General features: G+C 47.1%; 1 protein-coding gene across 5 annotated transcripts; it reads right to left on the bottom strand.

Annotated features, from left to right (window-relative positions):
- Positions 1-18,107: 18,107 nt before the first annotated feature.
- LOC308591329 (mitochondrial peptide methionine sulfoxide reductase-like) lies at positions 18,108-68,192 on the bottom strand. Of its 5 annotated transcripts, XM_081202068.1 has the most exons (7): positions 68,035-68,147; positions 58,744-59,017; positions 44,833-44,901; positions 44,070-44,189; positions 36,874-36,978; positions 28,636-28,742; positions 18,108-18,879 (listed from the first exon to the last, which is right to left on the bottom strand). In XM_081202068.1, the coding sequence occupies exons 3-7, from the start codon at positions 44,873-44,875 to the stop codon at positions 18,721-18,723; spliced, it is 534 nt and encodes a 177-aa protein (XP_081058194.1). In that variant the 5' UTR covers positions 44,876-44,901; positions 58,744-59,017; positions 68,035-68,147; the 3' UTR covers positions 18,108-18,720. The 5 variants fall into 5 exon arrangements, with proteins under 5 accessions (XP_081058194.1, XP_081058192.1, XP_081058191.1 ...); XM_081202066.1 differs by lacking the exon at positions 58,744-59,017 and having other exon boundaries at positions 68,035-68,192; XM_081202065.1 differs by lacking the exons at positions 58,744-59,017; positions 68,035-68,147 and adding an exon at positions 58,420-58,569.
- Between the last annotated feature and the right edge of the window lie 3,560 nt (positions 68,193-71,752).

Genomic DNA, 71,752 nt, shown 5'->3' with positions numbered 1-71,752 from the left:
GGGGATTTGAATCCTGACCTCCCAGGTCCAACCCTCTAATTATTACACCATGCTAACTTTCATCTTAAGCGCAATGGGAATTCCCCTCTGTGGGAGGGCAGAGCTGGCTGGGCTGGATGACATGTCTTGCCCATCCTGAAACTGCAGTGGAGGAGGCTGCCTTGTCAACAATACTAAAGTAAGTTTAAAATGTCAAACCAGTTGACCTCTGAACCTAGAATGGGGGAGGGTGTCATCTCTTCCTTTGCCTCAGGCGGCAAAATGTATTGCACACTGCCCCAGAGAGGGAATTTTGGTTGTGAGACCATTATGTGGGAGGAAAGTTTCTTGGGTTTTTGGTTTTTTTTATGCAAACCTGAGGGATGGAGGAGAAAGTTTTGTTTACATTTTAATGAGAAAGTGCTTCATTCGCCCTTCTCAAATCAACTCACAAACTGAAACACAGCTATCCTAAGAAATCTGTACTTCTCAGAATTTTGTGGTGTAGCTCTCCAGCCAATGATGTAGTACAAATATTAGTATAGAATACTTGTGAAATTACATACAAAAAGGCATCTTCCTGGGGGAAATTGCTTGTAAAAATATGTATATAAAAATGTGAATAATTTGCCCTCAAATGCTAATGAATTTCCATGAGGACTTTTTTTTTAATGCATGCCATTTTTTCAGAAAAGTAAAGAACTGAATTTAAGATAGGAAAAATGAGAAATGTAGAGAATGAAAAACAGCAGTTTTATCCATCCTAATAATAGGTCTCCTCTGTCTCATATTTAGAGGTTGTTAAAAGATTCAGGGCAGATCCAACCCATATATTTATAGCACATCCATTGCACATTGAGATCACATGACTTCCTTCAAAGAATCATGGGAGGTGTAGTGCAGTGTTTGATTGGGTATATCAGGGTGACACAATCTTTCAGGTATCCTGGTCCCAAGCTGCATAGGGGTTTGGAAGGGCTGTAGCTCCGTGATAGAGAAGCTGGCATCTCCAGGTAGGGCTGGGAAATATGGCTGCTTGAAACCTTGGAGAGCTGCTGCCAGTCAGTGTAAATGGTAATGAGCTATATGGACCAATGGTCTGACTCAATACAAGGCAGCTTCCTATGTTTCCTAAAACCAGCACCTTGAACTTAACTTAGTGGCTAACAGGCAGCCAAAAGAGGGTGGGTATAATCTAACCTAGGGATGCGGGTGGCGCTGTGGGCTAAACCACAGAGCCTAAGGCTTGCTGATCAGAAGGTCGGCGGTTCAAATCCCCGCGACAGGGTGAGCTCCTGTTGCTCGGTCCCTGCTCCTGCCAACCTAGCAGTTCGAAAGCACAAAGTGCAAGTAGATAAATAGGTACTGCTCCGGCGGGAAGGTAAACGGCGTTTCCATGCACTGTTCTGGTTCGCCAGAAGCGGCTTAGTCATGCTGGCCACATGACCCGGAAGCTGTACGCCGGCTCCCTGGGCCAATAAAGTGAGATGAGTGCCGCAACTGCAGTCGGCCATGACTGGACCTAATGGTCAGGGGTCCCTTTACCTTTAATCTAACCTCTGCGTAACTTTTGCACCAGCAAATTCGGATGCATTCTCAATAAACGGGTTGCTTTGAGGAACCGGGATGCAAAAATAGGTGCACCGATTACTTGGAAAGCTCTGAAAGCAGAAACTGTTCCCCTGGAATGCAAGGCCACAGAGGCATAGTGGTGTTTCAGCAAAACAAGCCTCACTTGAACCCAGCCCAGAAGCACGATCCTCACTTTTAAGATGTGCAGCTGGGGACTTGTGCTTCAGACAGGACGTGAGTAGGTGGCAGAGACGACAACATACCTAGCCGCTCTCGGTGCCGGAGCTGGGTCGGCGGCTTGTTAACAGCGAGCAACAAAGCTTCTGGGGGAACGTGGGCGGAGAGGAGAGGAAGGGCGGCCCGGGTGTGGGTGTCGAGATCAGGGTGAGCTGCAGGCTGGTCCGGCACCAGGTGAACCGGGATGGGGTAACGTGGCTTGCAGCAGGAGTGGCAAACAGGACACCGCAGAGATCAGATTACTCACCTCCAGCTGCGAGGCACAGCACAGCAGCTAATAAAAGACCCGAAATGCTTCCTGTTGTTTCCTCATTAACACCCGCCCACCTGACCAAGCATGTCCCAGTTGCAGCAGGGAGGGCAAAAAGCACACAAGCCAATGATGATAAGACGACAAGAGACATGAGGCGGTGGGGGAAGGAAACAGCTTTGCTACCAGATGCTTCTCCTTCCCTCAACTCAGGTGGCCCAGGCAGGGCTCAAAGAACCCTGTGTGAACATTCGAAGAGCCTGGCTGTTGGGTCGCATCAATGACCCATCTATTCCTGCCTCCTCCTCTCATGGTGGCCAGCCAGATGCCCAGAGGAAGCCCACAGGCAGGGCTTGAGTGCGAGAGCAACTCTCCTCACTTGTGGCTCCCAGCAACTGGGTTTCCGAGGCCTGTGGCCTCCAACAGTGGTGGCAGAACATGGCCACTGTGACAGGCCTCTCCTGTCCTGTTGGAAGATTCAGGACAGATAAAATAAAGTCCCTCTCCACACAGAACAAAGTTAAACTATGGAACTGGCTCCCACAGGAGACAGGGAGACCCACCAACATGGATGGGTTCAAAGAGGTTCAGACAAATTCATGGAGGAGAAGGCGATCAATGGTTGCTAGCCATGTGGAAGTTCTGCTCTACTTCCATTGTCAGAGACATTATGCCTCTGAAAACCAGATGCTGGGATGTACAGCTGGGCAAAGTGGTCCTGTGCTCATAACTTGCCTGTGGGCTCCTTGTGATTCAGAAGGTCTATTCTTACATTCTTACATTTTTTTTTCTAAACTTGTGTGTGCCTGAGAAGGCCTGGCACTGTTACCTTTTGGGATGGCTCTCTTAGCTACTGTTTTTAGGCGGCTAATTGGAGGGCAGGATTTCAGCTAAAATGATTAGAGGAAGTCAAGAGCCTTGTGGATTTTATCACATGCTAGACATATGCCCACATTAAGGCTGGGGGAGAAATGTAATTCGGTTAGCATTTGAAGGTGAACTACCTTATCTCCGCTTTCTAAAGCAATATGTGAGCTGAAACACAGCCATCCTTCAAAATCTGCACCTCTCCAAATTTTGCAAGGGAGGTTCTTTGGTCAAGTAATATGTGTAAAAAATGTACGTGCTTCAGCAAAATGCACATAGAAGTGCATCTAGTATGAAAATAACATATGAAGCACATCATATTAGGTGAAACTGCTCTGCAAAAAAAATGTGTATAGTAGCCAAAATTCCATACAAAAATTTGTGCATTTTTGTATGTTACTTTCCCTAACGTGCATTTCTATGCACACCATAACTGTTTTTGCATTTATGTACCCATTCCTTGGCTGGAGAAATGTATCACAACATTTGGAGAAGTGTGACTTTTGATGAATGGCTGCATTTCAGTTCACATATTGTTCCAGAAAGTGCAGATTAAATAGGTTTGCCCTTAAGCGAGAACCAAATGGAATTTCACCCCCATTCCGTCTTCTGAGTAAACATGCGCAGGGTCGCATTCTCTGTGGGCTTGCAAAGAGCTCCGCTTTGACTCAGCATTTCAGCTCTTGCGAAGCTTATCTTTCCCCTCTTAAAATGCGGGTAAGTTGTTTTGCCCAGGAAATCCCAATCATGAAAAGCACGTGAGATGAAGTCGATCAGAAGAGAAGGAAACTATGCAAGAGCAGATTCAACAGCAAAACACGGGGAGGGAAATAGAAGGTGCTGGCTCTCCAGTGAGGTAAGAACACAAGAAGAGTCTGCTGAATCAGGCCGGTGGCCCATGTGGATCAGTATCCGGCCCTCACTGTGGCCAACCAGATGCCTGAGAGAAAGCCACAAGCTGGAGTCAAACACAACAGAACTCTCCCCTCCTGTGGATTCCAGTAACTGGTATTCAGAAGCATTTCTGCCTCCAACCATAGAGGCAGAGCATAACCATCATGGCTAGAAGCTATCAGTTGCCTTCCCCTCCACAAATTCATCTAATCCTCTTTTAAAGCCATCTAAATTGGTGGGCATCACTGCCTCCTGTGGGAGCGAGTTCCATAGTTTGACTTAAGGACTTGAGACTTCCCAATGTGGGAAGCCAGCCCTGCTGTGTTTTTAAGGCCCTTTTTAATATATAAAATTTTTTACCAACCACCAAAACACAAATAGTGAAACCCCCCAGGCAGCTGATATACACAGGGTATACAATATTCAATAATATAAAGGTAAAGGTAAAGGGACCCCTGACCATTAGGTCTAGTTGCAGACATTAGGGGTTGTGGCACTCATCTTGCTTTATTAGCCGAGGGAGCCGACATACAGCTTCTGAGTCATGTGGCTAGCATGACTAAGCCGCTTCTGGCGAACCAGAGCAGTGCACGGAAACACCATTTACATTCACGCCGAAGCGGTACCTCTTTATCTACTTGCACTTTGATGTCCTTTAGAACTGCTAGGTTGGCAGGAGCAGGGACCAAAGCAATGGGAGCTCACCCTGTCGCGGGGATTCAAACCACCGACCTTCTGATCGGCAAGCCCTAGGCTCTGTGGTTTAACCCACAGTGCCACCCACATCCCATTCAATAATATACATATTCAATAATATACATTTTCAATAATATTTGCTAATAACATATTCAAATCAACCATATGTACACTTCTATATAACTTAACACTCTTCCCTCCACAAGGTTTATTTAACTTTTAACATTTGAATTGCCCCAAATTATTCAAACCTACCAAAATAATTCAATATCTTCTCAAACCAATCCTCCTCTTTCTCAATGACCTTAAGCCCTTTCATTCTATGTATCTTCACAGTTAGGTATTCTAAAATTATAATATTATTCAGTTTATTTAAGGCCCTTTTTTAATTCTGCAAAGCAGGGCCCTCGACCTCTGCCCCCAGGCCTTGTTTTGATGGTACCACTGGACCAAGGAAGGACCTTAAGAGACAGCTGGAAGCAGGCATTTCCCTCCCTCCCTGCCTGACTCACACAGTTCCTGTGTGTCCTGAGCCACCCTCTTGCACCTGTTTCTAAAATAACTTCCCTCAGTGAATCACCTGCAGGTTCAAGGCAGGCAGATTGCTCACTCCACTGAACTTTGAAATAAAGGAGTTCACCAGAGATCTTATCAAACAGTGGCTGGAGCCCATGGCACTCTGGGAATGCGGACTGTGGATCTGGAGACTCCTGATGTGTTCTTCCACACACTGCAGCAGACGTAGGGATGATGATTCATCACAGCAAATGGTTCAACAGCATCAGCAGCCAAGAAGTATGTCCACTGACTTCTAAAACTGGCACTGAGTTGAAGTAACTTAGGGTCGCAACCAATGCTATTTTTACTCGGATAAAGTTGCTCACATTTGGAAAGAGGTAGACTCGTACTGTGGGAGCAGGGCCAGAGCGGGAGAATGCTAGAGTCCTGTCTGGTCAAGTTGCATGGGATCAATTCCAATCTGTTATCTCCGAGGATGTAGACAGGCTGCTTGGACACTGAGGTCCAGCTCCGAGGGCTTTCTGGTGGTCCCCTCACTGCGAGAAGTGGGGTTACAGGGAACCAGGCAGAGGGCCTTCTCGGTAGTGGCACCCACCCTGTGGAACACCCTCCCTTCAGATGTCAAGGCAATAAACAACTATTTTACTTTTAAAATACAACAGAAGGTGGCCCTGTTTAGGGAAGTTTTTGAAGTTTGATGTTTTATCGTGTTTTTAATATTCTGTTGGGAGCCACCCAGAGTGGCTGGGGAAACCCAGCCCGATGGGAAGGGTATAAATAATAAATTATAATTATTATTACTCAGAGGAGACCCATTGGAATTAATGGACATGACGAACTTAGGTCCGATAATTCAGTGGGTCTACTCACAAGGAGAACTTAGTTAGGTACAACCTCCTAGTTATTCACAAATATTCTCAGTAGCGAAAATAAATAAATCCTATTATTATTATTATTATTATTATTATTATTATTATTATTATTATTATTATTATCACTGGCTGTCCATACACTACCAGTCCAGGTTCAAGGGCCTTAACAAATTGGGTCCAGGATACTTCAAAGACCCACCAGTCACTTATATCCCTGCCCATTCATTGAGATCTTTGGGAGAGTCACTGTTACTGGTTACCCATGGCTCAGATGGATGGTTTATACTCTCCAGAAGCTGTGCGTTCAGTATGGTGGGGCCAATTTTATGGAACTCCTTTCCAGTCAAGGTCAGAAAGGGCCCCTCCCTGTTGAATCACTGGTACCTACTGAATACTTTTTTAAAATTCCAGCAGGCATCTTAACTGAATTCTGGTTTTTACAATTTTAAATTAATTTTGACTTTCATTATTTTGGTGTAACTTGCAGGGCTGGCCTTAGATGTATTACTATGAGAGGTTAAAAATAAAATGGCTCCTCCTCTGCTGTGCACTTAGGTTCACCCACTGTCATGAGCCTGTGGGTGCACCTCAAGGCAACATACAATTAAAAAGCAATAAACCTTCCAATGCACTGTAAATAGCAATCAAAAACGGAAACACAACATCGCTAACCACTTAATACAAACAATAACAACCCAGAGATACACAAACCATGTAATCACCACCGCCGCTAAAATTAATCAGCCAGACTAAGCAATACCAACAGCACTAACAAATGAAAGATTTAAAAATTATTCCAAAGGCTGAGAGGAAAGAAAGGTGGTTAAGTTGCCCTATCTGGGGGGGAAAACCATTAGCTTATTCATTCGCAGTGCCTTGCTCACCGTCACATAGGCAAATCAGATTGCTTATGGATAGTTGTCCTGTTCATTGTTGTGAGATCTCTGATTGGCTGGAATGGCCCCCTTTGCCTATACCGGTACAGCAGAGGCGGGGAAACATCTGTGACCCTTCAGGTGTTATGTTGAACTCCATCTCCCATCGGCCCCAGTCAGCATGGCCAATGGTCAGGGATGATGGGAGCTGGAGTCCAGCAACATTTCCACACCACTGCCATAAAGTGAACAAAGCAGCAACACAAAAACAAAAATAGAATTTGTAACATGCAGCTCTAATAGCTATTCAGCTGCTTCCCAGTTCAGAGCCAAAAGTCATTGTTTCAGGATAACCCTGATAGGCAAAGATTGTTGTTTAGTCATTTAGTCATGTCCAACTCTTCGTGACCCCATGGACCACAGCACGCCAGGCACTCCTGTCTTCCACTGCCTCCCGCAGTTTGGTCAAACTCATGTTAGTCGCTTTGAGAACACTGTCCAACGATCTCATCCTCTGTCGTCCCCTTCTCCTTATGCCCTCCATCTTTCCCAACAGCAGGGTCTTTTCCAGGGAGTCTTCTCTTCTCATGAGGTGGCCAAAGTATTGGAGCCTCAGCTTCAGGATCCGTCCTTCCAGTGAGCACTCAGGGCTGATTTCCTTAAGAATGGAAAGGTTTGATCTTCTTGCAGTCCATGAGTCTCCTCCAGCACCATAATTCAAAAGCATCAATTCTTCAGTGACCAGCCTTCTTTATGGTCCAGTTCTCACTTCCATACAGCTGCTTCCCAGTTCAGAGCCAAAAGTCATTGTTTCAGGGTAACCCAGGTAGGTAAAGATAATAGAAAGTTCATGCTAGGTCCCGACTTAAAATACAGGTGGGGACTCCATCTGGAATTGCCAGCAGCTGTCCAGAACTATTGCTTGGATTACTCAAGGGTTTCAAGTCGTAAACGCACTATGCCTTTGCAACACCTTATTTTATTCAAAGAATAATGGGCACTGTCTCGGTTAACAATTCACAGCAGAGATGGATTTAGGGGAACCTCGGGGGCACCGCTAGTATGATGCAGAATGGAAAGTGAGAGGTATGGGGGCGCTGGGTTTTGGTGTTGCGCAAGGAACAGCTGAAATTTGAGACCCCAAGGTCTGCCACTTGTTTAAGAGACACTTAAACAAGAGCCGTTGAATTGTAGAATTGGGAGGATCATGTAGTCCAACCCCTGCAATGCAGGAATATTCAGATGTACCAAATGGGAATCGAACCTGCAACCTTGGCATTATCATCACCACACTTTAACCAACCAAGCTATCCAGGCCATTAGGACAAATGGGGTGCTCCCCCACTAACCTCACTGTGCCCCGAAGGCCAACTTCCTCCTCCTCCTCCATCTCAGTGTTGCCCTTGTAGAACTCAGCAGGGAGGATGGGGACAAAACTAGGGTTTAGTTGGCTCTGGAGCTACCTACTGTTGGGCTCCGAGCCTTCTGCCTCTTGTGTCCCAATGGGCACCAGTCACAGATCAGGTGTTTGTGGTTTATGGCCCCAACCCGTTTCGTATCAGCCATTTCACTTTTGCATCAGGTCCCGCCTGAAAAACCCCTTTCCCCTTTGCATGGATTACTTCTTTCTCTTTCATTCTCAATCGCCAGATCGATGCTGACCAGGAGAGGCTGATTTGGTTATGCCTTTTTATTTTTATTTTGGTGCATGCAGCACGCTCTGATTAATGTCGCAGCTCCCCCTGCTGGCATCCTCATGGAACACAGCTACAAAGGCAGAAAAGAAAGAGGGCAGACCCAAAACTTTTGAAGGCAGAAACAGTATTGGAAGAAGAACAGGATATAACCAGCTCCCCTTTATACCACCATGAGCACATCGTCATGAATGCACAATAGAAACAAAGTCTGGGTTATCATTCTTGGCACTCTGGGCTCCTTTTCCAACAGAGAGGCAGGACAAAAATAAGCTTGCTAAATAAATACAGGGACATACACTGAAATACTGATGTGCCAGAGTGTTCTGTATTTCTCCTATTTGTTTAATTATTTTTAAAGGACAGCCTTCTAAGGCTGCTTTTCATTAAGGTAGGGGGGGAGTTAAACTGAATTCAGTGGGATGTGCAACACAACCCCTTGCAGGTTCCCCCAGGAGCAAGTCCCACTACTTTCAGTGGAGCATGGGTTAACTGCATATAAGAAGGCTGCCTTACTGAACTCAGTGGCAGATCAGTTCCATTTTGCATGCAGAAGGATTTAGGTTCAATCTCCAGTATCTCCAGGTACAGCTAGGAAAGACTCATGTCTGAAAACCAGTGTGGTGTAGTGGTTAAGAGCGGTAGACTTGTAATCTGGTGAACCGGGTTCGCGTCCCTGCTCCTCCACATGCAGCTGCTGGGTGACCTTGGGCTAGTCACACTTCTCTGAAGTCTCTCAGCCCCACTCAACTCACAGAGTGTTTGTTGTGGAGGAGGAAGGGAAAGGAGAATGTTAGCCGCTTTGAGACTCCTTCGGGTAGTGATAAAGCGAGATATCAAATCCAAATCCTTTTTTTTTTTTTTTTTATAAACTTTATTACAATCACATATACTTGCGCATACAAAGAAAAAGTTGTAACATAAAGACATACAATACACACAACACATTAAAAACACATACATCTAAAAATAGTAGGAAAAAAAAACATTACAAAGAAGAAAATTCCAATCATACCCTTACACACATTTGACTTCCCTTAACCTCAGCTTTGGATTAAACATTCTACATTAATCTTCTGCAGTTATTTTGTTTATCTTTACATGTCGTAGGAGTTAAACATCGTCTACTGTTAAGTTGTTAATTCTCAAGTTAGTCTCAAAGTAACTTATAAATTTCGACCAATCTTCTGTCTTTTTAATAGAGTTATCCCGCCTAATATATTGTGTAAGTCTCGCCAATTCCAGATATTGGTACACTTTGACCTGCCACTCTCTCATTGTTGGAGTTTCTGAGGATTTCCATTTCTTTGCTATTAAGATTCTCGCCGCGGTAGCAGCATACTGGAAGAAAGTCTGATCTTTCTTTTTTATTTCCTCCCCAATCATCCCTAGAAGGAAAGCTTCAGGTTTCTTGGGGAAATTATACTTCAAAATTTTCTTTAACTCCTCGTAAATTTGTCCCCAGAAACCCTTCACCTCCTCACAGGTCCACCAAATATGAAAGAAAGTCCCCACCTTATCTTTGCATCTCCAGCAAGTGTTATCTGCTGTTCTATACATTCTCCCTAATCTTACCGGGGTCAGATACCAGCGGTACATCATCTTGTACAGATTCTCACATAAATCAGCACATACGGTAAATCTCATACCTTTCTTCCATAATGTTTGCCATTTATCATAGCCTAACTCATATCCTAAATCTTTATTCCATTTGATCATTACCTCTTTAATCAACACTTCCTTATTTTCACTTTCCAGCAATTGCCTATACATTTTGGACAGTAATTTGCTATTACTCTCCATAATCTCCACTTGAAATCTAGATTTATTTTCTCCCATACCTATTCTCTTATGTTCCCTCCATATTGCACTAACTTGGTGTAGGTGAAACCAATCCTTAATTTTCTCTTTCAGTTCGTCCTGTGATCTTAATTTCCACCCTTCTTCTGATTTAATTAATAAATCCTCATACGTCCATCTTTTACCTATCATATTTAATTTCTTTATTTTGATGATATCCACAGGTGAAAGCCACCAGGGGGTATTTTGTTCAATCGCATTTTTCTTCCTATTCCAGACTTCCATGAGTGGTCCTCTAACTATATGGTTATGAAATCCTCTATGGACTTTATCTTTTCCCTGCCAGAGGTAGGCATGCCACCCAAATCTTAGATCGAACCCTTCCAGGTCTAATAGATCAACATCTTTCAGGGTGGCCCAGTCCTTTATCCAAAGTAGGCATGCGGCCTCATAGTAGAGCCTTAGGTTTGGTACACCAAAGCCCCCTCTTTCCCTGGAATCCATCAAGTATTTGAGTTTCACCCTAGGTTTCTTCTCTTGCCAAATATATTTGGTCAGGGTTCTTTGCCAATTTTTAAAGCAGGTGGTACCTTTTATAACTGGTAGGTTCTGAAACAGAAATAACAGTCTCGGGAGGATACACATCTTAATCGATTCCATCCTCCCAGTCCAAGATAAATTCAATCTACGCCAGGTATTCATATCTTTCTTAATTTCCTTCCACAATTTATCATAATTATCCTCTACCAAGTTAATATTCTTTGTGGACAACCAAATTCCCAAATATTTCACCTTATTCGCTACTTTAATATCCACCTGTTGTTCTAGCTGTAATCTTTCTTGTGCTGTCAGATTCTTTATTAATAATTTAGTTTTCCCCCTATTTAACTTGAATCCGGATAATTTACCGAACTCTTCCAAAAGTTCTATCGCTCTGCTGGTGGTTTCAAATGGGTTCTCAAAAAAGAAAACCAGATCATCTGCGTAGGCTTTTAATTTGTACTCTTTATCTCCAATTCTTACTCCCTTAATGTTTGGGGTCGCTCTTATTTTATTTGTTACTGTTTCTAACACCAAAATAAACAATAAAGGTGACAGAGGGCAGCCCTGCCTTGTGCCTTTCATAATCGGAAAGTATTTAGTCAAGTTATTATTAATGATCAACCTAGCCTGCTGCTCTGTATAAATCGCCCTAATGCCCTTCAAATAACGACCCCTTATGCCCACCTTATCAAGTTTTTGTAGCAGAAATTCCCAAGATACGCGGTCAAAAGCTTTTTCCGCATCAACAAAAATAAGGGCCGCTGGTACATCTGGTCTTGTCTCCAAATACTCCATGATGTCTAATACATGCCGGACGTTGTCTCTCAGTTGTCTACCCGGTAAAAATCCCACTTGGTCTCTATGTATATATTTATTTAATAATTTTTTGAATCTGCATGCCATGATGTCTGCAAAGATCTTATAATCACAGTTTAAAAGCGAAATTGGCCTATAGTTTTTTATATCTGTCTTTTCATTTTCAGTCTTGGGGATTAACGTAATATACGCCTCCTTCCAGGAGCTAGGTATCCTCCCTTCTTGAAGAGTATTATTTATTACCTCCGTTAAAGCCGGCGCTAACAAATCTACCAGTTTTTTATAGTATTTTGCAGGTAAACCGTCCGGACCAGGGGACTTCCCGTTCTTCATCTTATTAATAGCATCCCGGACCTCTTTTTCAGACACCACATTGTTTAATTGTGCACAGTCCTCTTCCGTAAAAAAGTTCCTTTCTTCTTGGTCTAGATAATTCTCTATTTCTACGCTGCTCTCTTCTCCTTTTTCATACAGCTTTTCAAAAAAGGTAACAAACCTATTTTCAATTTCCTCTGGGTCCTCTATCACCCTTTCATCTATAATAAGTTTATTGATCACATTTTGTTTCTTTCTTTTTCTGAGCTGCCATGCAAGTAACTTCCCCATTTTATTGGCCGACTCAAAATATTTCTGTCTCGTAAATTTAATTTTCTGTTCTACCTCTTGATTCAAAATAGCTGAGTATTGGGACTGCAGCACCCTCACCATTTGATTAGTCATTTCATCTGTCGGATCTAAAGCGAGTTTTCTTTCATGGTCCCTCAATTGGGCCAGAATGCCATCCTTCTTTTTCTCCCTTAATTTCTTTCTGTAGCTATTTTGCTGTATTAGAAAGCCCCTTAGGACAGCCTTACCGGCATCCCATACCAACTCTATTGGAGTATCTCTATTCAGGTTCATCTCCAAATATTCTCTCAGGGTTTTTTTTGCCATCTCCAGTACTTCCTCATTTTCAAATAAATATTCATTCATCCTCCACCTGAGCTGCCCTTTCAGTTCGTTTTTAATTTCCAAAATCAGAGGGCAGTGATCTGACAGGGTCCTAGGTAATATCTCACATCTCTTAACTCTCCATACCATAGCTCTAGTCACCCAAATCTGGTCAATCCTACCCCAGCTCTGATGGGGCTCTGAATAATAAGTGAACTGTTTAGTGGTGGGGTTTCGGTGTCTCCAAATGTCAACTAAGTCTAGGTTTCCCACTAACTCATTAAATGAGTTGGGGAGCTTCCCCCTATTTACGTTCCTCTGGTTCTCGCTTCTGTCTATACTCGGTGTTGGGACCCCATTCCAGTCTCCCAATAAGATTAACTTATAAGGTTCCAATTCCAGCAGCATGCTTTCTAGTTTTCCAAAGAACTCAGTTCTTTTTGTATTTGGTGCATATACCGACACTACATTGATTCTTTCCCCTCGAAAATTTAATTGAATACCTAATATTCTACCTTCCTCATCTTTACAGATTTGTCTTGGTTCCCACCTTTCTTTAGCGTAGATTACCACTCCTTTTTTTTTATTTATATCCGAATTTACAAATTCTACTCCCAGATTTTTATTCACCAAGATGTGTCTATGTCTCTTTGCGATATGGGTTTCTTGAAAACAGATGACATCGTATTTCTTATTTCTCAAAGCTTTCTGAATTTTATTCCTTTTAATTTTCTCATTCAACCCATTCACGTTCCATGATAAAAGTTTTAAAGTGTCCAGTGTTGTCTTAGTTCTACAACTACTTTACCTCAAATCAAAAACTCAAATTAAAAACCGACGCCTTTGTTTCCTAGGAGCCCCTCCTCTTCAACCGCCCCTTCTCCCACTGCGGCTTCTTCATCTTCTTCTCCTAAGTTTGACCCCCTCTCTCCTTGGTCTTTCACGCTCCCCTCCCTCTCTTCTTCCCTTTCTCGCCCATTCCCTTTCACCTCTTCATTACTTCGTACTCTATATTCTGTCCTTCCTAACTCTTTTTCATACCTTCTCAGGAACTTCTCTGTTTCTTGTATATCCGTTAATTTAAATTTCTTGTCTTTGTAGAAGAAAGTAATCCCCTCCGGGAACTCCCATCTAAATTGTATTCCGTTTCTCTTTAAAACAGCCACCACTTGTCTATAGCCCTCTCTTTTTCTTAATAATCTAATTGGAATCTCTTTGTAGATGATAATGGGCCTCCCTTCAATTCTAAGTTTGTTACGGTAGCTCGTCCTTAGAATTAAATTCCTCATTTCTAAGGAATTGAATATCACCAGGCAGTCTCCCAAGAATTTGTTGGTTTTTAAATGCTGTGGTCTCGAGATTCTAAATGCACTATCAATCGTTAAAGCTATCTCTACCTCTTCCAAACCCAGCCATTTAGAGAACTCTTTAATCATTTTCTTTCTAACATCCTCATTTCTTTCTTCAACCACACCTCTAAATTTTAAGTGGAGCTGCTTTTGTCGCATGTCGGCCATAGCAAGGTTGTCCCAAATCTTCTCCTGTGCTTTATTTAGTTCACCCAACTCCTCTCTCATCCTCCCTGTTTCCCTTTTCTGTTCCCTCAGTTCCTTCTGTAGCTTCTTATTGGACTCCTCAATCATCTTAGATTTAACTGACAGGTCTTGAATTTTGGATGAGAGCTCTCCTACTGCTTCCTCTATTTTTTTGTCAATCAGGTCTTGCATATCTCCTAGCTTATTTTCCATATATGTTTCGTTTTGTTTAAATTCCTCCTTTATTTTAATCCATAAGCTATCTAAGTCTTTAATCTCCTCCTGACGCGATGCCTTTCTTTCCCCTGGGGTCCCGCCCACTTTCTTTAAGTCCTTCCCCTCCTTCCCCATCATTACTTGTAGCACTCCTCCTTTCTTCACTGTTCTTCACTGTTTTCCCTATACTCCTATCCTTTCCTCTTTCCCCTCAAAGAACGCCCCCCGGGGATAACGTATAATATATCTGGTCTAACTATACCGTGTACCCCTACATATAAGCACATAAACACATAAACACATATAAACACGTATAAACCCCGGGTATAAGAGAAAAGAAGAAAACCGTAAGGAGGGGTATCAGTCCAAAGGTATCAATTAGTCCTTTCCAGGTCTTGACCTTCTCTTTTACTTCTCTCCGTCCTCTCCCAGGCCTTTACCAACCCTCACCTGCGTCACGCCCAACACCCAGTAGGAGGCTGGGGGGGAGGGAGAGGGTGGGGAATAGAGGGAGGGGTGGGGTGGCTCTTAAGCACGTAGTTGTCCCGCACCACTTCTTACTCAAAACATTCAAAGTTTAGTCCTGATTAGTTCTAGTTAGTTTACCTCCGGCGTTTCAGGAACTTCAAGCACTTTAAACTCAGACCCAGTCCTGAAAAGGGCTCTGTTCAGTTAGTTAAGCACAGTACCTTCCACCACCAAGAGCCAGCTTCTTACAATAACCTGCAGTAGCGCCCTGATCGGCTGTTGGCGTCGCTGCATGGGTTGTCTTTAATATATCTCGGGTCTTTAATATATCTCGGGTCGCCAATCTGATACCAGACCCTTGCCGCACCTCCCTTGTCGTGTTCTTGCCAACTTATCTTAATATATATCCACAGGGAAGTGAGTAGCGTTGAAAAAAGTCAGAAAGATTCTGCAACGTAACCAAAATAGGGCCTCTCCGGAGGGCTTAAAAGGCGTTAATCAATCTATGTCCCAGACTTGGCGTTATGCTTGTTTGTTAGAGTTCAATAGAGTTTAATAAAGTGAATAAAACAATCGTTTTGGTCCGTATTTATTATCAATTCGGGTCTAACTCACTCAGTCAGACTGTTTACTAACCTCCTCACTCCTGCGACTCTCTTTCTGCGCCATCTTGCCTCCGCTGCTGAGGAAAATCCCGAAAGGCAAACAAAAAGTAAAAAAGTACCTAGACGTCTCCTGGCTTCTCATCAGCTGCTCGCTTAATTAGTAAGCACTTTGGTCAGAGAAAAAAAACCTTTTCATATGCCAAAGACTCCGTTCTTATCTCCGAGGGGTTCCAGCGCTATCCGCAGTTGAAGCTCCGGGCGTTTCGCTGTGGAATCGGCACTTTCCAATTTGCGCCGGCGGTCGCCGTTTTTCCCCGCTCTCTCTGTCCTTCCCAGAGGAGATAGGGTGACCGCGTCCGCGCTGCAGGTTGCCTCTCCTCCAGGGGTTCCCCCCCTGAAGTTTCGGGGTACGCTACGCCCTTGCGTCTCCCCCACGTCTTCCACAGCGCCCAGAAAACCGCGAGCTAGCTTTCTGCGCTTCCTCACTGCTCGCGTCCGGAACCGGAAGTCTCATCAAATCCAAATCCAAACGCAGAGCCACTGCCAGCCAGCGCAGGCAGACCTGAGTTAGATAGGCCAATCATCTGATTCAGTTATAAGGCAGGATCCTGTGCACCTCAATTCTTTCTATGTTCTAAAATGGGTGTGGGTGCGTGCTTCCATGTAATCCAACCCTTTGCATGTAGGACACATGGGAATTAAATGTGGCTCCCATGTAAATTTATGTAGGGTTGCAGCCTTAGACATATCCCCTCCCCACCCCCCACAACACATGCTTTCCCCCACTAAATGCATTTATCACTGTATATGTTGACACATGGATTGCTTTACAGCTGCCTGGCTGGTGTTGGGTTTTTTTTTTAAAGCACCGCCAGTCACTGGAACAGTACAATTAGCATATGCAGATGAGCTACTGCTCCACTTCTCCCCTTCCCCCTCAATTCTTCTGGAAGCAGTAGCAACTTGAAAAAAGTGCCTGTGTTGCTAGCAGCATTACTCTATGGTGTTTTGGAGGGTGACGAAGTAGGGCTGTTTCCCCCGGTTGTGATCTACTTTGAATTCAGTGACTTGATGCCTACACTGGCACCAGTACCACCATGAACATCAGAGGGCAGACGACACTTCCATAAGATGGAGATACTATGAGTCCCATCCCCCAACACATACAAACAACCCTAATAGCTAACCTTTGAGAGAGACTCTTCTCTCAATCCCACTACACGCACTGAAGACATTTAAGCAGTTGATCTGTGATCTAGTGCCATTTCTTCAACCTTGGGTCCCTAGATGTGGGTGGACTACAACTCCCATCGCCATTAACCATTGGGCTGTGAAATGCAACTTGAAAACAGAGTGGCGTTATAAATGGTCCCGTGGCCAATCGGGGCAGGAGCAGAGAGCCCTGTGAGTGTGGCATAGCCTGCCACAGCCAATGGGTAGAGAGAATGGGAAGGAGAGACACAGGCCAGCTGTCTCTCGCTGCAGATTGGTGAAATGAGGAAGTAGCTGCGTAGCTGCGTTCAATAGCAGCTGGCCTGTTGTGTGCCCATAAGACACAGCGGAGGGAGAAAACAAGGCCTTGGCTTTAGTCACAGGTCACAGATGTGGAAAATCCTGAATAATACTTCATAGTTCCCGGCAGCCTCTCTAAGTCACGGTGACCTAAAGAGAACGCTACAAAGGAAAGCACAGGAGAGATAGTATTTGATGCAAAAACCATTGCCAAAACACTCCGGGCTTCACCACTGTAGCAATTAAAATGTGTTTGAAGCTCCTGGAACCTACATTTTTGGCCCATCATCCACATGCCAGCCTCCTTTTAAGAGTCCCCCTATCCCTGGGACAATCTGAAAAGGCTACCTCACTGCCATCAGTGAGCTGGACACACTGCAGTGGGGCTTTTTTTGTGGGTTGGCTTGTTAGAACTTTTTTTTGGGGGGGATCCCTTTCCGACTTCCACACGCCCTGCTTCCTCTATGGCTCTTGTCTGGCTTCCAGTAGTTCTCCCGACAACTTTTGGTACGAGTCAAGAATTTCTTTAAATGCAGCTGCACTGGAATTGTTTTTTTGCCAATTCCCTACAACCACCTACTTACAATGTAGGTTGTCTCGGTTGTCTCCAGAAGAGCTGCAGATGGCTCCTTACTGGTGAGGGCCAATGGGATTGTGAGCATTGTGCCATGGACATCCACCCTTTTCCTCTCTCTGCCCCTCTGGAGGGCTGCTCCTTAGCAGGCTGTTGGAGGAATCATGCACAATACACACACATCTATGTTGCAAGTCTGGGTGCAACTCAGCTTGCAGAAGAGAGGTTTTGCGTGGGTTAAAACAGACAATGTTATGGACTTCCAGATTCCCAAACAATCCCTGTACCATTAACCTCTTGAGCTGACCTCTCTCTCTTGCTCTCTTTGATGTTAGACTGATGTTCTCAGGTTGCATCCTGCTTACAACTTCCTCTTCCTTCTCCTACTTGAACCTCAAGATAAGTGGTCACCTTTAATTATCCTCTATGACAACAAAGAACCAGGTATAGCTGCCTCGTTCTTCTCTAGACTAGAACATTTTCTATCCAAGTTACAGATTTCCTACAACAAACAACTTCATTGCCTTCTTAGCTGCAAGCACCTCTGTGTGGGCAATGGCAACTGGTACAAAGTCTGCTCTCTAGCCCAATTTTCACTAGCCAAATGCTGCTGACTCTGCATACAGAAGGGTTTCAATAGGTAACTGGCCCAGTTGGTCCCAATAATGTATTTATTTTTTAAAAAACCACAAAAACCGCAAGCGTCCAGAAGTGATGGCAGTGCTAATGGAAGGGCATAGAGAACAACACACAGCCCCAATACAACCCAGCTAGCAGTGCCCCACTGTTGTGGATGGGAAACATCTGCAGAGAAAATTGAAGGCATTTGTGTGCGGACAACCAAGGTGCGACAACAGGTACATGGAAACGGCGGCCCACGCATGTGTTAATGCCTCAGTGTGAACACAGCCTCAGAGCAATGGCAGTCTCGTCTTTCTGCATTGGCCCTCTCTGAGACAGGACTGGACATCTGAAGAGGCCGCAACCAGGAAGAAGGCACCCCTTTCCTATGTGAGGCCTGTATAGGTGGGTAGCTGTATCTTATCCAAGGCACAGGACGGTCTCCTGGCAGGCTGGCTGTTGTCTGCCTCCTTCCCCAAATCTTGCAGCATCCCTCAAACACAAAGGAAGGAAAGGACAGCCCCAATTGCTAAATTACAGCTGAATTAAGGAGGATGCTAGGCTGCTTCGGTTTCCATGGCAACTGCTGAAGGGTTCCGATCACCATGGTTCCCAAGAACACTCCCCTCTGGAGGAGGCGGGCTCTCATTTGCCAATGGGGCAGGCAACCCCAGTGCCTTTCAGGCCGCAAAACCCCTCAGGGTTTTTGTGCAGGTATTGCTGGTGGTAATCTTCAGCGTAGTAGAACTTGCTGGCCTCCTGGATCTCGGTTGTTATCCGTCCCTGTTGCTTCTTAGACAGCTCCTGCCAAAGGATGACAGTAACAGAAGAGACATTCAGATAGTTAGCACTCCCAACAGGGTGGTTAGAGCATAATGCAAACCACGGATAGGTAACATGCGCCGTTCTAGATGTTGTCAAGACTACAGCTCCCATCATCCCTGACCAATGACTGTACTGGCTGAGGCTGATGGGATTTGGAGTTCAACCATTATCTGCAGGGCCATAGCTCACTATTGCCTAGTACACTGACTGACAGCAACCCTCTAGGATTTCAGATGGGAATCTTTCTCAGCTAGGCCTGGAGATGCCGGGATAGCTCAGTTGGTTAGAGCGTGGGGCTGAGGACAGTAAGGTTGCAGGTTCAATCCCTGTATGGGGCAGTTGCATATTCCTGCTTCGCAGAGGGTTGATCCTCATGGTCTCTTCCAACTCTATGAGTCTATGCCGGGTACTGGAACCTGAAACCTCTTGCTTTGCAAAGCATGTCTTCTACTAATGAGCTATGTTTGACCTTCCCCCACCTGCCTGCAAGATCTTTAGTTACAAGTCTACGCCACCACCGCCTTCATAGCATCCGTCAAATTTTGGAAGCTTGGTGCTGGAGATATAAAATATCGAGATGCTTATGCTAATTTCACCACACGTGAAAAGAACACAAGTTTATGGCCCACTTGACTGTGAAGGTGGCTGCACTTGGAATACTGTGCACAGTTCTAGCTGCCTCAGCTCAAAAAGGATACGGGACAGCTGGAAAAGAGACGAAAGAGCAGCCAAAATGGTCAAGGGGATGGGAGTGGCTTCCTTATGAAGAAAGGTTGCCACATTTAGGACTTTAGGGGAAAGGTGACATGACAGAAGGCTATAATATTTAGAACTTATGGGCACCAAATGAAGCAGAATGTTGGGTAGACCTAAGAAAATACTCCACACAGTGCGTAATTAAACTATCAAGCCTGTTCCTCCTGCAGGTAAAAGATAAAGGTAAAGGACCCCTGGAGTGCAGTCCAGTCAAAGGCAACTATGTGGTGCGGCGCTCATCTCGCTTTCAGACTAATGGAGCCAGCATCTGTTCACAGACAGCTTTCTGGGTCATGTGGTCAGCATGTTTAAACCATTTCTGGCACAACAAAACACCATGATGGAAACCAGAGCGCACGAAAATGCCGTTTACCATCCCGCTGCAGCAGTACCTATTTATCTACTTGCACTGGTGTCCTTTCGAACTGCTAGGTTGGCAGGAGCTGGGACAGCGCAACGGGAGCTCACCCCGTCGCAGGGATTTGAACCGCCAACCTTCCGATCGGCAAGCCCAAGAGGCTCAGTGGTTTAGACCACAGCGCCAGCTGCGTCCCTGATCCTCCTGCCGGAGGCAGTGATGGCCACCGACTTGGATGGCTTCATGAGGACTGAGCAAATTCATGGAGGATGAGACTGTCCAATGGCTACCAGCCACAATGGCTGTGTTCTGCCTCCATGGTTGGAGGCTATATGTTTCTGAACACCAGCTGCAGGAAACCATGGGAGGGGAGAGGGTTTTCTCTTGGTCCTGCTTTCAGGTCCTGCCCCCACAGGCACTTTGAGAAGAGGATGCTGCCCTGATCCAGCAGGCTCTGCTCAGTGTTGGCCTCTGGTCGCCCACTGGCATGTGGCCCTGGAAGGTTATCCAGAAAGGAATGACTCTGGAGAGGGTTTCCCACCCCTGCAGTAGATGGAGGGCGGACAAGATACAAGTTGTTCACAGAACACATTTTCAGTCAGTGAAACTCACCGCCACAAGGTTGGGGTTTGGTGAGAACAGAGGAAAGATGAGGATATCATGGCACATTTAATCAGCTGGGGTTTGTGCATAGAATCTTAAGTTAATATCATTTTTAATCTCAGTGGCTCCTGTGCATTTTGGGCTTGTGGATTTGTTACATGATTGATTCTCCTGCAATCTGCATTAATTGAGTTACTTCTCGGCCTGTCACTTATGTTTTCACGTTGCCTGGAAATGTTATGATCTAGTAATTATAAATTGCACGTTTTGATGAATTGCTTAATGGATTGGTATTGCCTAATATTTTTTTATGTCTGTCTCATCTTATTACAAATTTGTGTTTTAACTATCGAGGTCTTGTAGACTAACATTATTATTTTTGCATTGAATACAGTGGTACCTCGGGTTAAGAACTTAATTCGTTCCGGAGGTCCATTCTTAACCTGAAACTGTTCTTAACCTGAGGTACCACTTTAGCTAGTGGGGCCTCCCGCTGCTGCTGCGCCGCGGCCGTGCAATTTCTGTTCTCATCCTGAAGCAAAGTTCTTAACCCGAGCTATTATTTCTGGGTTAGTGGAGTCTGTAAATTGAAGTGTCTGTAACCCGAAGTACCACTGTATTCTTGTCAGTTTAATGCAAACCACCTTGAATGCATAGGGAAGGATGGACTTTGGCAAAGTGAGGTGATGATCAGTAACTCCAATCACTTTAGAACGGGGTGAGGAACCTGTGACCCTCCAGGTGTTGCCAGACAACAACATCCCACCATCCCAGTCAGGCTGAGGCTGATGGGAGCTGGACTCCATCAATATCTGTGGGGGTCACAGGTCGACCACTTTTCCTTTAGAAGGTGATTGGACAAATTCAGGGTGGATGGGTCCACTGACAGCCTGGAGAGCACCATCACTGTTCTGGTAGCCCTTGCAACCTAACTCACTCTTCAGTGCCAAATTTAGGGTGGTGCTCTGTGCCCTGCTTTCACCTGGGCAGAGCAATAGCTGAAGTTTCAGTCAGCCTTCAAACCCATGGCTGGCACTACCACTCTGCATCCTCGGGCAGCTTCTGATGCCCCAGCAGGGCCCACCAGCGCCAACGCCTGCTTTGAAATTGCTCCCTTCCCTCTCTGGATTTGGGGCTTACCGCAGCTGGCCGCCATTTTAAATTTCCCATAAATGCCATTGTGGATAATTAAAATGGCAGGCAGCTCGCAGCCACCGCCTGCCGCAAGACCACAGAACGGCAGTGGCGGCAAGCCGTTGCCTACCACTTCCATCTTGGGCCTCCCTGTCAAGCTTGGAGACACACAGTGGCACTGAAATTTCTAGGCGAATTCTCAAGCAAGGAGGTAGGAGGAGACAGACGCTGTCAAAACGAATTACTTCCGTCTGATGGGCTTAGGAGGGATTGGCCTGCTTCCTCCGGCATCTCCTCTACCCTTTCCCCTTTAGCGATAGAGGTAGCGAGCCTCTTAAGCCTTGGTGCCAACTACAGCTTCCCCCTCTCCTCCTAGTTGGCGGCCTTCACGTAGGGAGGTGATGGTAAGGAGGGAGAGGAGAAGCCAATGGATGTCTTCAGCAGTAGTGGGAGGGATCTGCATCACGAGAAACGTGGAGGGGGGGGAGAGGGCAGACGCAGCCCAGCTTCCCAGCCATCTCTTTAAATGCAATTAAGGATGCTGCCCACTTCAAAGGCTCTGCCAACTCCGGAGGGCTTCCAGCCAACAACACTGGGCTGCACATGTTTTGGGTGGGGTGGGGGGGGTGGGCGGGAGTGCGTAACAGCTGAGAGGGAGGCAGGCGAGGAGGGAGGCGCATGGCTCTCCAGGGCTCAGAACAATGAGGCTTATCGCAGGCAGAGTTAATTCACAGGCATCACGGATGGTGCGTGCAAGAGAGCCGATAAGACAACACAGTTAATTAACTGGAACCCAGCTGGGCCTGGTGCTGGCAGAGAAGCTGCAGCGGGAAAAGAGCAGCGGAAAGCAGGCTTGCAGAGACAGAGAGAATGTGCAGGGTGATGTGGGTGCTTGTGGATGTTACAGGGGTCATAGATCCTAAGGAATTTATTTTCTTCCTCCTCCCCCCAACTGCTCCCCTGTTCTCTCTATTAGCAGGATGGGCATGGGTGGAACTAATTGAAAAGCTCACCTCTTTGATCTCCAGCCCCCAGGAACTTTCCCTCATCCAGCACTGCTTTCTCTGTAGCGCTTTGGGAGGTACATCTGTTCCCATACAAGCACCACTAGGGCATAAACAAGTGATGGGGAACCTTTAACTATTAGGGGCCACATTTCAGGATGCTGATAGTGGGTGGAGATGAATAGAAGTGGATACATCCACTCTGCTTGCTTGCTGGCTCTCTGCCGCTACCTCTCCCTACCGCCTCTCTCTGTGTGTCACCCCCCTTTTCTCTTTCGCTCTGCCACCCACTTTCTCTGTGTGTCACTGACTCTCTCTCGCTGCCACCTTCTCTCTCCCCCCCCCATCCGCTTTCTCTCCCCCATGCCTGTTCTTCCTCCCCACCCCATGGGCTACCAGGGAAAGGACAAATTGCTCATCTCAAGCCTGAACTAGATGCTTGCAGAGGCATTTCCGCCCCCACCCCAATAACTCCACCCATGTTTGCCTTTTTCCTATTCCCCCCCCCCCGCAACCTTTCTTCCCTACCTCCAGACTCCTCCTCTGAAAAGCATTAGGCCAAGGGTCCCTACCCTTCTTATAAAGGGTCAGATTCAAAAGAAGAGCCCCCCACTGGACCACATCAAAGAGTTGGCTAGTCAGCATTCCATTCCCCACATTAGCCAATCAGATGCTTCAAGGATGCCCACCAGCAACTGGTATCCAATGGCATGAAAGCAGGGCCTGCATTTATGTATCACAATCAGTTTAGAAGCCTTGAAATCCACCAATCAAACAATCCATATTTTAGCCTACACAGAACACACCCTAAATTGGGGATGAGGGAGGGAGTGCATCACTATCGCTATCCTGGAACATCCCAGAGCAACTCTTTGAACCTATGCAAAGTTCCCATTCCCACCTAAGTGCTCCTGGTGGCAGCTAAAAATGTTGCTGGTCTGCCCATCAACCACCTATCTCTTACCAGCCACCAGCAAAGATTGCTGAAGAGAGGCCCTTTATAGCATGGGTAGGCAAACTAAGGCCTGGAGGCCGGATCTGGCCCAATAGCCGCCTAAATCCAGCCCGCAGACCATCTGGGAATCATCATGTTTTTACATGAGTAGAATGTGTGCTTTTATTTAAAATGCATCTCTGAGTTATTTGTGGGGCATAGGAATTCATTCATTCCCCCCCCTTCAAAATATAGTCCGCCCCCCCTACAAGGTCTGAGGGACAGTGGACTGACCCCCTGCTGAAAAAGTTTGCTGACCCCTGCTTTATAGGGAGTAAAGGAGCAGCATATAAATGACTGCCATAAGCCCTTGTACAATTAAGCACTCTCAACAGCATAATGCACCACTGGTTCAGACACCAAAACAACCATGTGGCTGTGGGGGCGCATAGATGCGTGGGGGGGGGGTGTATGAACACGTGTATCTTGCATCTTTACCCCTAAGCCAAACAAGATTGGCTGGTGGAAGCAAGAGGTTTCCCAAGACCAGGGAGAAGAGTCAGTGGAAGAAGATTGGAGGAAATTTAAAGATTATTTACAGAAATATTGCAAAATTAAGGAATGTTAGAATGATGTTAGATTGAAGTTAAGTGGTTTCTAGCTGTAATGGTTTAAAAGAATATGGAAAAATTGGATTTTTAATAGGTAAACATTTAATGTTATAATATATTAAGATTAAAGATCAGGATAATAAGGAGGGAAAGGAATTGCTGAACTAATAAATTGAACTGGAATACAAAAAAGGGAAGTATGAGGAGGTCCGGGAAACAAGTAAATGAAAGATAAGTGATGTAAAGATGGAATTATTTTTAACTGTTTTTTATTTCCTATTTTTTCTTTTTTCTTTTTCATTATGTAATACTGTGAAAACTTTAATAAATATTTATATAAAAAAAATGGAAGCAAGAGGTTTCCGTGCCCCCTTTATGCCCAACCACTTAAAGGTTCGAGATCCGTGTCTTTTTCCATCTGTGATCACCCAAGCAGCTGCCAATGGGAAGCACAGATCCTGCCTCCATGCTGCTGCCTCTGTCATCAGCATCAGTTACCTGCTTTGGTCATCTTTTGAAGACACACCTCCTGCTCCAACCTCCAAAAGCATTTTCTCTGAAAGCTGGAAAGCTTTATTGCTTTTCTGTACTTTTTCTTTTACTACTATTCCTAGTGGCTTGTAACAATGCTTTTATTGTAAATTTTGGAAAGATATGTGCGTATGTGTGTTTTAATTCGTAGTACACACTTTACAATTTTATTTTATTTTACTGGTATATTAAGCAGCATAAAGATGGTCTTAAGTAAGCAATTGAGAGCAGGGTTGGGAAGGCGCCCCCGTAGGAAAAGGCAATGCTATTGAGACAGGATCCCAGGTGGCTCTGGACAGCAAGGAGGCTCCCTGCCCTTGGAGCTATTAATAAATGCTAAGATGTGTCTTCTGCCACATGCAGGCCTCAGATGAGCAAAGCTCTAGGGGCCCCTCCAGGGAGCAGGGAGCAAAGTGCCTAGTATTTAGGCTCCGCAGAGAACAGAATATATAAATAACAGATTGTTCCTAGAGGCAGCATGCTGTCCCACTACCCTCTGGGACGGGGGCTATTGAATATTTTCTCCCCGGTGGGGTATATCTTAGCATGACTAATGGGCCGTTGGAAGCAAACCTGCCAGCAGTGCAGAGCTGAGCGACATGTCATATTTGGGATCACCAAGACGGAGACAGTTTCTGGTCTCAAAGTTATGCCGCCGAGTAGCCAGAGACACATACAAACAAACACACACGTGAAAAAAGAAGATATTCTGGGTGCATGGAAGAGTAACCAACCTATTATAGCTAGGGTTAACTCGATGCAGCCCATTGGCACTTAGGACACAGCTGTCAACATTTTCCTTTTTTTAAGGGAAATTCCCTTATTCCAAATAGGATTCCTCGCAAGAAAAGGGAAAAGTTGACAGCTATCACTTAGGAGCATAGGCTCGCGAGGATTTCAGGCGAGGGTCTCTCCCTTCTACCGGGGGATCAAAGATGCATCGTATTAGGGAAAACCTGTTTGAAAAGATGCACGTTTGGCAAAACCACACACAAAAATGTGAATATTTAGGACAGGGGTCAGCAAACTTTTCCAGCAGGGGGCCGGTCCACTGTCACTCAGACTTTGTGGGGGGCTGGACTAAACTTGGGGGGGTGAACAAATTCCTGTGCCCCACAAATAACCCAGAGATGCATTTTAAATAAAAGCACACATTCTACTCATGTAAAAATACACTGATTCCCGGATCATCTGCGAGCCAGACTTAGAAGGTGATTGGGCCGGATCTGGCCCCGGGCCTTAGTTTGCCTACCCAAGAGGACATTAAACTGAAATTTGCAAGCTGATGTGGAAATGTGGAGAACAGACCTTAAGATTGAAAATATTAAGAAACTGAAATTGACCGATTTGTCCATCCATGGTCAGAAGCATCTCACTGTGGCTCCACCTAGGAAGACGGAAGCTTCCCAAAGTCATCCATGTTGCCCTTGATCTCACCTCTTCCCAACAGCCCTCAAATGTGGAGCTTCTTTCCTCACCAGAGGCTGCTGTTCAACCAGCTCTGCCTACAGCAACCCCCTCACCAACACCCTGCGCCCCATCTATCTTCGCAAACTCCCCCCCCTCCAGTTCAGGCACAGGCCGACGTCTGCCCAGCACGTGCCGATTCCAAGCAGGGTTGCCCTTAATTGCCTCTGCAATGGCGGCCGGGGGGGGGGGGGGCAAACGGCTTACAGCAATGAATCACACTGAAAGGGGTGGTGGGTGGAGAGGCTACACCTGCCTGTGCCGCTGACCTTTGCACCCTAGCTGCCAATTGCCGCGGTGGCAAGTTGCCAAGGAAACCAACATATTCTCTCTCCCCGCCCCCGGCGCAACCCCTCTTTTCCAGCCCATAGTACACATATGGCCTTGGAGGAGCAATTATCTGCATGCACTCCCGCCTGCCTTTGTTGTGGGCATGGCTCAGAGGGCAAGTCCTATTCACCAGAGGGCAAAGAAACAAGGCATGTTTGTGTCCCCCCCCCAAAAAAAGCCCCATTGGTATCTCAGGTCCTATGAAAATGTCAGCAACGAAACAGCGGGCAAATATCTCCCCTGGGACCCTTTTATTTACGGGATTTTATAAACCGCCTTTCAACACCAGTTTCCCAAACAGGTGGCAACATCAACCTACATAAGGAGGATTAAAATATTAAGCAACAAGCGAACAAGCCATGGGGGGGGGGGCAGATCCCAGCACCAGGATCCTGCTAACAGGAGCTTTGCTCCCCGCCCCTCAAAGGCACAGCAAAACAGAAACCTCTTCCCCCTGCCTCCTGAAAAGACAACAGATGGACTCTCACAAGCTTCTAAAGCAGGGTTTCCCAAACTTGGGTTTCCAGCTGTCTTTGGACTACAACTCCCATCATCCCTTGCCAGCAGGATCAGTGGTCAGGGATGATGAGAATTGTCCAAGTGGTCCAGGACCCCTGCAGAGAAGATGTTGCTTCTTACAGCAGCCAGTCTAGCTTCTGCACCCGATGGTTCTCTCAGCAAGGCTTTATTTGCTGATCTTAAGTCTCCTGGCAGTTTGGATAGGAAGTGTGTTTTCCCAGGATAGTCAGGACACAAACAGTTCAAGGCAGCCTTTTTGAACTCCAGGTCCCAGCAGCCCCAGCCAGCATAACCAGGGCCAATTGGGGTGTGGGTCAGCGCATTTGGCTCAGGGCCTCAAAGCTCAAAGGAAGCCAGTGAATGCTTGCATTGGCAGTTCAGTGTGGGGCAATGGCAGTCCTTTGAGGAAGATATTATAATAATAAATTATTAATATTTAGACCCCGTCCATCTGCCACAGAGGCAGCATTGTTGATGTGTATCAGGAAGTGGCCAAAGACGGAGAACTTTTCACAGTGATGAATGTTTTGAAGGCTCCACTAACTTCCCTTCCCACACACTTTTAAGACTGTTATGTACTGAGTTGAATAGGATTCAAAATGCAGCAGTCTGGTTGGTCCTAGAACAATAGGATTCAGAATGCAAAAGTCTGATTGTTCCAAGAACAATAGGATCCAGAATGCAGCAGTCTGATTGGTCCACAGGAGCCACCCAATCCAGCTCTAGGTGTAAGTGAATCCGAAACCTGATTGGCCTACAGGAGAATCCCGGAATTAGCCAATCACGTGGGGCCCATTATGTAAATAATATATATAAAGCAGTCATTCTAGGGGAACTTCCATTCCTCCTCACCACTATGAGCTGAATAAAGAGCATGAAATCCACTCTCGACTCCGAGTATATTTCAAAGACCATCTTCACAATTATAATTGCAAGCAAGCAAGATGGGTGTTGAAACCAAGATCTTACTTTGCACTTGAATGGGTTTCTGCACTGGCGTATACAAAGTCCTTGATCATAAAAGAGATACATTCTCAGGGTTTGCTTCATGGCTGCAGAATAGCTGCTGAGCTCTTTATTTTAGGGTTATGGGGCACAACCGCTGTTAAGCAGGTTTCTTCATTAACACCAGACTCAAGGAGTAACAGCACAGTGGGACAATAGCAGGACACGTTTTGCATACCGCAAGTCCTGGGTGCAGTCCCAGGAATCTCTAGCTGAAAGATGTCAGATAGCTGGGCTGCAAAAGAACCAAACCCAGGAGTAGCCCCTCCAGATGTAGCTGGACTACAGCTTCCATGATCCCTGACCAGTGGCCATGCTGCCTGAGGTTGATGGGAGCTGCAGATGATCACCACATGGGCTACCCAGGTCCTAGGCTCAGACCTTAGGGTGCTAACACGGGGGCGAAACAGACTGATCACATAAGGCAACTTAAGGTGTCCTTACCCTCCAACCTTACCATCCAAATGCCCCTATCTCCCATACCTGCTCATACATCTCCTTTGATCTCAGGGCAGATTCCAGCTGCTCAGCTCCAATGGGATAGATGGCTGAACGATACTGGGTGCCGACGACTTCGTATTGCTTCATGCCTGGAACGAAAGCCGTTGTTAAAGGGAGCAGACTTGCAAGGCGGCCACCCTTGTTCAGCAGCAACTGATAAAAACTGGAGTTCTGCACTTAAGCCAACTATTGAGTCTGTGGGTATAAGCCGGGGCAGCCATTGCGGCACCCTCCCATCAGCCACAGTCAGAATGGTCAATTGTCAGGGATGGTGGGATGAGATTATTGGTTCATCTAGCCCAGGATTCTCTACAGCAGCCTTCTCTACCCAGATGCCCTCCAGATGTTGCGGAACTCCAGGTCTCATCAGCCCTAGCCAGCATCACCAATGGTAAGGAATGATGGGAGTTGGAGTCCAACCACATCTGGAGGATACCAGGCTAGAGAAGGCTGGTCTACTGTTCCTTTTCAACCTGAGACCTTCAGCCAACCAAAGGCATACTCTCCCATTGAGTTGTGCTCTTCCCCCGGCTGACCGTCCTCACCAAACACTGGCCTGCCCTCATGTATCCATGCAGACACACTTTCCCCCTGCCCCCTCTGCCTCCCAGCCACGAGCAAACGATTGCTATTCCTCTCATGGGAAAGGCTGTTAATCACCTAGGCACAACAAATCCACTGTGCCCACTGTGTGACTTGTCAGCCCAGCCGATCCTGTGTCTGCGTAATGTGAATATATTACGAAGCCCTCATCTGGAACACAGAGAATGGAGCCCAGGGAGAAAGCAGTGCCTGGAGGGAGCACCACACTGGAGAGATCAATGTTACCAGAGATGGGGCAGGGAAGGACTCTTGTGGTGTGCTGGAACCAGGATGCTGCTACTGCTCTGTCCATCTCAGTACTGTCTACATGGAGAGGCAGCAGCTCTCCAGGATTTCATGCCTACCTGGAGATGCTGGGAATTGAACCTGCGCCGTTCTCCATGTAAATCAGATGCTCTCTAACACTGAGTTATAGCCCTTTGACTATCTCAGGCATAGGCAGATGTTTTGGCCTACAACTCCCATGATCCCTAGCTAACAGGACCAGTGGTCAGGGATGATGGGAGTTGTAGTCCCAAAACATCTGGAGGGCCAAGTTTGCCTATGCCTGGCCTATCTGGACCAGGGACACTGTAGGCCAATAAAGGAGGACATTTCATTTCACTTCCATTTCACTTGTAATTTGTACACTGCCTCTCTGTATGATTGTGTGCGAGGCAGTTTTACAAGCTGAAGAAGCAACAAAGATTGCACACCTCCGATCCAATGCAGAGACGTCATAATAAAAACATAGTTTTAAAATAAACAACTCATATTGCTTTATTTGATATGAGTAATATTCAATGTCCCTCTGGTCGGGGACAGAGGGTGGCGCTTGGGGGGGAATTGTCATCACGCCACTCCTTGGTGTGTGGAGTGCCTCAGGGTGCAATTCTCTCCCCGATGCTTTTTAACATCTTTATGCGCCCCCTCGCCCAGCTTGTCCGGAGTTTTGGGCTGGGTTGCCATCAGTATGCTGATGACACCCAACTCTATCTGTTGATGGATGGCCATCCTGACTCGGCCCCAGACACACTGACCAGATGTCTGGAAGCTGTGGCTGGCTGGTTACGTGGGAGCCGGTTGAAGTTAAATCCTTCGAAGACAGAGGTCCTCTGGCTGGGGCGGGACGATATGGGATCGAGGGGGCAACTCCCATCTCTTGCGGGGGTGCAATTAGTGCCAGCACCGTCCGTTAAGAGTTTGGGTGTGATCTTCGATACCTCCCTCTCTATGGAGTCGCAGATTACAGCTATAACAAAGGCGGCATTTTTTCATCTCCGCCAAGCTAAGCAGTTGGCCCCTTATCTCTCTCGTCCTGACCTAGCCACTGTGATCCATGCGACGGTCACCTCCAGACTGGATTATTGTAACTCGCTCTACGTGGGGCTGCCCTTGAGACTGACCCAGAAACTCCAGCGGGTGCAGAATGCCGCGGCGAGACTCCTTATGGGGTCTTCGCTGCGAGAGCACATTCATCCGGTATTATACCAGCTGCACTGGCTCCCGGTGGAGTACAGGATCAGGTTTAAGGTGCTGGTTTTAACCTTTAAAGCCCTATACGGCCTAGGACCCTTGTACCTACGGGACCGCCTCTCCTGGTATGCCCCACAGAGAAACCTACGGTCTGCAAATAATAACATCCTCAAGGTCCCAGGCCTCAGAGAGGTTAGGCTGGCCTCAACTAGAGCCAGGGCCTTCTCGGCTGCAGCTCCAAACTGGTGGAATGCTCTGTCAAAAGAGACTAGGGCCCTGCGGGACCTGACATCTTTCCGCAGGGCCTGCAAGACAGAGTTGTTCCGCCAGGCCTTTGGTCAGGGCGCAGCCTGACTCCCTCCTCTGGCAACCTGCACATAATTCTGCTTAATTGGTTGCCATCAATTTGATTTAATTAATTTTTATAATGAAATATTTTTAGATTGTGTGATTATTTGACTGATTATTTGATTGTTGTTAGCCGCCCTGAGCCCGGCTTTGGCTGGGGAGGGCGGGATATAAATAAAATTTATTATTATTTATTATTATTATAATCCATTAGGATATAAGAGTACGCAGTAAAATTAAATATCAGCCCCCCCCCAAAAAATAGCTAAACAGAAATTCACTCTTCACAATTACAATAAATAACTTCTAGACTATAAGCAATAAAAATAGCAGCAAGTCACAGTGCATAAAATAACACAATACAAATTGAGAAGCAGAGACACACAACTTGTAAAATGATTATTGTTTTTTAATCCCCTGAACTCCTCTTCATGGTACTCCTCCTTAAGGACATGGCAATGGTCTATACAATTGCTCATGGTAGGGAAAAAGCGGATTTTAAAAAATATTATCGTATGACAAAAATCACTACTTGGCAACTATTTACACAGTATCATTCTTCTTTTTCATAGATTTTAACTCCAAATTTAACACCCCAACCTTTCCCGTTATCACAATATCATATAATTCTTCTTTTAAAGCCAAATTTAGCCTTATAAACTGATTTACTGAGTCCCTACTGAGCCAATTTAATCTATAATTTCACACACACACATATATAGGCAATTTAACGATTTCAAATTTGATCCCAATGCTGTTGGGGCTCAAATTCCTTTTCCAAGTTTTGCAAGCACTATTCTTGCTCTAGTAAGAATATATACAATTAGGATTTTTTTTTCTACCCATACATAGTTCTAAAGAAAAGTTGTTGGGGTTTTTTTTTTTAAAAAAAGGATATTGTAGAGCTAGAAAAGGTTCAGGAAAGAGCAACCAAAATGATCAAAGAACTGAAGTGACTTGAGAGGTTGCAACACTGGGGTCTTTTTAGTTGAGAGAGAAAAGGCAAAGAAGGAGAGGACATGCAAAAGATGAATAAATTGATGCACGATGGGGAGAATTCTTATAACACCAGAATTCAGGGGCAACCAACGAAGCTGACTGTGTTTTGAGGATCCAGGATAGATTAAAGAAAATACTTTGTCACAAGGCACAGAGTTAAATTATGGAATTCGCTCTCACAAGACACAGTGATGACCTCAATCTTGAGTGGCTTTAAAGGATGATTAGACCAGTGTTTCCCAACCACTGTTCCGCGGCACACTAGTGTGCCGCGAGATGTTGCCTGGTGTGCCGCGAGATGTTGCCTGGAGGGAGGTGGGCGAGTCGGGCGGCGAGAGGCGGGGCGGCGGCAGCGAGGAGAGGCCGCCCAGCGCGGGGCTCTCGCCGTCTGCCTGCCTGGCTGCCTGCGAGCTCGGCGGGCAGCGCCTCCGTCCGCAGCGCCCGCCTCGCGGCTCTCATTCCCTGCCCCTGCCAAAGCTCACCCAGCCAAGCCGCGCTCTCCTTCCTGCCTCGCTTTGCTGCCTCCTCCCCCCCCCAAAGCTTGGAGGTTCCCCGGCAAGGGGGAGGGAAAAAAATTGAAACTTTCACTTTCGTGCGTCCCTCCCGGCGTGACGCTGCGCGCTGACGTCACGGGGCTGTAATGGTGGTGTGCCTCGAGATTTTTTTCATCAAACAAGTGTGCCTTTGCCCAAAAAAGGTTGGGAAACACTGGATTAGACAAATCCATGGAAGGCAAGGCTATTGATGTCCATTAGCCTCAATGGCTCTGTTTTACTCCCACTGGCAGAGGAGATCTGAATCCCAGTCACCAGATACCAGAAGTGGGGGGGGGGGGGAGTTGCTGCTGCTCACAGGCTTCCTGCAGGCATCTGGTTGGACACTGTGGGAAGACGATGCTGAGCAAGACTGGCCTTTGGCTTGATCCAGCACAGCTCTTATTATGTAACAATGGTATTCCTGGCATGTGCTTATAGCTTTGGACTAAGGAGCTGGGCTCGCTCCTACAAAACAGCTTCCATGAGGAAGAAGCCATCAGCTGGCAGTTTGCATGGACCAGCGTTGCCGTTTCCAGGATGCTACTGCACAAATCTGCCTAGGCAAGCGAGGTAAACCCACAGGGATTAGGCAACAGGAACGTATTGTGCCTGCCTTTGATTTCACTGGTTGCCATTACATTCCCAGGCCAAATTCAAGGTGCTGTCTTAACACAGCATGAGGGCCCAATATCCTATGGAGAGTTTCTCTCCATATAAGCTATCCAGGCCCTAAGGTCATCCATGGACACCAGGCATCCTGGTGGTGGGGACACAGCATGTGTGTGAGACACACGGTGGAACGAGGACTGAAGGGGCCTGTCTCACCCTCCAAAAGGCCCACCGGAGCCCGCTGCTGCTATAAGAGGGCCTGCCGGGGCCCGCCTGGCTGTGGAATATCGAGGGAGCCTGGACTCTGCATTGAAACTATCCTCCAGGTACCGTTCATGCTGAGAACTGGGGGGTGGCAAAAGCAGAGGGGTCTTTTCAGTAGTAGCCCCGTGCTCGTGGAATGCTCTCCTTAAAGAGGATCGCTGGACACCAACTTTGCAATTCTTTTTGGCACCAAGCAAAGCCATTTCTTTCCTTCCAGACTTTTAAGCAGGTTTTTTTTCTGTTTTAACTGCCAAGATTTTTTTAAAAATCAGCCGGTATTTTAATTGGGTCAGCTAATCTGATGCAGTTTTTCAAGGAGGAGATTTTATTTTTTGAATTATGATGATGGGTTGCAGATGTATTTGAATGTTTTTACTTGTTTTAGTTTTAAATGAATATCAACAGCGTCCTAGGCCTCATGGTCAAGGATTTATTAAGGGATGTCTTAAGGGACACATCTTTCATTCTTATGCCGACGACTGCTTGAAGAATTCATTTTTTGCAAATCCTGATACTGCACAAAAAAAGTGACCTCATTTGCACTTCCTAAACTAATGCGTGGATCAGAATGTAGCTTTCTCAGGCAAGTGGGAATTTCATACTGCTCTGAATTTTGCAATGCAATTCTTGACTCAAAAAAACATAGCAAAATGACTTCAAAATGTGACATAAAATACATTCAAAAATATGTGTTTAAATGCAGGCTTTGTGAGAATCACAGATAAACATTGAAGCCCGAAGCCCTGGAGAGCTGCTGCCTCTCAGTGTAGAGCAGTGTTCTGCAACCTTAGTTGAGATTCCTATGTTTGCAGGGGGTTGAATTAAATGACCCTCAGGGTCCCTTCCAACTCTACAATGCTACAGTTCCAAATTTGGGTTCCCAGATGTGGGTAGACTACAATTCCCATCATCCACAGTCTGCTTAGCGCAACGGTAAATAAAGGATGATGGGAACTGTAGTCCACCCACACTGGCAACCCCGAGGTTGAAAAACACCGGTGTAGTCAATACTGAGCTAGACGGACCAATGATCTAACTCTGTATAAGGCAGCTTCCTAAGTTCCCTGATGAGTCAGCAAAGCTGGAGGCAGCGCTGCCTAGTGGTTAGGTGGTGGACAGGTGTCACAAGGGACCATTATGAGATGCCGGGGTGGGCAATAACCTTCTCCAAACTTGCAAAGTCCAACAGTGGCTCTGTCTGAGTTCAATACTGTCTGCCCCCGTAATAAGCTGTGAGCTTTGTCATGTCATATGCTCGTATCATCATATCATTGGGGGTACTCAGAGGTATGTAGTACCAGCACCCCCCCAAAAAAATGTTAAAAGTGTGGCACTTACTGTAACAAAAAAGCACCATATATATGTGTATACATATTAATGCATGTATGTGTCTGTGTGCACTCTCCTTGGGGAGGAAGAGCGGGATATAAATGGTTTTTTAAAAAATAAATAAAGCCATCGATGCAGACGCAACTCATTAAAGCACCCACACGCAATTACGAACCCAGAGGAGTGCCCTGCCGGTGACACAGAGAGAATGCTAATCTCCTCATTAAAATTACACTTCATTACAAAAAAAAAAAAAGGCTCAGCCTTCCCCAAGCCTCTAACCCTTCCCCCTATCCCTTGCTGTCACTCAGTGTTGACGTGAGGCGGGTTTCAAACAGGCCTCCCCCCCCACACACCTCCCGGTTATTAACATGGAGGGAGGGAGGGAGAGAGAGAACATTAAAAGTCCCCATTGCCCTCTTCTTTGCAACTGATCTCCCTTCTCCTTCCATGGCCCCCCTCCCTTCAACATCCTCACCATTCCCCACCTCACCCCTGTGTTTGGGAGGGGGAGACTGGAAGGCACTTAAAGAGACAACTACCTTAAAAGCAGAGGGTTGAAAATGGAGGCAGCCTGACAAGCTTCGTTATAGGATTGCGAACAAAACACAGCCACCCCTTAGAAGAGGCATTAGCAAAACCTCCCTGGGTGAAGAGCTTTGTGTGTCCTCTGCATGAAGTTACCCAGGCAAATTGCTGTGTGCTCTTCTGTGGCTCTGCCCAGAGTTTCCCGAGGATTTAGCATCAATAGCCTGACTCAAGGGGATGGAGGTGGAGTTCCCAGGCAGTGCCCAACCAGACTCTGCCCAGATCCAGACCCACACAGTATCCGCAAGCTTTGCCGCATCACGTGTCCCCCTGCTAGCAAGAGCCAAGGAAGCTGAGGAACGCTGGGAGTTGCCATAGACCGGGTCAAACCGTTTGTACTTCTAACCCAACTAGTGTCTGGTTTGACAGACAGCTTCTCTCCAGGGTCTCAGGTAAGGATGCTTGAGGAATCTACGAGTGATATAGAACCCTTATGCACACCAACCTGTTCTGCTCCTACCCAGACAAATGAGCAAACCACAATGCAACTATCCGTCACATCTCCCGAATTCTGGAACGAGAGTTCTCTGTTCAAAAAAGGGGGGGAATCTTAAAATGTGTGATTTTAAGGTGAAACAAAGCTGCACAATACAGAAGGATAAACATTTAAAGATGCAATTTTGATAATAAAATACGTAAATACTACTTAAAATGAAAATTTAAGTGGGAATATTCATGCAGGTCTTCTTTTAGAGGGGGAGGAAATCATAGATGAGTGGAGCAGAACAGATTATGGCTTAACACATGCAGGATTGACATATGTCAGAAATAGATTGCTCCATCCCTCCTTTGTCTGGGGTAGAGGTCTTTCACATCACCCGATTCTTCTAAGTGGAGATGTTGAGGGTCAAACCAGGGACAATGGGTGTGCTCTACTACTAAACCATGAATAGGACATCTTCATCAGCTTCCATGCCATTCTATGCACAAGGCTCTATTTGGTTTGGGAACAAGGTATAGCTGAAAGATCTGCCCTCTCCCACATGAAGCTGACTATTCCTTAAGTCCCTGCTTTGGCTGCCACCACCCTGAGGTTAGGCAAGTGGCAACCAGTGACGGGGCCTGCTCTGTGGTGGCACCCTACTTAGAAAAATGGCTTACTTAGCACAGCCATTGGTCACAGATGATGGGAATTGCAGCCTAGCAACTTCTGGAGGGCCACAGGTTGCCTCCAGCATTACGAGATTACTGTCCCAGCTTCCCCCTTCATGGTGCTGGGACAGCAAATAACTACAGACCACTGAGATTCTTGCAGATCTAGAAATGGAAAGTCTGTACCTCTGTGACAAGAGCACAGGCTTTGCCCATAAAAGGCTCCAGGTTCAATCCCAGGGATCTCCAGGTTGGGCTGAGAAAGGTTCTTGCTTGAAATTGTTGCAAGCTGATGTTGGTCATGGTACACAATTCTGACATTGAGTTGGGGAAAGTTGCTCTATCTAGGCCAGTTAGAGCTCTCATTCATTCCCTTTCCTCCGACATGAGATGTTACCTTGGGTTGGATCGTGGTTCTCCCAGAAAAACCTGAGAAGGTCCTCGTAGCCAATGATCTGTGGGTCAAACACAACTCTGACCACTTCCGCATGTCCTGTCATCCCTGGGAACGAAGAAGGTGGAGGAATAGATTGTTATTCCGTAAGCCTGAAAATTCCCTTGCTCCTTTGGATTAGCACAGTGGCTTGTTGTAAGCGCCGTTCCCAGGAGGGATTGCTGTAGTGCCCATCAGCTGACTGGTGCTTACAACTAGCCTGTTCTGGGCAGGGTTCAGCTGCGCTACAGAATTCCAAGTTGGGAAGTCTGGCCTGTGGGCCAAAACAACTGATATCTGCCCCTAGTGGCTGACCAGAGCTTACAGCAAGGCCGCTGGGATCAGCACCAAGAAGCATGAACATGCAAGCATGCACATTTAGAAAATAGCCGCTTTGCTCTTCCCTTGGTCCAGCTGCCACCGTGATACCAACAGCTACCCCATGGTTTAGCTTAGCTTCATATCTGAATTTAGGCTCATGGTTGGTCTCCCGAAAACAAACCACAAGAAGCAAGCCAAGGACAAGTCTCGCTTACAGATTGTGATGCATTTGGAGCAAGACAAACCACGAACCTGGCTTCGGGCGTGACAGTAAGCCAAACCATAGCTTAGCCCTCAACAGCATGGCAGCAGCATAGTTTGGCTTAGCGCTACGCAAGATCCAGGTCAGCGAAGGCAATATGGCCGTTGTGCTCAGGTCGAGCTTGCCAGCTTCCCTGACTGGCCACTGTGCGAACAGGATGCTGGACTTGAAGGGCCACTGGCCTGATCCAGCGGGCCCTCCTTCTTCTCCCGCTATACCTGCGTATAGGACCGCATCTGCATTACGCGGAGTAAGCCTCACCCAACTGTTCTATGATCTGCATTATGTTTTGCATCGCATTTCTGCATGCCACCCCGATATTCTCCAAATCTCCAAACTCCGAAACAAACAGTTGGCCAACTGATGGCTGAACCCCCCCCCCCCCAAGCAAAACAAATCCTGCATCCGCCTTAACAGTACTGAGCAGAATTTTATGCATGCAGGTAGATTAGGGAAGATAGAACCACGGCAAGCAACGCTGCAAGGGTTAACCCAGAGCCTCCTTCCCTATTGATAGTAGCTGAAAAGTCGGGATGGGGATGGGGGAGAGCGGTGCTCACTACCGCAACACCTCCCCCACCCCCTCCCACCCCAACAGAGCTGGAGATGCTTCTAGGGAGGCCATTTCCCTTGAGCAGTTTCCAGTTAATTTTGCTCAAGCAAGCCTGCTGCCCCTCACACGGTAATTAAGAGGAAAAGGAGGGGCTACTGTGCAATGTGATGAGCAAGGCAGCCGAGCGAGCCACTAGCGCCTGCTGAGAGCTGCCCTATATACAGGCGGATGGGGAGGAGCAGATGGGGAACAGCCACAGGCTCTTTTGCCCAGGATGCATTAAGGTGGGGACCGCAAGCAGAAGGGAAGGGCAAAGCCTTCCCACTCCCATCCCTGCTCCCCGTCTTCTCCTGCTTGGCAGGCCAAGGTCTGCAGGCAGAGAAAGGAGCTATGTGGCTCGGGAAGCAGCCATGCTAGCAAAGCAACACTCCTCCCTCCAGCACACACACACAAAAGTGTGTGTGTGTTGAGAATCACACTCCCCTGCGGCAGAGAGGGATTTGCAGCTGCAGCCTCAAAATAGGCCTGCATCTCGAGGCTGCTGCAGCGTGCCGATGCGCACGGCCATGCATCTCTTGCCCTCTGCTGCACCCAAGGAGGCACTGCATAGCTGCACGCCAGAATCCCTACACTGTGGGGCAAAACTTTTCCTCCAACAGTCTTGAAAGGCAAAAGCAGAAGGAGCATGGATAGGCACAAGCCCGGGGCAGGGTGGGGCGGGGGGAGCTGATGTCACCACTATGATCTGAAGCACAGCCACAGTTAAGCCAGCTTTGCCTGCCTGGGTGTGCTGATTGAGCTTTGCTGCAAAACTACCTGTAGTTAAAGGATGAAGGAGAAGGTGCACTGCACTGGGGGATCAGGGGGTAAAATAAACCACCGGGTTATGCCCTGACCATTTTGCAGTGGGAATAAGGAACCAGCCCAAACCCAGATTCTGGGATTGGCCCTCTCTACTCTAGTAATCCAGTACTATTGCTCCTGTCATCACCTGCCCATTCATTTGTTATCACTGCCAATTCACCCTCCAAGGCCCAGTCTATCCAGATGGAGAGGTCAAAGCAAGCAGAGGCTGCTTGCTGCTCTTGTCGTTGCTTGTGCACCAGGAGAGGGCAGTTGAACAGGAATGTGGAGCAGAGGCAATGAAGACAGGGCATAGGGGGCTAAGCTGAGACAGCCCTGCTACCAGAGAGGGGCTTGCAAGGTGCCAACTCATGATGCCAGCCCTGCTTGGGGCGACGAGATCATCTGGTTTGTGCATAGGCTGCGAAGCCACCTCTGAACACTGACACTGAGTGTAAATATGGGCTTTAGATAAGAAAGCTCTATAGGGTGCTAACACCAAGTGGTTTCCTGCAAGGCAACTGAGTCTCCTTCCCTACTCACTTAACACAATACAGTATGGAATTTAACCCTTTTCGGTTGCCATATGTCCTCTTTTTCCAGGACACGTCCTCTTTTTCATGGGCGGAGTCGCTGCAGCGACCCATAGTTAACAGGAGAAGTCGGCAAATGTTTCCTCTTTTTTGCTCTTCAAAATATGGCAGCTTCCAGCCCAGGGATAGGAAACTGGTGCCCCTCTGTCATGTTACTCAACTCCTATCTGCCTCAGCTAGCGTAGTGTCAGGAATGGTGGGAGTTGTTTTCCAGCAACATCCAGGCGGCAGCCACAGGTTCCCCATATCTGAGCCCTAACCAAAAATAAGACATTTAATCCTGAGCTGGGGATTTTAACATCTGCACTAGTATTACTTAAGATCAGGCCTTGCTTCTCCTCACCAGGGATGCCAAAGGATCTCTTAGTCTCCTTTCCTCCCAGATGGCACCCAGGGAGCAGATACAGACTTAAATTTGGAAAGCAAGAGAGGGATACTCTTCTCTCTCTCTCTCTTTGGAGATGCATCATCTCAGCCCAGTTAGGGAAGGGTTAAGCTCAGAGACAGGTTATAATTAGATGCATCTCTGCTACATTTACAGCCCAACACAGTATGTATGTATGGGGAGGATGAAGAGATAAGAGTCTGTTGCCTTCTTTTATCTGCAGCCAGCCAGCCAACCAGCGAGAGAGTCGACTGGGAAGGGTATGTTCAGCAAGGCTGGGCAAAAGAGCTGCTACCCCAAAGAGCCAAGCACAGCAATAGCAAACAAGACTACGGTTTCATTAGGAGGGCAAGAGATAAGGACAGCCCTGCTGGATCAGCCCAGTGGTTTCTCTAGACCAGCATCCTGTTCTCACTGTGACCAACTAGATGCCGATGGGGATGCAGCAAGCAGGACCTGGGGGCAGCAGCTCCCTCCCCACTTCTGACACCAAGTGACTGGGATTCCAATTCGTCCCTCTGCCAGGGGAGGTAGAACACAGCCATTGTGTGTAGAAGCCACAGAGTGCCTCATCCTCCATTTGTCTAATCCTCTCATTCTTTAAGTTAAATAAAAATAAAACAAAAATGTTGGTAAAAAAATATGACAGAACAACACAAAAAGGACTTACAACAAAAAACAGAACTGTTAATAGAAAAAAGGTGAAATACTTAGGGGTATGGTTGACAGCAAAGAATATAAATATCTTTGAACACAACTATATAACCACTTGGAAAGAAATAAAGAGAAATTTGGAGGTGTGGGGGAGGATGAATGTATCATTGTGGGGAAGGATATCAGTAATAAAAATGATTGTATTGCCAATAATGTTATTTTCTATTCCAGTCGATTCCAGTAATCAGTGGAGCAGGACACTTCAAACAATGGCAGAAAGATATTTCAAAATTTATCTGGCAGGGGAAGAAACCAAGGATAAAATATAAATTGTTAACAGATACTAAGGAAAAAGAGGTGGCTTTTCCCTGCCAGACTTGTGATTATACTATGAGGAGTCCTGTATTTGCTGGCTTCAGGATTGGATTGTTCTAAAGATTGTTCTAAGCTGCCCAAATTTGGTGGTCATCGCTACAACCTCTTGTGGGAGCAATTTCCATAAATCTATGGAGAAGTACTTTCAACATTCTTCTGCTATTCAGCCTCCCTAGATGCCCTGAGAAGCCCACAAGGACCTGTGCGCCACAGCACCCAATCCTCCTGCAGTTTCCAGCAGCTGGTATTCAGTCGCACATGACCTCCAAACATATCCATGCGGTCTAGTAGCCACTGCAGTTGCGTAGGAAGGAGGGCATGGCACCCCTGAGCAGCACTTGAGGCTGCAGGGTGCCTGAGCTGCCGCCTCCTCCTGGGCAACCTCTGGGCCCAGCTCTGCCCAAAAAAGCAGTGCAGAGCATGGGTTTCCATGCTGGTGAACCATCGTGTTCTCCATAGATTTGCCCATGTTTTTGGTGGGCATCTCTGCCTCTTGTGGGAACAAACTCCATAGTTTATCTATGATAGGCAGGTTTGGTCAAGTCTATGGTCGGAACTGGAGAGAAAGAATCAAATTACATTTGTACAAAAATGGCTGCCAACCAGACAGCAGTAGCTGTGAGCAGAACGCTATCCAAAATCCAACGAATATTTATCGTTGGTTTACATGAAAATTTTGTCAGTCAGGCATTCACTCCGAGTCCTGCATGACCCACTGTAATCTCTTGAGATTACTTCTTCCCGAGGGGGGGGGGGTAAGTGTGTGTGTGTGTGTGTGAGAGAGAGAGAGAGAGAGAGAGAGAGAGAGAGATCCTTAAGGAAAACCTGAGCCATTATATCCCAGCTCGATCACTGAGATCATCCGGAGGAGCGCTGTAAGCTGATGTCCATGTTACAGAAACCAAAATGGCCTCAACTGAAAGTTTGGGCATTTAGTGTGGTCTACCCTTTGCTGTGGGAGACAACTTTAGCAGAGATTCAGCACCTATATTCCCTCTGGACTTTCAGGCATTTTTAAAAAGCATTTTTTAAAAAGGAGATAGAAGAATTACACAACTTTTAGAAAACATCTGAAAAAACATTCAGGGAAGTTTTTAATGTCTGACATAGCATTCTTTTTTATATTTTGCTGGAAACCACCCACAGTGGCTGGGTAAACCCAGCCAGATGGGCGGGGTATAAATTAATAAAATTATTATTAATTATTATTATTACAATAGGTCTTTTCATCCATTTAATTAGCCAGTCCTTTTAATGGCTATTTGTACTGTTTTAAACCGTGTTTTTTTCACAGTACATCGCACCCAGAAAGTTTATAATATAGCAGTCTAGAAATACTTTCCCATAAATAAAATAATTAAAGCCCCTCCTTTTCCCAGCTGCATTGTGTTAATACCCAGAATGTAGACAACAGACGTGGATAATATTTCTTGCAGACAGATAATCCCCTGTACCAGCACTCAAAATGTTTTCACAGATAAGCTGCAAAACCGTCTGTTCTGATTGATCCAGGTTGGGGATGTTGTGGGCGGGGGGGATTAACTTCACCAATAAATGCGTTGGCGTGCCGAGGGGAAAATGGGGCAGCCACATCCTGCACTGATATTACTAAATGGGTAGTGCTATCTCTCATTAACAACGGGGGGCCCTCACACCCTTCCACAGCTGCTCCAGATTCTGATGGGAAGGCCCAATAAAGGCCAAGGAGACTTCCCTTTACCAAGCCAAACATGCAAGTTGATGCTAATGTTTCGGAAGAGGGGCACCTCAACAGCTTCTTCTCTCCAGCAGGACTAGCCAGTGAAGTGCACTCCTGATGTTCCTAGTTTCCCATCAGGACCAACAGTCAGGCATGATAGAAGTTGTCATCCAAGAATATCCAGAGGGCTACCTCTTTGTTAGAGCAGAGGCGAGGCAAAACATGGCCTTCCAGATGTTGTTGAACCACAGCTCCCATCAACCCTGGCCATTGGCTGTGCTACCTTAGAGCTGATGGAAGTTGAGAGTCCCAACAACCCTAGAGGTCCCCACCTCTACTTTTGAGTCCTATGCCTGTTCTTAGCAGACTGGTATTCTTGCCTGGTTGACCTCTGGAATGCAGAAGTGTCCCAGGCGACTGGTTACCAATAGGCAGGAGATGGGGCTCCAGTCTTCTGGGTACTAAACTGTCATGGAATTGTAGGGTTGTCATCAATTTCAATGCAGGAATATCAGATAGATCAGGCATCCCCATCCTGCGCCCCTCCAGATGTTTTGGCCTACAACTCCCATGATCCCTAGCTAACAGGACCAGTGGTCAGGGATGATGGGAATTGTAGTCCAAAACATCTGGAGGGCCGAAGGTTGGGGATGCCTGAACTAGATCATACGTGAGTGATAGCCATCCAACCACTGCTTAAAAACCTCAGAGGAAGGGCAGCCTGCCACTTCTTGTGGGCTCCAGAACCAGAATTAAGTACGTAAAACATGCAAACATATGCTGGTTTTATCTTCCTTAGATACCTTGCCCAATGGAATGAGAGGTGGGTGGCTGCTAGGAAAACAGCCTTTTTGTTGGCATCTTGCTTACACAATGCTTTCCCCAGAAAGGCTTGCCTGGCAATGGGGAACATGTGACCCTGCAGCTATTTCTGGACAACAACTCCCATCATCCATTGGCCATGCTGGCTGGGGATGATGGGAGTCCAACAACGTCTGCCGGGCCATAAGATTTAAAGTCTCCTGCTTTAGAGTCTCAGACCTGGTCTGCTCATTTCAATTGCGTTTGTTTGATTTGCTTATTGCAAACAGTTGAAAGCATAATAAAAAAATTCCTTCCAGTAGCACCTTAAAGACCAACTAAGTTAGTTCTTGGTATGAGCTTTCGTGTGCATGCACACTTCTTCAGATACACTTCTTCTTTCGTGCATGCACACGAAAGCTCATACCAAGAACTAACTTAGTTGGTCTTTAAGGTGCTACTGGAAGGATTTTTTTTATTTTGACTATGGCAGACCAACACGGCTACCTATCTACAGTTGAAAGCATGTAAATTGGGTTTGATTTGCAAAGGAGGTTGGATAATTTTGATTGCAACTGCATGTTGGGATGTTACCTCGCAGGTTAACTAGGCAAGAAGATCATAACCAAAACCCTCCACAAGGACTAAGAGAGGTGGGGAGAAAAAGCACTCACCACTGCAGACTTCCTTGTAGGTAGGGTTGGGGGTAAACCCTCCTGAGAAGCCCACCTGGGTGGAGAAGACACCCGGCAGCTTCCAGAACATTCTCTCCGCTCCCCAGAAACACCCCATGCCTGGGTAGAGAAAGAGGTAGGAGAAAACCCAAACATTATGAATAGGCTGCAGAAAGAATTCTTGGAATTTTGAATTGTTCCAGCATTTTATCACTGCTATGAAGGGTGTGTGCTGATGTTTCCCCGCCCCAGGCAATGTGTTCACTAAATATGCAGAAGGGGGTGGGAAAATGTCTCTTGGCTCCACCCCAACCACGGCAGATTCAATGTCAGGGATGACGGGGGTGTCAATACACATAAGGCTCCTTTCAAACTAGCGCCAACACCTAGGGGCAGAGGAAGTGGGCTGGGCCAGTCAGCATGCTTCGTGCATTCAGCAAACACACCATGGCTGTCTCAGGTCACACCTACACAATAAATTTAAAGGACTCTTATGCCCCTTTGAAAAGTCATGGCTTTCCCCCAAAGAAACTGGGGTATGTATCACTGATTATGGGTGTCAAGAACTGCAACTACGAGGGTAAGCTACAGTTCTCTTTGCAGGGAAATCATAGCTGTCCATCGGTGGGCCAAATGATTTCTGGATTCATTTCATTACTTTCTGTTCTAGGGCAAGATTTGAGGACAGCCAGTACTGAAACCCAACGGGGGCGGAGAGAAATTGTACTTAAACCTGGCCACGAAGCAAGAACCAGTCACGTACCAAATATTGCCATCTGCATTCCTTCCGGGAATGGCGGGTACATTGGATTTTTGTTGACGGCATGGCTGGCTGGCAGGAGGAAAGAGAAAAAGATGTGAAAATCTCCTCACTAAGTCTCCAGGAGCTGGGTCATAACAAGGATCACAAAACAGTGCAGTGGGGCTTACACCACTGAGACTGCACACTGCAATCCTATACGCAGGGGTAGCAAATGGTGCTCACCTTTAAAGCTCTAAATGGCCTCAGCCCAGTATACCTGAAGGAGCATCTCCACCCCCATCGTTCAGCCCGGACACTGAGGTCCAGCTCTGAGGGCCTTCTGGTTGTTCTCTCACTGCAAGGTTATAGGGAACCAGAGGGCCTTCTCGGTAGTGGCTCCCACCCTCTGAAACACCTTCACATCAGATGTTAAGGAAATAAACAGCTATCTAACTTTTAGAAGGCAGTCCTACTTAGGGAAGTTTTATTGTTTGATGTTTTATCGTGTTTTTAATATTCTGTTGGGAGCCGCCCAGAGTGGCTGGGGAGGCCCAGCCAGATGGGCGGGGTATAAGTTGTTTGTTGTTGTTGTTGTTGTTGTTGTTGTTGTTGTTTCTTGCTCTCTCCAGCTCACAACAGTCCCAGGCAGCATGGACCATGATCAGTGTTGATCAACTTTATTCTGACAACATCCAGAAGGTATCACCTTGGCTATCCTTGCAGTATACACCTATCATAGAATCATATGTTTGGAAGGGATCTTGAGGGTCATCTATTCCAACCTGCTTTGCCAGTTCAAGATCTGCCATGCAGAATGTACTGAAGAACATAAAAAGAGACCAGGCCAAAGGCTCACCAACAGTGGAGCCTTATCCTCCATGGATGTATCTCTTATTATGGTTATTATTCCTTTTCTCGTAGACCAGCAAGATTTCCTTTACATTGAGTGCTTGGTATCTCCCCAGTTCCCTTTCCAATTTTTGAAATTTATATTTATTAAATTTCTATACCACCCTTCATCCAAGGATCACTGTCTGTCAGAACACTGGAAAGTGGGGGAGCCTCTTTAAATAGTCACAAGCTCTTCCCAAAGAATTCTGGAAGCTGTACTTCATTATGGGGCTGAGACGAGCTAGGAGACCCCTGTTCTCCTTCCCAGAGCTACAATTCCCAGAATGGTTTAGCCATTGATCCCTTTTTTCACAGGGAACTCTGAGAACTGTAGCTGTGAAGGAAATAGGTATCTCCTAACAACTCTCAGAAGGGATGTGGGTGGTGCTGTGGGTTAGACCACAGAGCCTAGGACTTGCTGATCAGAAGGTCGGCGGTTCGAATTCCCAAGACGGGGTGAGTTCCTGTTGCTCGGTCCCTGCTCCTGCCAACCTAGCAGTTCAAAAGCAAGTCAAAGTGCAAGTAGATAAATAGGCACCGCTCCGGCGGGAAGGTAAACGGCGTTTCCGTGCGCTGCTCTGGTTCGCCAGAAGCGGCTTAGTCATGCTGGCCACATGACCCGGAAGCCGTACGCCGGCTCCCTCAGCCAATAAAGCGAGATGAGCGCCACAACCCCAGAGTCAGCCACGACTGGACCTAATGGTCAGGGGTCCCTTTACCTTTACCAACTCTCAGCACCTTTTAACAAACCAGAGAGAATTCTTTGGGGGAAGTCTCCTCCAGACCATAATGTTTAAAGCAATCTAATAACAGTCATGGCTCCCCATTCCTCCCCCCCCAAAAAAAAGAATAATCCTGGGAACTGTTAAGGGTGCTGGGAATTGTAGCTCTGTAAGAGACCATCTAAGCACCTTTAACAAACTGAAATTTTTTGCCTGCCCATTCCCCCCCATTCCAGCCAGAAATCATTTTTCCCCACCAGAAAAGAGACACCCCCCATTATTACAACAATTTGGTAGGACGCCAAGAATATTGTTAAGTACTATAACATGGCCGTCATCAAAAACTGGCACAGTTAGGCACTTTCTAAGGTTGAGAGGCCAGCAGAGGGCTCATTGCTGACCAGGGACGCGGACTTATAAAAAATATTGGGGGGGCCCGGGAAAGCTCATGAATAATAAATAAGCTCATGAATATGCAAATAAAGTGGCTCCGGCCCTAAATAGGGCAAGCCACGCCCCCCCAGCCAGCCGATTGGCTGGCTGGGAGGTGTGGCCAGTCGGGATTCCCCTGTTCTCGCGGGGGCTGAAACCGCCAGGAGGAAGGAAATTCCCTCCGGCAGTGCCTTGGCAGTGGTGGTGGTGCTGCGAAGCAGCGAGGCAGGAGCCCCTGCCCCCGGCGCCCGAGATTATTGGGGGGGCTGAGCCCCCCCAAAAATTTTTTTGAGGGGGCTCGAGCCCCCTCAAGCCCCATGGAGTCGGCGCCTATGTTGCTGACCCAAGATGCGGAGTCCATCTCTCATTAGCAGCAGGAGAAATAAGGGTGCAAGAGTCAATCTCCTCTTCCTCCTCCAGGCATCTCTACCCCGGGGCAATGGGCACTCACACACACACACCCCACACACACACTGCCCAAGGAATCACTGCAGAGGTTTCTGGGATGAGCAAATAGATCAATTTCAGTTCCTCGTTTTTCCAGCCCTAAGTTCAGTTTTCCAACATTTTTCCATTTCAGTTTGCAATATGAATAATGGCCTCGTTGCAATTCATTTGCATTTCTCCAAATATACACATTGCCTCCCCTCCCCCACCAAAAAGAGCTTTCTCCAATATTTTGTATGTTACTTTCACCCGTACATGGATTTATGTGCACACTTAGTCTATGCTGGAGAACTGCACTGCAAAACTAGGACAAGCGCGGATTTCGAAGGAGTCCCATGTGCTTCGGTTCACATCTTATTTCGGAAAAATACAAAGTGGGTAAGTCCGACTTTAAATGCAAACTGAATCAAATTTCTCCTCCCACCCGTCCCTATATAGTGGTACCTCGGTTTGCAACCATAATCCGTTCTGGAGGTCCGGCTGTAAAGCAAAACAGGTTGCCACCCAAGGTGCACTTTCGCCAATGGGGCCTCCCCCCCAAAATGGGTTGTGATCCCCCCCAAAATTGGGTTGTAATCCAAAAAAAGGGACACGCACTTCTGGGTTTGACGTGGCTGTAATCCAAAATGGCTGTAATCCAAAGCGGTTGCAAACCAAGGTACCACTGTATCTGGGGCAATCTTGGTTGGAGGTGGGGGGGGGGGAGGCACAACCTGGTGACTGTGCAGCCAAAGCCTTCTTTTGCTCTGCTATCTTTTTTTTTTTAAAGGTATTTATTAAAGTTTCAACATATTACAAAAATAAGAGAAAAAAGTAAAAGAAAAGAAAAAGACAAAAATAAAAATACAAAGTAAAAACAGTTAAAAACAAATCAGTCTTTCCATGTCTTATCTTTCATTTGCTTGTTTCCCTGACCTCCTCACACCTCCCTTTTTTGTATTCCAGTTCAATTAGTTAATTCAGCAAATCCTTTCCCTCTTTGATTTTATCTTAATCTTTTATCTTAAGATATTATAACTTTAGGTTATCACTTGTTAACAATCCATTTTTACATATTCCTTTATAATATTGCTGCTAAAAACCACTTAACTTCAATCCAACATCATTCTAACATTCATTAATTTTGCAGTATTTCTGTAGATAATCTTTAAATTTCTTCCAATCTTCTTCCACCGACTCTTCTCCCTGGTCTCGGATCCTGCCAGTCATTTCCGCCAGTTCCATGTAATCCATCACCTTCATCTGCCATTCTTCCACTTTTGCTCTGCTATCTTAGCCAAGAGTCCAAATGGAAACTCGGGGTGTTGGAAGGGCACCACAGCATAAGGAGACCCATGGGCATTCTGTGATTTGAGAGCCCACAGAAAATGGCAACCAGACCCGCTTCACAGAACCCAGAAGCGATCGGGGCCACTAATCGAAAGGCTTACAACAACTTATTCTCAGCAGGACTTTTAAAGGGATAAGACAATTAATGGAGGACAAGGTTGCCAATTATGGCTATATAATACCTCTAGGATCAGAGGCAGCATAGCATTCCTTTGGATACCAGTCCCAGGGGAATAACAACAGAAGAGGGGCACTGCCCCCCCCCACTTGCCCTGCTGCTGCACTCCCCACAAAGTATATGGCTGGCCTTTGGCCTGATCCAGCAGAGCTCTTCTTATAGAATCATAGAATTGGAGGTGGAAGGGACCACTACTTCAACCCTCTGAAATGCAAGTATCTAAACTAAAACTCTCCCGAAGCAATTCAGAGGTACACTGCCTCTGATGCGGGACGTGAAAAACAGCCGTCATGGCTAGTAGCCATTGATGGCCTTATCCTTCATGAATTTGTCTAATCACCTTTCAAAAGTTGGTGGTTGTCACCTCTTGGCGAACGCATTCCATAGTTCTAACTACATGCACAAAAATTTCCAATACGTAATATTTTTTTCTTTCATTTTGTTGACCTCTCACCCCATTTTCCATTGGGTTCTTTATTTCTCCCCCTTGCTGCACCCTATCTTCTCTCTCTTATACCGTAACAACACTACAACAATTTCTGCTTCCTTCTGTTGCTCGTAGTTCAAATCCTGTTCGCGAATTCATCATGCTATAGTATTTATTTAAATAATCCGGATTTTCCAATGGTTGGTTTCATTGGAAGTTACCGAGTTCTAGTCCCGGCAACTTCCAGTTTAGGTGCATTGGAATGACGAGCAATCATGCACACAGTGCCAAACCCTGAAGTAGCCCTAAAACGTCACGAAAACGTCATATAAAGGGGCGAAGTGGGCTTATGTGCACTCCGCCAATGTGTGCAGGGCTCCAGGATGGAACTTCCATGCAAAACGAGGATTACATGTGTACCTGAAGGAGCGTCTCCACCCCCATTGTTCTGCCCAGACACTGAGGTCCAGCACCGAGGGCCTTCTTGTGGTTCCCTCACTGCGAGAAGCCAAGTTACAGGGAACCAGGCAGAGGGCCTTCTTGGTAGTGGCACCCGCCCTGTGGAACGCCCTCCCACCAGATCTAAAAGAGAAGAACAACTACCAGACTTTTAGAAGATATCTGAAGGCAGCCCTGTTTAGGAAAGCTTTTAATGTTTAACAGATCACTGTATTTTAATATTTTGTTGGAAGCCGCCCAGAGTGGCTGGGGAAACCCAGCCAGATGGGTGGAGTATAAATAATAAATTATTATTATATTATTATTATAATGAGAAAAGGAGAACAACCTCTCCAGATGAACTTTCTCCACACTGCATCATTTCCTCTCTCACTTGCCTTTCCTCTAATCCACTGGTTCTCAAACTCTGTCTGCCCCCTTGGTTCCATCATCTCATCCCTGGTACCCCTTATCCTACCCTATAAAAACCATGATTCAGAATAAAAGCTTCCACAGCCCACTATGGATGATAATAACACAACAGGCGTCAAAACAGTAGCAATTAATTGCAGGTTGATTCAAAATCAAATCAAGACTATTCAACAAAATGGGTGAACTTGATCCCGTGATGCCAACCTTTCAAAGTCTAAAAGACTTTTACATCTCCACCTCCTCCCTGCCACCCGCTTGCCTCTTAGCACTCCCCCTAGGTAACTCCACCGCCCCCCCCAAGGGTAGCAGCACCTACTTTGGGAACCACTGCTCTAAAGCAAAAAGCCGCAAACATTCCTTAAAAGGGGGTTGTCAGCAGGAGGGCAACTGGCAGCAAGTTGAATGAGGGTGCAGGTCCCAATGCCAAGAGCCTGGGGTCAGACCACTCATGGAACAGAAACACAGAAAGACTAGGACCAGCTGCCTGAGAAACAGTTTCTATCCAAATGCTATTTTGGTTTTAAATGCAGTGTAAGATATTCTCTATGGGAGTACATTGTATTTAATTATGGGGTATCAGAGTTTTTAGGGGGTTAACCAGGCTGGGACAGCTGGAATAGCAGGCTTGTTGGTTTTTGAATGTCTGGTTTAGATTTTTTTCAATTTTGTCGTTCTGTATGGGACAATGACAAATAAAGATTATCGTTTTATCGTATTGTATTATCGTATTATCGAATTGTAGAAGTTGGAAGGAATCAAACTAGTCCAACCTCCCGCAATGCAGGAATCATGCCCTCAGCTCTCCTTAGGTGGGCTTGAACCACCAACCTTCTGGCTAACAGCCAGACGCACTGACCCACTGCACCACTGGGAACAATGATGTCAGAACAGTGCTGTGCAGCCCAAGAAACTAGGCCTCCTGCTCAGTGGCGTAGCGTGGGGGGTGCCAGGGGTGCCAGCCGCACCGGGCGCAACATCTGCGGGGGGCGCGAGTCCAGAGGGAAGGGACAAGTTCCTTCCTCCGACGGGCTCCCCGCCGCCACCGCCAGCCTTGCGCCTTGGCGCGCGCGCGCGCCCCCCCGCCGCCGCTGCGGCTGCGCTCCACTCACTGCTTGCAGGAGGAGCAGCCGCTGCAGCAGCGCTGACGCCGCCACCGACGCCTGGTCGGGCACGGGCAGCCTCCGCACCCTGACGCCATACCCTTCCTCCTTCCCTTCCCTTCCCTTCCCTTCCCCCTTTTTTTCCAGAGCTGGAGGAGGGGGAGGTTTTAAAAGGGGGTCTTGCATTGGCGATCCTGCAGCACTTTGGGCCGCACGACGCGAGCGCGCAGCACGGATCAGCCACGACCCCACCCCGTGCATTTCCCGGGGAAAAGTGCTCCGCGTGGGAGGCGCGTTTCCCCTTCATTCCCTCTCGTGCAAATCCTCCTTGGGTTCCCTCCCCCGTCTTTCCTCTCCCTACCTCACAAAAGCCTCACCTCGTCGCCTCCTCGCTGCCTCTCGCCTCCGCAGGAGCGTTTCCCTCCGCGGAAGAAGGAGCAGGGCGCTTCTGCAACTTTGGATTGCAACTTCTTGCTGCTTCCCTGGGAAACAGAGCCCGGCCGGGTCAGTTGTCCAGCGGAGGGCCAGTTCCCCCCTCCCTCCCTCCCTCCCTCCCTCTCTCTCTCTCTCTCTCTCTCTCTCTCTCTGCAACCCTTGCGCCCCCCCGCCCCCGCGTACTACTTGCAATGCAACTTCCGCGCTCCATGTGCTTTCATAGAATCTGTCGAGCTGGAAGGGAGCCGAGGGTCATCTAGTCCCACCCACTGCAATGCAGTAATACGCCGCTGCCCCCTACAAGGGATCGAACCTGCAACCTTGGCCTTATCAGCGCCGTGCTCTTAAACTGAGCCATCCGGGCTCCCCTTTCCCCCACCTTCTTGCGTGCCTGAACCTGTCCGCGTTTTGCATTCTAACACTTGCAAGCTCCATCCTCCAGCAGTTCTCTGACGCCGGCTGCGCTTCCTTTCAGGCCAATACTTGGCAGCCATAAACTCGCACCGTGTCCAATATCCTATAAAAAGCATTAATCGGAATACCTTGCAACATTTCATCAAAGAAAATTGAGACGCCCTATTCCATAATAATAGTAATAGTAATAATTTTATTATTTATACCCTTCCCATCTGACTGGGCTGCCCCAGTCACCTTGGATAAAAATATAATAAAACATGAAACATTTAAAAAAAACTTCCCTTCAGATGACTTGTGAAGTTGTAGAGTTACTTATCTCCTTGGCTTGGGGGGTGTCAAATAAAAATAAAAATAAATTATTCATACCCTGCCCATCTGGCTGGGCTTCCCCAGCCACTCTGGGCGGCTTCCAAAAAAATATTAATATGTCAAACATTAAAAGCTTCCCTAAACAGGGCTGCCTTCGGATGTCTTCTAAAAGTCTGGTAGTTGTTCTTCTCTTTGACATCTGGTGGGAGGGCGTTCCACAGGGCAGGTGCCACTACCAGGAAGGCCCTCTGCCTGCTTCCCTGTAACCTCACTTCTTGCAGGGAGGGAACCGTCAGAAGGCCCTCGGCGCTGGACCTCAGTGTCCGGGCAGAATGATGGGGGTGGAGACGCTCCTTCAGGTCTACTTGGCCGAGGCCGTTTAGGGCTTTAAAGGTCAACACCAACACTTTGAATTGTGCTCAGAAACGTACAGGGAGCCAATGTAGGTCTTTCAATGTAACTTCATACATTATTATTGTTGTTGTTGTTGTTGTTGTTTAGTCATTTAGTCGTGTCTGACTCTTCATGACCCCCTGGACCAGAGCACGCCAGGCACTCCTGTCTTCCACTGCTTCCCGCAGTTTGGTCAGACTCATGTTTGTGGCTTCCCCTCCCCATCCAGCTTGGTTTCCCTAGCCACTCGGAAACCCGAACCCTATGGAAATAGGGATGTCAAGGTTGCAGGTTCGATCCCCGCACGGGACAGCTGCGTGGTCCTGCATCTTTCCTCAGGGCCTGCAAGACAGAGCTGTTCCACCTGGCCTTTGGTTTGGACTCAGTGGGACCCTTATGTCTTCCCTCCCCTTACAGTTTTGATTTGTGGGCTACTTTTAAAATGAGGCTGCTTTTCAAATTGCATTTTAACCTGTATTTTAAATTGGTCCCTCCCCCATTATGTTTCTATTGTAATTTTACCGGTGTTAGCCGCCCTGAGCCCGGCTCTGGCTGGGGAGGGCGGGGTATAAATAAAATGTATCATCATCATCATCACCACCACAGGGGGTTGGACTAGATGACCATCGGGTCCCTTCCGACTCTACGATTCTATGATTCTATAAAGTCAAGTGTTACCGGAAAAATCCGAGGGCGCGCTCGCACTTGAGTGCTAAAATCCACGGGTTAGGGGGCGCAAATTACTTGCCTTGCCCCGGGTGCTGACAACCCACGCTACGCCACTGCTCCTGCTAATCTGAATCCACAGGCAAACCTCAGCATCTCTAGGGAATGCACACTCAAGTTGTACACTCCCTCTGTCACAGATTAAGGCTACAAAAGCCCAGGACTGGTTTCTCTCCTCACCTGCACTCCGCCCCAGTCCTGCTTCCGCTGCAGATCTCTATTTTAAGACTCTACCCAACGGCACGTGATCAATCAGCAGGAAGGCTTGCTTCATGAGCAGCTTCCAACCCCAACAGATGGAAGCAGGCTATGTTTATAGACGGCCTGGGACAGATCAGCCGAGTCCTGCCTTGGCTTTAGTGCTGCTTGCTGGGGCCTCCCGAGGTGAAGCGGGAGGGAGGGGGAGTTCGCAAACCTTCCTGGAAGATTAGCCTGGACATTCTCAATGTGAGCAGCTGCACATAACTCAATCCTGTGAGTTAGGGCATCCCCGTTGCTTCCTCTGACCTTAAGCGCCATTGGTTATTATACGGATCAGCGGAGAAGGGGCAGTGCCAAGGGGCACAATGGCTGCTTGCTTAGAGAGAAGCAGGAAGTCTTTCTCTAGGATACCCAAGCAGCAGGAGCAGAATGTAATGGTGGAGGGGACGGAGGGGAGGGAATGGGCTTTGGCCGAAGGAGGATATGCAAGAAGAAAGCGAAGATCGACAATGTTTGGCAGCAGGCATGTAAGAGGGAAACAGCTGATTAGTCAACCCAAACCAGAACACAGCTCTGCAGTCTCATAACCTGCATTGTGTAGATGAGTCATAATTGTTCGGTAAACAGACATGCATTCCAATGTTTTCCAATTATATTTTATATAGGGAGATTGGGGAATCCCAACAAAAATGGAAAATGGGAAGGGAACTTGCCAGCATTTCTTCATCTGCCCCATGTACAGAACAGCAATCAATCAATCAATCAATCAATCAATCCAGCAAATGTGATTGGCATTCACTGTTGTTGTTGTTGTTGTTGTTGCTTTCAGTCTACAAACGACACGTAACTGATCACGTCCCCCCAACCCTTTGCACTGAAACTGAGTGGCAGTGTGATTTCTGTGATTAATTGTAATGTTGCCACAGCAGACTGTGAGACAAACAAGACAGGTTTTGGTGGAAGATGAAATGGAAAAGGAACAGGACTGCATGTGATGAATATAGGACAGAAGGGAAAACTCTGTCTTCTTACATCACTACTTTTAAACAACTATTGGATGAAATTAGCAGAGTCCATGGAATTCATACACCCATGTTATCAGGTAAAAAAAAAATTACCATAGGGACTGTTTTACAGAATTTTACACTTAATAACGGCCATGACTCCAGGAGCCAAAAAGACAGCAGAAGGCTGAGTGTCCATGCAATGCTCGCCTTTCACACACACAATGTGGTCATTCTGAACAACACCAAACATTGTAGTCAGGGAAGAGATGTGGGTTGAGAAACATCAGTGCAAAATATACATGATTTCTCTTATTTTTGCACTATTTATTTTGATTTTGAGTCACGGGGGTTTTGAGACCTGCTGGAGGAGACTGAAGCCCACCCGCCAAGCTTTGCAAATCTTCACAGCTGTAGAACACTAGAAATGGGACTCTTTAAACACACACAACACAACACAACACACAATTCTCAAGAAGTTAAGAACCTTTGCCCAACAGCACATTCTGAGCTTTTTTCACTCAGCCATGAAGTTCACTGGGTGAAATTGAGGCCAATCATTAACCTATCTCACAGGGTTGCTTAGAGGACAAAATGGGGAGAGGGCCACAGCGGCTGCTTTAATGTCCCTGGAGGAAAGCTAATATTTAAATGTTACTACATAACTAAAAACCTGCATGCTTCCTTTCCTAATAAAAATTCATCCAAGCCGGCTTATATAGTAAAATATTAAGCGATACAGTGTGGTATAACAGTTAAGAGTGGCAGACTAAGACCTGGGAGGCCAGGGTTCAAATCTGCCCTCAGCCAGGAAGCTCACTGGGTCAACTTGGGCCAGTCACTATCTCCTAGTCTCACCTACCTCACAGGGCTGTTGTGGGGCTTAATGAAGGGAGGAGAAGTATGCATACCACATTGAGCTCCTTGGAGGAATAATAAAATAAGAGTATGCCAACTGTAACAAATAAAATAGTGTTTCCCTCCCAAATTCCCAAAGAACAATTCTAATAACAAATACTATGTATTATAGAAAAGATCACACAATGTTAAGACTGACCTGCAGTGGCTTTTGAAGCAGTGTGTCAGCAAACTGTGCTTAAAAGCTTTATTAATTTTAAAAGTATATTAAATATCAGAATGGAACTGAATGTACTGGGATATGAAAAGAAAACTGGGGGGGGGGGAGGGAGGAAGCATATTTGAAATCAATGAATAGGGATAATCAGTTTCAGTCTTTCATTCGTTCCGAAGCAAATGCATTGGGGAATGAATGGATATTCTTTTCATCGCTTTCATTCATGTCGGTTGGAGGTAGGAGAGCTCACCTGCTCTGGCAGCAAAGGGGGAGGCTTCTCATCATCTGTGCCATTCCAGGCACTGTAGGTAAATAAAGTGGTCTCCCCCCCCCCGTCCATCAAAAGTGGTCTCCCCCTACCCACACCACCTGCCACAATTCCCCCCCTCCCTGTGCCAATGTCATAGCACAGGGGATTCTGGGTAAATACAGCAGTGGCTGCAAGAAGCAGGCACCCTCCTGCCTCCCTGATCAGCCAAGCTGCTGCCACTGCAGGCAGGGGTTAAAAAAAAAAGAGGCACAAGAAAGAAATGGCAAAAAGAAATGCGAGCAAGGTTTCTATGCGTGAATCATAAAACAAATGGCTGAAACGAACAAACAAAATGAACCGAGTACCAAAACAAGAGGCAATACAAGAATTCACTGTGTGCCTCTGTAGGAAACTGCTGCCTTGCCATTGTGTGTTTGGACAGCTAAGAAAGTTTCAATTGAGCCACATCCTGGTCTAGTCATACCATTTTTTTAAAAAAAACAACAACAACAAAGGAACTGTCTGCACTCCCTTTTGGCTACGTGTACACTGCAAAGCCACAGCACGCCCCACTTCAAAAGGAAACTCGCCAGCTGCAGAGTGTGAAATGGCCCGCTGTACAAGGCGGGAGACGGTGTTGCCTTCATGCAGAGATATGGGATCTGTGGCCCTCCAGATGTTGCTGGACTCCAGAGCCCATTATCCCTGACCTCTTGGCCAAAAGGGCTGGAGCTGATCAGAGCTGGAGTCCATCGACATATAGATAGCTGGTTCACCATCCATGCCTTGAGTTAATGCATGTGCAGTTACATACGTGAATATTAAAGAGTTCACATGAATTTGCTCCCTTACCTACCCATTTAATTTTCCAGAAACCTAAACAAGCAGGCTGAAACCTCAAAAAACGAGGCCTCCAGCATGCGGGAATTCATTGTAAAGGAGAAATTTTAAAGAGACAACTAGGAAGCATGATTTTCCAGAGGCGAGAAAGGCACCAGGAAATCAGCGTTGTCACAGAAAGGTAAGGCTCATCCAAAAAGATAGCCTGCCCAGCTTCCTTAAATCCTTACTTAGTGAAAGAGAAATTAGCATTTCAAAGCATCCCAGCCTCTCTGTACCTCAGGATATAGCATACAAGCCAGGTGGTGGCTATATATAATAAATCAACACTGTGTTAACATGTAAAGAAGAGCTGAGGGAAGGTCTGTGGTTCTCTTCTCTTTCTAACATTCTCCTTAACACATGTCTGCATTGGGAGAATTCCAGCCAACCCAAGCTGCCCTATAGCAGAGAGCTATTTCCCCGTTTTATCTCTGGCTTTCTGGACCACACCCACCTGATACGCTTTGCAGTGCATTGCACTGGCAATCCAAAACCCGAAAAGATGCAGCCATGTCTGTGGTGCTGCCTCCACTGCCCCTAAACCTCAGAGTGCACAAAGCAAATGGGAAAGGTTGGGAAATCAGGGATCTGCAAGGTGGAATTTGCCCAGGAAAAGGGCCATGGAGAGGATAATGCAATGCCAAATACAGAAATCAGGAGAATAATGGATGCCAGTCGAGAAATAACAAAGCAGGCTTGGGAAGGGTTGTGGAAAACCTGCTTTGCAAGCTGAAGGTTCCCAGTTCGATCCCTGGAATCACCAAGTAGGGTTGGGAAGAACACCATCTGAGACACTGGAGAGTGGTGCTGCCAGTCCGTGTAAGCAATATAGAGCTAGAAGGGACCAAGATTCTGACTCTGTACAAGGCAGCATCATATGTTCCTAGGACTCAGCCAGCCCAGCCCACAATCATATACCCAACCATCTGGCATGCAGAACAAAAAGAAATGGTAGAGACCCATCATGTGTGAGTTGGTCCTCGATTTTCCTACCTGTCCCGAGCTACCTGCCACAGACTCCGGACGCTGCCCATTCAGGAGCCCAATAAGCCGGGGCCATGCAGGGGAGCCACAAAAGGGGAGATAGCAGATAACCCAAGGAGGAGTCCAAAGGCACGGAGGCCCGCTTGGATCAGCTCGATGTTTTGGCTGCCAAAGTGGCCAGGCAGCTCGGCAGCTCCCAGCCAACTCCTCCCTGTCTCTCTGCTTTTCTCTCTCACTCTCACTCCCTTTTCCGAGCGGGAACAAGCAGGCTACATAATTTCCTTGGCCCAGATTCAATTCAATCAGCATAGGAACTGCCACATTCCCTAAACGCAACCCCCCCCTCTCCGCCTGAAAATATACTGCAAAACAGATCGAGCCAACCAACAGCCTCCACGAGAAAAATATCAAATATGAAATGGATCCCCCCTCCAAAATAATAAAAAAATTAAAAATGTAGATGCAAGAAAATGTCCAATTCAGTAGCCTGCAATTCCTATTCTCTGCCTTTCTGCGTTTCACCATTTCTTCCTCACCTCCCATCCATACAACATCGCCGCGTCCAGGCTGCCCCAGTCTTCCATGGCATCTCTGCCAAGCATCCTTGGCAGACCTCCAGCCCGTGCCAGCTTTATTCTCTCTCTCCCTCTGTCTCACGGCTTCCCTGCCAACCTTCATCCCAACTGGAGTGGTTCTATGCCACCCCCCCTTTTTCGCTCTACGCCTGCCTGGCGGAACCCAGAAAGCTAGCCAAAAAAAAAAAAAGTAGGCAGATCCAAACATTCACAGCAACTAGTTTATTTATTTAAAAACACCCACAGAGATAAAGAAAAGAACAGAGCAGAAGCAAAGAAGCTTACCTCCTCTGGTGCGTGGTCCCCCAATTCCTTCAGGCCAGTACCCGCCCTGGACTCCTGTGGGTGCCCGCCTCGTGCCCTCTATCCACAAGAGGTTCTGGGTGTCAGGGAAAGGGGTGGGAGGGAGATAAAGAAAGCTAGAGAAAACAAGACAAGGAGGACCTTGTCGGAAGCCTGGCAACTTTCGCCTCCAAACGGTGCCAGGGTTGCTTCCCCCCTTCTGCCATCAGAAGAACGGGCAGGAAAACAGCCACTCTTTTTATATGGCATCAGCTTGCTGAGGTGCAAAGCATCATGGGACCAAGAGAAAGCGAGAGAAAGAGAAAGGGAGGAGAGAGAAAGAACAACTCGGTAAAGGCAGGAGGAGAAGGGGAGACAATGAGCAAATTTACATTCCAACATGCCAGTTCTGCGGCAGGATGCGCACGCGTGTTTTGTGTGTCCAGACAACACACACTGAAGAAGAGATCAGGATTAGCCAAGGAGCCAAAACACCAAGCTGCTAATAGTTCTTCCTAAGGCAGAGGTCAGGAACTTGTGGCCCTCCAGATGGAATACAACTCCCATCATTCCTGATCCCTGGCGGCTACGCTGACCGGGGCTACTTCAATAACAAATTCATACCTTGCTTGCTCTAAGTACCTGATATGAATCTCTCCCAGACTAGTAACACTGTTTTGCTTGGCACTGCTGCAAAGTTTTGTACCCAGGGGAACAGAAGGAAATATAAAGTATTTGTTTATTTGTGTGTGTTTTTTTATACCCCGCCTTTTTCCCATACGGGACCTGAAGGTAAAAATTAGAAGAACTCAAAACACAGGGGGGGAAACCAATAATTTAAAAAACACACACAATTAAACATTGGTAGAATTAAAGCTTGCTTTATTTATTTATTCATTTATATACCGCAGTATCGGGGGGGGGATATCAAAATGGTTTGCAACAATGCAAAAACTGAAAGCCAAACAATATCATAAAAAGTTTTTTTTTTTAGTTAAAAGAAAAAAGAAAAAAAGAAACAAGCCAACTATTGTGGGAGATGTATTATCCTGCATAGGCCTGGCGGAATAGAGAAGGCAGGCATTTAAAAGTTGGCACAGAGGGAACCTGCTGAATATCTAGAATCTAAAACCATATGGATGGTTACAGTTAACACTACAGCACCAGCACTGTCATTAAAAGCAGTCAGTTCCTCAAAGCCTGTGGAAACAAAAAAGTCTTCACCTGCCGTCAGAAGGACAGCAAGGAGGAATCCAGCCCAGCTTCTTTAGGGAGGGAGTTCCGAAGTCTAGGAATACTGATAAGCATATGAAACAAAACGCTCCATGACTTGCTTGAGAGTAAAGTAGCAGTTTGGTTTGGTTTTCTAAGAAACAGGGGAGTAACCAGAATAGGGAGTTGTTATTGTTTTAAAAAAAACTGGTCTGTTTGCAAGGAAAAAACCCTGACTGAGGAGCAAAGTCAGTTTGCAACCAGTTCAGCTGAGACACATTCCAAGATCTTCTTGCACTGTCGAGGTGGCAAACTGGCCATCTGAGTAGAAAGAGCACCGGTGCTGTTTCAAGATTATGAGTTCCAGAGAGTTGACTGTGTTAGTCAGCTGCAACAAAAAACTGGAGGCTGCAATCATAGGCACATTTACCTGGAACAAGTCTCAGTGACCACCCTGGGTCCTACTTCTGTGTGACCATGCCTAGGCTTCCACTAATTGTTGAGCAAGGAAGCTTCAGAATGCAAGGTACATGCTTTGCCACTGAGCTACAACCCTTCCCAGGCCTGCTTTGTTGTGCCTTCACCAGCATCCCCTTCCACCAGTCTCCAGAGTAATACATACATCCTCTGCAAGGCTCTTGAATTCACCACCATGCCCTTTGCGTTCAGCAAACATCCACTCTGCAGACCCTCATCTTCCCCCTTCTGACTTGGGCAGTTCAAGGTGAGGCAGAGCCAAACTGTGAGTGATCAGTGGTCCAAACTGAAGGTCTTTTCCAGCCCTATCTATAGATGCCAGGAACTAAAGTTGGGAATCTTCTCCATTGCAAAGCACAGAATAATCTAACTTGCCACGGTGGGCTGGATGGACCTCCATTCCAATTCAGTAGGGTACATCTTATGGTCAACGGAACTATAGCAACACCCAGCATCATCTTCTGCATTGCATTCATAATCTAAAACAAAGGGGCTGTGGCTCAGTGGCAGAGCATCTAATTTTGCATGCAGAAGGTCCCAGGTACAAACCCCGCCTGCTCCATGTAGGACTGGGAGAGATTCCATGCCTGAAACCCTTGAGAGCTACTACCAGTCAATTTAGACATTACTAAGCTAGAGGAATAGGGACACGGGTGGCGCTGTGGGTTAAACCACAGAGCCTAGGAGTTGCCGATCAGAAGGTCGGCAGTTCAAATCCCCGAGACGGGGTGAGCTCCCATTGCTCGGTCCCTGCTCCTGCCAACCTAGCAGTTTGAAAGCATGTCAAAGTGCAAGTAGATAAATAGGTACCGGTCCGGCGGGAAGGTAAATGGTGTTTCCGTGCACTGCTCTGGTTCGCCAGAAGCGGCTTAGTCATGCTGGCCACATGACCCGGAAGCTGTACGCCGGCTCCCTCGGCCAATAAAGCGAGATGAGCGCCGCAACCCCAGAGTCAGTCACAACTGGACCTAATGGTCAGGGGTCCCTTTACGCTAGAGGAACCAATGGTCTGACTCAGGGTTAGGCAGCTTCCAAAGTTCCCATGCAAATACTTAGGCTGCATACACATCATACATTTAAAGAATCATAGGAACTGTAGTCTTCAAGACCACTGGGAATTGTAGCTCTGTAAAGGATAAATTACAATTTCCAACAAAAAATATTAAAGGGTGCTTTAAGTGTGCATCTGCTCAGCTTATAGAAGGTGCCCAATTCAGTCCCCAACATCTTTGGGTTGTGATGGAAGAGACTCTAGGCCTCAAATTTTGGAAAGTCACTGCCAGCCTGTGTAGACAATGGGACTCAGCAGAAGGCAGCTTCCTGTGATGAGCACCTTTTCCTTTTTTACAGACATGGCATAAGGTCATACAAGTGCCTTTGTACCAGGCAAGACTACAGGGGTTAATGGCGACTGACACCATTGCATGGTAGATGTGCAAAGAAAGAAACCCAGTCTTCAGATGCTCCCAACTCCTCCACCGCCTTGCGCTACCATGTGATGGTTGCAATGACAGTCGCCACGTTTCAGGAATAATCTTGTTCCAAAAGACACTTTGGGGAGAGAGAGTGGAAGACGAGGAGGAGGAGGGGTACGAAGGCTGCTGGGCATCCCTCCCAGCCTTTTATTCCTCCGCTGTCTCCTAGCAACACTTATCTGTTGCCATGGAGAGTGCAGTATACCCCATCCCCAATCAGTATCATTCCATAGCACAGGCCCTTGGCACATGTTCAGAATGTAAACAGGGATGACACTCTCTTGGGATGAGCAGCTGGGAAATCAGCAAGCAGTTCCCCCCACCCTGATGCATATAACCACCCACCCATTCATTCCAGCACAATGTAGAATAATAATAATAATAATAATAATAATAATAATAATAATAATAATAATAATAATAGATACCACAAGTTATGGAGCGAGCATAAAACATGCTCACGCCATCTCCAGGTGATCAACAAAGCTTATCTGAAATGCAAAGGGCATCAAATGATGGTCAAGTCATTATTTTCTTTTAAGAAGAACTCAGTTGGACCTTCAGGATCTGAAGCAATGTAGCTCAGACCTTTTCCTCTACTGAGAGCACATGTCCAATCTACCCTGTCCAGCTCATAATGACATTACTTTCACACACAGTTCTTGAGCATGTTGCTCAGTCACAGTGCTAATGAACGCTATGAAAATATTAAGAGCACTGGAAGTTGCCTCATACAGAATCAGAACACTGGTCCATCTAGCTGCATATTGTACGCTAAAGGTACCACTTTAGCTAATGGGGCCTCCAGCTGCCGCTGTGCGATTTCTGTTCTCATCCTGAAGCAAAGTTCTTAACCTGAGGTACTACTTCCGGGTTTGCAGAGTCTGTAACCTGAAGCGTCTGTAACCCGAGGTACCACTGTAAAACTAATGTGCCTGGTGTGGTGAAAGTGGAAAGAGAGTGGTTTCCCTCCCTCCCCTCTCGTAATACTAGAATTCAGGATCATCCCATGAAGCTGAAAATTCAGGACAGAGAAAAGAAAGCATCTTTTTGCACAGTGCCGTAGTTCAATGATGGAATTTGCCCTCTCAAAAGCTAGTGATGTCCACCAACTTGGAAGGCTTCCAAAGAGGATTAGACAAATTCATGGACCTCAAGGCTATATCGGTGGGCGCTCATCACAATGGCTCATCATACCAAATCCTGGATCGGAGGCGGTATATCCCTCTTGAATCCCAGTTGCTGGAGAACAACAGTGGGAGAGGGCTTTCACATTCATGTCCTGCTTGGCGTCAGTCCAGTACAGTGGTGCCTCGCAAGACGAAATTAATTCGTTCCGCAAGTTTTTTCTTCTTGCGAGTTTTTCGTCTTGCGAAGCACTGTTTCCCATAGGAAAGCATTGAAAATCAATTAATGCGTTCCTATGGAAACCGCTTGCCAGGCTGGCGGTGCGGAGAAGGGCTTTTCTCCCCACCGCAAGCCTTCAGGACAGGTACGGGAACAGAGGGGAAGGGGCGCAGCGCTTCTCCTCTGTTCCCGGGGCTTGCGGTGGGAGGAGGGTTTTTCCTCCCCACCGCCAACATTCAGAACAGCATTCTGAATGTTGGTGGTGGGAAGGAAAACCCTCCTCCCACCGCAAGTCTTCAGGACAGCCATCCGAAGGCTGGCGCGGGGAGAAGGTCTCTCCGCCCCACCGCCAGCCTTCGGAGGAGCCTTCCGAAGCCTGGCAGTAGCAGGAGGTCTCTCCGCCCCGCCGCCAGCCTTCGGAGCAGCCTTCCGAAGGCTGGCGGTGGGGCGGAGAGACCTCCTCCCGGCGCCAGCCTTCGGAGCATCCTTCTGAAGGCTGGTGGCAGGAGGAGGTCTCTCCGCCCCACCGCCAGCCTTCGGAGGAGGTCCGAGGACAGTGGGGAAGACGCGCTGCGCTTCCCCGCTGTCCCGGAGATTTCCCTATGGGCTTTCGTCTTGTGAAGGAAGCCCATAGGGAAATTCGTTTTGCGAAGCGCCTCCAAAACGGAAAACCCTTTCGTCTAGCGGGTTTTCCGTCTTGCGAGGCGTTCGTCTTGTGGGGCACCACTGTATACCTGAAGGAGCGTCTCCGCCCTGCATCATTCTGCCCGGACACTGAGGTCCAGCTCTGAGGGCCTTCAGGCAGTTCCCTCACTGTGAGAAACCAAGTTACAGGGAACCATGGAGAGGGCCTTCTCGGTTGTGGCACCCGCCCTGTGGAACACCCGCCTACCAGATGTCAAAGAGAACAACAACTACCAGACTTTTAGAAGACATCTGAAGGCAGCCCTGTTTAGGGAAGCTTTTAATGTTTAACAGACCACTGTATTTTAATACTTTGTCGGAAGCTGCCCAGGGTGGTTGGGGAGACCCAGCCAGATGGACGGGGTATAAATAATAAATTATTATTATTATTATTATTATTAGGGTCTTCCCACAAGTACCCAGTGGTTGCCCACTCTAGAAACAGAATGCTGGATAAGCCTTTGCCTGGCTCCATCAGGACTCTTAGGATAGCCTTAAGGGCGGGATAGAAACGTGAGCAAAGGCTCTTACTATTAAAAAATAAAAGCCACACTCTTTTCACCACCTTCCTCAACAGAAAGCAAGCTGAGACCCAATCTACAAAGGCACAGACAAAAGAAGATTGGGGCACCAAGCTCTGAAAGGCCAGTTTTGCTTTCTAATTGGTTCTAACTCCTATAAGCACAGAGGAAGTGTGGCGCAGTGGCTACACCATCTCAGAGTAAGCGTGGCAAATCACATGCTTTGCATGCAGACTGCCCCAGTATCACTTATGTAGGACTAGGGAAGACTTCTAGGGTTTTAGAGCTACCAGCCAAGGAAGAGCAGAGCTAGGAAACCTTTGGTCCTTCCAATGTTGCTTGACTCTTTTGTCGTCCCTGACATCCATGCTGACTGGGGCTGGTGGGAGCCAGAGGGCCACAGGTTCCCCATCCTTGGTATTGAGGGTTTGGCATGGGGTTAGGAACTGGATTCAGCTGACAGACCAGATCCTTATCTCCCCTCTCCCTTGCAAGGCTGCCCACCTACCAATCACCTGACTTTGCAGCAACATCAAGCAATCCATTTTCGCTCATCTGATGTGCACCTAAGCTGTGCAGGTCTAAGCCCAACTATTGGGTGATGGTCGGAGCTTGCATACAGCCCTCTGTGGCACTTCAAATCCCTGAAAAGTCGGTCTCACAAAGCGCTACCAGCTCTGCCTCTGACAGCATACATGACACTAGGTGTGTGGCAGGTGGGTGCGGTTTATCCAAAATGGCCTCACGGGCCAAACAGGGAGGTCCAGTGAGCATAGCTGAACCCAGAGGTTCACTACCACTGGTGTAAACAATGAGCTAGATGTGCACTTTGCATGAGGCAGTTTCCTATCTCTTAGCCTAACCCACCTTGCAGTGTTGCCATGAGGAGCAAATGAGAAGGGAAGGGGGCATGAGCACCATTACGGCTGGGCAATATTTCATCCAAAACCAGTCCATAGGAAGTCTATATCTTGATATCTGTTTCCTAATTTTTGACCTAGCAATATACCATGAATCACGGTGTGTGCATGTGTGTTATAATAATATTTTTTTTATTTATACCCCGTCCATCTAGCTGGGTTTCCCCAGCTACTCTGGGCAGCTTCCAACAAAATATTAAAATATAATAGTCTATTAAACATTAAAAGCTTCCCTAAACAGGGCTGCCTTCAGATGTCTTCTAAAAGTCTGGTAGTTGTTCTTCTCATTGACATCTGGTGGGAGGGCATTCCACAGGGCGGGTGCCACTACTGAGAAGGCCATCTGCTTGGTTCCCTGCAACTTGGCTTCTTGCAGCAAGGGAACCGCCAGAAGGCCCTCGGCGCTGGACCTCAGTGTCCGGGCAGAATGATGGGGGTGGAGACGCTCCTTCAGGTATACTGGACCAAGGCTGTTATGCAGAAATCACAATGTGGGGGAAACTGTGAAGCCAGCCAATGCCTCTACATAGCTCCATCCTTATTTCCGACATCATGATCTATTGGTATATCACGATGCTTAGCTGGTGATATATCGCGATATTGAAAACCAGATATTGCCCGGTCCTATACACAATCTACATTTCCTTGGGGAAAAGGTGGGATTTAAATAAAAAATGTAATAAACATTTGATGCTATGGTCAACTCTTGGAATCTACCACTTCAGATGGCGGCAGGGGGTGGGACAGAGATGAATTACTTTTCTCTGGGTGAGGGATCCGAACTAGAAATGAGGGTGAGGAGTTCTAGCTTAGCCTTCTCCCTGATATTGTTTTGAATGTGTAAAATCCCTTCTTTGCCAAATGGGGAAACATTTAACCAGGCAGCTCCTTAGTGCTAATTAGAAATGGAACAGACAAGGAGGCTTTACAATCTTATCTACTGCATGCACAAACTAGAACTTTAGACTGTGTGAGCTTCAGGAAGCAATGAGGTCAAGCATGCTGTCTCCCTTGGACTTCAGCTTTTGCACTTTTCCTGTCAAAAATCACTTTATTACACTGCTTTACATTCCTGTCCCACTTCCACCAGGGAGATCAGCACAGCATGCACGGTTCTCAGTGTTAATATCACAACAACATAGGCGCCGACTCCATGGGGCTTGAGGGGGCTCGAGCCCCCTCAAAAAAATTTGGGGGGGGCTCAGCCCCCCCAATAATCTCGGGCGGGCGCCCTTTCAGCAGAGCGCCGCCGCCGTCCCCCGCCGCCTCCTCCTCACCTGCTCCTTCGCCAGCCAGCCAGCCGCGCGCCCTAATCGGAGGCACTGCCGGAAATCCCGCGAGAACAGGGGAATCCCGACTGGCCACACCTCCCAGCCAGCCAATCGGCTGGCTGGGGGGCGTGGCTTGCCCTATTTAGGGCCGGAGCCACTTTATTTGCATATTCATGAGCTTATTTATTATTCATGAGCTTTCCCGGGCCCCCCCAATATTTTTTCTAAGTCCGCGTCCCTGCACAACAACCCTGTAAGGTAGGTTGTCCCAAAGTCATACAGTGAGCTTTTTGTGGCTGGGCACGGAGATCTGGACCTGGGTTCCCCGCAGCCATAGTCTGAGGTCACATCCACTGTATAGCATTGGACTTCCCCTAAAGAACCCTGGGAACCTTTGGGTTGTTCAAAGTTCTGGGAACTCTTCTCTGAGGAGTAAAGGACAGCTCCCAGGATTCACTGGGGGGAGTCATGTGCTCTGAATGTATGATGGCACTAATGTGACCTGTGAGACATTCTCTACACCACATTGACTCATCAGTCTTTTATAGGAAGAAGTCTTCTACATCTCATACTATTCACCTCCACCGAAAAGTTCAGCTTTGCAGGTAACATGCAAAGGACAATAGTCAGCCTGGAAAAGGAGGAGGGCCCCCCACACTCTCCCCTAGACCCACCATTTTGGAAGAACCATAGTCTCTCAACACCCAGGATTTTTGTTAGGGGGCACAGACCTTTTGTTAGTGGGGGCAGAACCACCGTTTGCTATATATTTTTATTGATGGGGGGGGGGGGCAGCTGGCCCTCCCTGCCATCCCTTGGCTAAGCCCATGCACCCAGCCCCTTATTCCACACAGACACGTGAGCAGCTTGGATAACGAACGGAAGCTTGCACGCCCGTAACTTATTTTGGGGTGCAAATCCCAGCTCCCGACTTCTCTGCCCCGGGAGCGTCATGCGTCAGAGCCAATTTGCAAACCACAAAACAACGCACATTCCAAGAGCTCCTGGAGGCTCAAAACTTCTCACGGGAGTGCGCGCGTGTGCGCGCGCAGGATCCCTCCTGCAATCTCCGCACTCAGGACCTGGGATCTAACGATCCTCTTGAGCTACACGGCGTTGGATGCCTTCCTCCTTGCTCTTCTCTGCCGGTCCCGTGCAGGTCTACGCGGGAGCAAACCCCACGGGGAGCTTCCCTGCCTTAACTGACTGGCGTTCCCTTTTTTCCTAGCAGGAAGGCGCTTGTGCCTTGTGAGATAGATTTGGGCGGGTAAAGGGCAGAAAGCATAGCTGATCATGGTGGGTGGGGATTTCTTAAGCCCCCTCCCACCTCGGCTGCACCCACCCCACGAAAATACAGGGACACGCGTGGGTCTCCCTCTTCCCGTACCTGACACTACGATTGCCTCAGATCTGCCTAGCAGAGCCTCTTCCCGAGAGGGCATCCGTACAGGACCAGGCATGGCGTCGCAGTTCAACAACGGGGCGCCCCACCGCTACCCACATGCAAGTAAGTAGCCAGTTTCCACTTTTTTCTCAGGCACGGGACAAGAGGTGGGCGGGGCCAAGGGGCGGGAAGTGTGACGTTAAACTGGTGGGTGGGGCTGATGAAGCTTCAAGCGGCGCAAGGGGCGGGGTGGGCTGCTGGGAGATCCACCCGTCTCCGCCCCATAACCGGTGCTTTCGTCGTCAGGAGCCCAGTCGCTACCTACTTTTCTGCCTTTCGTTGACCCCCTCGCCTCACCGTTTGAAATTTTTACACACACACACACCATATGTTTACTAATTTTGGTCACGTCCGCACTGTACATTTAATGCAGTGTCATACCACTTTAAAAGTCAGGGCTCCCCCGCTCCCCAAGGAATCCTGGGAAGTGTAGTTACAGATAGGTAGCCGTGTTGGTCTGCCATAGTCAAAATAAAAAAATTCCTTCCAGTAGCACCTTAAAGACCAACTAAGTTAGTTCTTGGTATGAGCTTTCGTGTGCAACAGATGATGATGATGATGATGATGATGATTTTGTTTATTAGCTAATACAAAAATAGTCTATAGGCAGCTTACAAACAATAACATTACAGAAAATAGCAATAATCAGTGCACTAACGAATAACAGCATCAGAATCATAGCAGTAGCACCAGTGAAATGATCAGCGGTCTCTGAGCCATGATAAACTGTCACAATCCACCAGATGCCTTGGAAAAGAGAAAGGTCTTAACCTGGAGCTGAAAAGATGTTAGGCAGGCCTCACTGGAGAGAACATTCCATTGCTGGAGTTGGGTGGCAGGTGGAGGTAGACTTTCTCTTGCATTGTCTCTCCCTGATCACCATTTTTAAATGGAAAGGGGAAATGGTTGCTTCTCCCTTGTGGCTTTGGGTTTGTGAGATTATAACGAACACCTCAGATAGTTCCCAGTGATGCACTGGAAGCCAGTGAAGCTCCTTTGACAAAGGCCAAATAGAACTGGACCAGCAAGTCTCTTGCTGCTCATACCCCATACCAGGGGTGCCAACTTGGCCCCACAACTGTGTGTGCCCAGGTTGGATGGCCCTGACACCAAAAATTGTGGGTGCCCTGTCCCTTCATGGGGACCTTTGTGGGTGCTCGGGCACCCAGGGCCCCAGGGAGTTGGCACCTATGCCCCATGCAGTTAAAGCACATGACTTCCCCCAAAGAATCTCGGACCCTGTTGTTTTGTGAAGAGTGCTGGGAATTGTAACTCTGCGTTGAGTGAACTGCAGTTCCCAGGATTGCATGAAGTCATGTGCTTGGAATATATGGGATGTGTGTAGCCCCAGATAATAGGGCCGAACCAACCGATATTTCTGAACAGTCTTCAAGGGCAGCCCCATGCATAAGGCAGTATCTGATGTTGGAAAGGATTAAATAAATACAGAGATGCAGTGTTGTGCTTAAGCCACCATCGGCTTTTCTCATTTCCATCTCTTGTTTCGGATCTAAGAGGTATTGTTGCTCGATGGAGGGAAAAAGCTTTGGAAACATGATTTATAAACCTGCTGTCTTTTGCTTTTCTTCCAGTATCTCCTTTATTATCCTCCCCCCACGTCCCCCCCTCCCTGAGTGTGGCAGCCAGGGCTCAATTGTCACCTGAGTGAGTGAATGAATGCACACGTCCTATAATTTCCTACTTGATGTCAAAAGGCATTTAATAAGGAATCTTTGTGAGTGCCTAATAACACTCTTGCCAGCAGAGAGAGAAAGGGGGAGACACCCCCTACTTCACAGCTCTCTTGCTTTCTTCTCCCTCACTTCCATTTGCTCTGCTAATTGTGCTCGTAACTCCTTTGTTTTGATTTAAGTCTCCTTTTTTGTGCGGAAAGGAGATGAGAAAGAGTGAAATCTGGAGGAGGGAGAAGCCTGAGCTGTAATGAAGAGCCAAAAAGCCACAACCATTGAACAGAGCCAGGCTGAGCAAAAAGCCATCCAGAGGAGGATGCAATTCCTTATTGTAATTTCCACCCAGGCTGCAGGGAAAGAGCTCAGGGCAGTAGCTGAGGCTGATCCTTGAGGGTGAAATCACCAGCTTCAGTCTGCCCCACCTGCCTGCCTGCCTGCCTTCTTATTTACAATCAGCAGCTTCCTTCTTCTTAGGCGCCCATCTGCACTATACATTTAAAGCAGTATTAAACTACCGTATTTTTCGCTCTATAAGACGCACCAGACCACAAGACGCACCAGACCACAAGACACACCTAGTTTTTGAAGGAGGAAAACAAGAAAAAAAATATTCTGAATCTCAGAAGCCAGAACAGCAAGAGGGATCGCTGCGCAGTGAAAGCAGCAATCCCTCTTGCTGTTCTGGCTTCTGGGATAGCTGCGCAGCCTGCATTCATTCCATAAGACGCACACACATTTCCCCTTACTTTTTAGGAGGGGAAAAAGTGAGTCTTATAGAGCAAAAAATACGGTATTTTAAACAGCCGTGGCTTCTTGCCCCAAAGGATCCCAGGAAGTGTGGCTTGTTAAAGGTGCAGAGACATGTTAGGAGACCCTTTTCCCCATCACAGAGCTGCACAATTCCCAGAATTCCCATGGGAAGTGGGAATGCCTGTTAAACCACTCTGGGAATTGTAGCTCTGACTTCAGCCCTTTGTTTTCCTCCTTGCTTCCTTCGTTTCCTTTTGGGCCATGGCATCATACCCCAACCCCCCATTTCTGCTATGAAAATAGGAATATGAGTCCTTTTTAATAATAATAAAAATAATAATACCCCCCCCATCTGACTGGGTCGCCCCAGCCACTCTGGGTGGCTTCCATCATATATAGAAACATAATAAAACATTGAACATAAAAGCTTCCCTATACAGGGCTCTCTTCAGGTGTCTTCTAAAGGATGTATAGTTCCTTATCTCCTTGGCTTGGAGATTGCATAACTCCATACCCTCCAACATTTCTACAGTGAAAATAGGGACATCTTAAGGGAAAATGGGTTCAAATCAGAAACCGTGATGGCTTCTGTAAATTTGGGACTGTCTCTGGAAAACAGAGACACTTGGAGGGTCTGTGACATCCACCCCTTCATGGAAACAGTGAATATCCACACAGGGCTCCAGATTTGAGCTTTACTCTGCAGTCTGCACAAGGCTCTCATTCAAGATCAGATGTGCTCAGGGCTTGGAGCTCCAGCTCCTGCTGGTCCATTGCCCATCCATCTGCACGGCAGATTAGGTGCAGAGAAGGCCCTCAAACCACTTAATGAAATCCTCCCTGATGCTAAGTAGAGTTCAGACTTGCCAATGTTTGTATGGAGGACTGCCTAAGAACTGCATGCCCATCCTCCTGGGCTGGCTTTTGGGAAGAAAAGCATGCTGTGGAAAACAATATAAGTGACAGTAAGGATGGGAGGCTAATGTGAGCTTCATCACCAGCACAATCCAAATTCCCACCAGCTGGGAATTGTGCCCGTGGACTGTCTTGCCAGACTGGTGCATGCTCTAGTTATCTCCCGCTTGGACTACTGCAATGCGCTCTACATGGGACTACCATTGAAGGTGACTTGGAAACTGCAGCTAATCCAGAATGCGGCAGCTAGATTGGTGACTGGGAGTGGCGGCTGAGACCATATAACACCGGTCCTGAAAGACCTA

The sequence above is a fragment of the Podarcis bocagei genome (genome assembly GCF_964188305.1).
Source record: "Podarcis bocagei genome assembly, chromosome: 7".
Lineage (NCBI taxonomy): Eukaryota > Metazoa > Chordata > Lepidosauria > Squamata > Lacertidae > Podarcis > Podarcis bocagei.
This window is presented reverse-complemented; position numbering and strand designations above follow the sequence as displayed.

Coding starts and splice junctions, on each gene's coding strand:
- LOC308591329 (XM_081202065.1), bottom strand. CDS start 58,561: ATGAAGGTTGGCAGGGAAGCCGTGAGACAGAGGGAGAGAGAGAATAAA. Junction 44,902..58,419: donor CGATGTTGTATGGATGGGAG/GTGAGGAAGAAA, acceptor TCCTCCTGCCAG/CCAGCCATGCCGTCAACAAA. Junction 44,190..44,832: donor AATGCAGATGGCAATATTTG/GTACGTGACTGG, acceptor TTCTCTACCCAG/GCATGGGGTGTTTCTGGGGA.